General features: G+C 45.1%; 1 long non-coding RNA gene and 1 other non-coding gene across 2 annotated transcripts; one reads left to right on the forward strand and one right to left on the reverse strand.

The window, feature by feature from the left end:
- The first annotated feature begins 26484 nt into the window (after positions 1-26484).
- LOC116984291 lies at positions 26485-26676 on the forward strand. The gene has a single exon (XR_004414957.1). It is a non-coding gene; the product is annotated as a U2 spliceosomal RNA (small nuclear RNA).
- A 21445-nt stretch (positions 26677-48121) lies between these two features.
- On the reverse strand, positions 48122-55775 carry LOC116984189. The gene is made up of 3 exons (XR_004414909.1): positions 55650-55775; positions 48490-48494; positions 48122-48133 (listed from the first exon to the last, which is right to left on the reverse strand). It is a non-coding gene; the product is annotated as an uncharacterized LOC116984189 (long non-coding RNA).
- Between the last annotated feature and the right edge of the window lie 16314 nt (positions 55776-72089).

Consider the following 72089-nt stretch of genomic DNA (forward strand, 5'->3'; position numbering starts at 1 on the left):
CAACGCTACCACTCTCTGAGTAAAGAAGTTCCCCCTCATGTTACCCCTAAACTTCTGTCCCTTAATTCTGAAGTCATGTCCTCTTGTTTGAATCTTCCCAATTCTCAAAAGGAAAAGCTTGTCCACATCAACTCTGTCTATCCCTCTCATCATTTTAAAGTCCTCTATCAAGTCCCCCCTTAACCTTCTGCGCTCCAGAGAATAAAGGCCTAACTTATTCAACCTTTCTCTGTAACTTAGTTGTTGAAACTCAGGCAACATTCTAGTAAATCTCCTCTGTACTCTCTCTATTTTGTTGACATCCTTCCTATAATTGGGCGACCAAAATTCTACACCATACTCCAGATTTGGTCTCACCAATGCCTTGTACAATTTTAACATTACATCCCAGCTTCTATACTCAACCCTCTGATTTATAAAGGCTAGCATACCAAAAGCTTTCTTTACCACCCTATCTATATGATATTCCACCTTCAAGGAACTATGCACGGTTATTCCCAGATCCCTCTGTTCAACTGTATTCTTCAATTCCCTACCATTTACCATGTACGTCCTATATTGATTTGTCCTGCCAAGGTGTAGCACCTCACATTTATCAGCATTAAACTCCATCTGCCATCTTTCAGCCCATTCTTCCCAATGGCCTAAATCACTCTGTAGACTTTGGAAAGCCTCTTCATTATCCACAACACCCCCTATCTTGGTATCATCTGCATACTTACTAATCCAATTTACCACACCTTCATCCAGATCATTGATGTACATGACACACAACAAAGGACCCAACACAGATCCCTGAGGCACCCCACTAGTCAACTGCTCCAACCCGACAAACAGCCATCCACCATTATCCTCTGGCTTCTCCCATTCAGCCACTGTTGAATCCATCTTGCTACTCCTGCATTTATACCCAACAGTTGAACCTTCTTAACCAACCTTCCATGAGGAACCTTGTCAAAGGCCTTACTAAAGTCCATATAGACAACATCCACTGCTTTACCCTCGTCAATTTCCCTAGTAACCTCTTCAAAAAATTCAAGAAGTTTAGTCAAACATGACCTTCCAGGCACAAATCCATGTTGACTGTTCCTAATCAGACCCTGTTTATCCAGATGCTTATATATATTATCTCTAAGTATCTTTTCCATTAATTTGCCCACCACTGAAGTCAAACTAACAGGTCTATAATTGCTAGGTTTACTCTTAGAACCCTTTTTAAACAATGGAACAACATGCGCCGTACGCTAATCCTTGGGGACTATTCCCGTTTCTAATGCCATTTGAAATATTTCTGTCATAGCCCCGGCTATTTCTACACTAACTTCCCTCAATGTCCTAGGGAATATCCTGTCAGGACCTGGAGACTTCTGAACTTTTATATTTTTCAAAAGTGTCAGTACTTCTTTAACTTTGAAACTCATAGTATCCATAGCTACTCTACTAGTTTCCCTTACCTCACATAATTCAATATCCTTCTCCTTGGTGAATACCGAAGAAAATAAATTGTTCAATATCTCCCCCATCTCTTTTGGCTCTGCAGATAGCTGTCCACTCTGTCTCTCCAATGGACCAATTTTATCCCTCGTTATCCTTTTGCTATTAATATAGCTGTAGAAACCCTTTGGATTTACTTTCACCTTACTTGCCAAAGCAACGTCATATCTTCTTTTAGCTTTTCTAATTTATTTCTTAAGATTCTTTTTACATTCCTTATACTCCTCAAGCACCTCATTTACTTCAAGCTGCCTATAATTATTGCAGATCTCCCTCTTTTTCCGAACAAGATGTCCAATTTCCCTCGGAAACCAGGGCTCTTTCCAATTTTTACTGTTTCCTTTCAACCGAACAGGAAAATAAAGATTCTGTACTCTTAAAATTTCCCTTTTAAATGCCCTCCATTTCTCTTCTACATCCTTCCCATGAAACAAAATGTCCCAGTTCACTCCTTTTAAATCATTTCGCATCTCATCAAAGCTAGCCTTTCTCCAGTCAAAAATCTCAACCCTAGGTCCAGTTCTGACCCTCTCCATAATTATATTGAAACTAATGGTATTGTGATCACTGGACCCGAAGTGCTCCCCAACGCATACCTCCGCCACCTGTCCCGTCTCATTTCCTAACAGGAGGTCCAGCACTGCCCCTCCTCTAGTAGGTACCTCTATGTATTGCTGCAAAAAACTATCCTGCACAAATTTTACAAACTCCAAACCATCCAGCCCATTTACAGAATGTGTTTCCCAGTCTATGTGTGGAAAGTTTAAATCTCCCACAATCACTACCTTGTGCTTACTACTAATATCTGCTATCTCGTTACATATTTGCTCTTCCAATTCTCGATCCCCATTTGGCGGTCTATAATACACCCCTATTAGTGTTGCTACACCTTTTCCACTTCTCAGTTCCACCCAAATAGCCTCCCTAGACGAGCCCTCTAATCTATCCTGCCAAAGCACTGCTGTAATATCTTCCCTGATAAGCAATGCAACACCTCCACCTCTTGCCCCTCCAATTCTATCACACCTGAAGCAACGAAATCCTGGAATATTTAGTTTCCAATCACAGCCCTCCTGCAACCATGTTTCATTGATCGCCACAACATCATACTTCCAGGTGTCTATCCAGACTCTAAGCTCATCCACCTTTCTTACAATGCTCCTAGCATTAAAATATGCACATTTAAGAAACCCCCCGTCTCTTATTCTTTGTTTATTTCCTTTTTTTTTCTTTCTCCTCTTGTGTCCGTGTGCTTCCCTTTTCTGCTTCCTGACTCCCATTCTGTCTAGTAGATTTCTCTATTTAAGTCCCTCGCCCCAACCATTCTAATTTAAAGTCTCCCCAGTAGCCTTTGGAAATTTCCCCGCCAGGATATTGGTCCCCCTCGGGTTCAAGTGCAACCCATCCTTTCTGTACAGGTCCCACCTTCCCCAAAAGAAGTCCCAATGACCCAGAAACTCGAATCCCATCCTTCTGCACGTATTTATCCGCCACTTCGCTCCATTCCTACTCTCACTATCGCGTGGCACAGGCAGTAATCCTGAGATTGTTACCTTTTTGGTCCTTTTCCTTAACTCTCCTCCCGACTCCCTAAATCCTCCCTTCAGGACCTCTTCCCTTTTTTTACCTATGCCATTGATACCTATATGTACCACGACCTCAGGCTCCTCTCCCTCTGATTTCAGGATAGCTTGGATGCGTTGAGACACGTCCGAGACCTTGGCACCAGGGAGGCAGACCACCATCCTGGTCTCCCGACTGCGTCCACAGAATCGCCTATCCGACCCCCTAACAATAGAGTCCCCAATTACTATTGCCCTCTTCTTTTTGTCCCTACCTTTCGGAGCAACAGGGCTGGTCTCTATGCAGGAGGCCCGTCCGCTGTCGCTACCCCCGGGTAGGCTGTCACCCCCGTCCGTACTCAAACAGGAGTACTTATTTGCGAGGTGTACCGATATTGGAGTACTCATTCGTCCCTGCCTCTGCCCCTTGCCCTTCCTTAGCATGACCCACATGTCTCTCTCCCGTGGTTTTGGAGTGACCACCTCCCTATAACTCCCCTCTATGACCTCCTCACTCTCCCTGACCAGACAGAGGTCATCGAGCTGCTGCTCCAGGATTCTAATACGGTCCCTTAGGAGCCCCATCTCGCTGCACCTGGTGCAGATGTGGACGTCTGGAGAGCCATCCGACACCATGACCTCCTACACCTGACATCCAGAACAGTACACTGCTCTGGCTGTCATTCTCCCGCCTTACCCTGGATCCGATACAAGTATAATACAATACACAGGTAGGTTTAGGCGGACTGAGCAGAGTTGTTCAGCGAAACGATCGCCGAGTCTGCGCTTGATCTCGCCGATATAGAGAAGTTGACACCTGGAACAGCGAAAACAGTAGATGAGGTTGGAGGAGGTGCAGGTGAACCTCTGCCTCATCTGGAAAGACTGTTTGGGTCCTTGGATGGAGTCGAGGGGGGATATGAGAGATGTGGCACCTGTATCTCACATCTTGTATGGGGAGACAATAGCCATTTGGCCCTTCGAACCACCACTGCCATTCAATGTGATCATGGCTGATCATTCCCAATCAGTACCCCGTTCCTGCCTTCTCCCCGTATCCACTGACTCCGCTATTTTTAAGTGCCCTATCTCGCTCTCTCTTGAAAGCATTCAGAGAACCTGGCTCCACCGCCATCTGAGACAGAGAATTCCACAGACTCACCACTCTCTGTGAGAAAAAGTGTTTCCTCGTCTTCGTTCTAAATGGCTTACACCTTATTCTTAAACTGTGGCCCCTGCTTCTGGACGCCCACAACATCGAAAACATGTTTCCTGCCTCTAGCGTGTCCAAGCCCTTAACAATCTTTTAAGATAGGGAGATGACTTACCGGTACCTCTGTTCTATTATGTGACGGGGACGGAGAGAGGCCGTACCTGTATCTCACCTGTTGTACAGGACAGACATACACATACACAGAGGTGCCATACCTGTATTTCAACAGTGCGTTCTGAGGAACCTGGTAGTTGGTCGTGGGTTTGCGAAATGAATAGATGTTCTGCAGAATAAACTCCCTGATCTTCGAAACGGCCTGCACAAACGACAAGCAGAACAGTCAACCCTTTGCAGTGGAGAGCTAATCCCTTTAACTTTACCCCGCGAACGCCAACCAATGGGTGGCAACTGAAGACATTCTGCACTACCCGCTGTGACACCGTGCCTCCGTTGTAGAGAAGTTACAGAGAGAGTGATGCCACACCTGTATTTCCATCCTGGTATTGGTCAGTGACAGAGAGAGGCCGAACCTGTATCTCACCTGTTGTACAGGATAGACAGAGACACAGAGAGTGGAGCAGGCCATTCGGCCCCTAGAGCCAGCAGCAACATTCAATGTGATCATGGCTGATCATCCCCAATCAGTACAGACTCCCCACTCTCTGTGAGAAAAAGTGTTTCCACGTCTTTGTTCTAAATGGAGAGTTATCGACCAAGCGCAGGCAAGTGGGACTATGGTAGATAGGACATTGTTGGCCTGTGCGTCTACCCGATCTATTCCTCTCATGATTTTGGACATCTCTATAACATCTCCCCTCATCCTCCTGCGCTCCATGGAATAGAGACCCAGCCTACTCAACCTCTCCCATTTGTAGTAAATGCCTACTATTTTCTGTGTGCTTAAGCAAAGCAAGAATTTCATTGTCCTGTACAGGGACACATGACAATACACTCACTTGAACTTGAACTCTCCCCACAGCCCTCTAGTCCTGGCAACATAGGGATCAGGGGGTATGGAGAGAAGGCAGGTACAGGATACTGAGTTGGATGATCAGCCATGATCATATTGAATGGCGGTGCAGGCTCGAAGGGCCGAATGGCCTACTCCTGCGCCTATTTTCCATGTTTTTATGTTTCTAACATCCTCGTTGACCTTACAAGAGCAGCCCAGTGGAGTCGCTGGCCACGACCCTGCCAGTATTACTGTGGCAGTGCCCCCGAGGCTGTGCCCGCACCCATCTACCTCCAGGATGGTGTCACAGGCAGTGATCTGGTTGTGCAGGCTGGCGATGTTCTCACTCTCCTTGATGTCTGTTGTGGCCGCTGAGGAACACAGTGAGCTCAGAGCAAAGAGCACAACTCCCACCTCTCCAGAGCCCAGCGGCGGCACGAGGGATCAGTTCATAGCAGGTGGAGCTGGAGCACCCTGCTGTCATTACCTGTCCATGTACCTGCCCTGTGTCATTACCTGTCCATGTACCTGCCCTGTGTCATTACCTGTCCATGCACCTGCCCTGTGTCAGTACCTGTCCATGTACCTGCGCTGTCATTACCTCTCCATGTACCCCACCAGTCCAATCCAGGCGAGCCTCCGAGTAGAGCAACTCTCTCTCAAGCCGTCTGATCTCGGAGTCCCACCCTTTGGTCGACGCCCTCGCATAGTCCTGGCTAAACAGACGGACGTAGGCCTTCCCCACGTCCCACCAGAGAGGAAACGCCTCTGCCGCTCTCTCCACTCCACGCAGAACTTCCTGAACGAATCCCGCAAATTGGCGATCCACCAGCAGCTGGTTGTTAAAATGCCAATACATGGACCCTGCCTGTGTGTGCGCTGGAATAAAGTCCACTCGCTCCAGGCAGTGGTCCAAGCACGGCACCAGCCGCATGGAGGCCGCCGATACACAAGAGACATCGGCCTTGGAAACGTACAAGCGATCAATACGGGAACCACTCCCTGGTGGCTCAGGGGAGTTGTAGGGGACTGTGGTGGTGGGTTGGACTACATTTCCCATCGTGCCGGGGCACCCGGGGGCTCATGGGAGTTGTAGGCTTAGTACGACTACGTTACCTGTCATGCCGGGGCGCGCGGGGGCTCATGGGAGTTGTAGGCCGGTTGGACTACATTTCCCGGCGCGCTTTGCGGCACAGCGGCCAACTACACAGTGGAAGCGGGAAGATGTCGTCGCTCGTGGCTGAGGCGTTGTCGAGGAGGTTGGAGAAGGACGACATCCGCATTAAGTTCGGCCGCCTGGATCATCGTGTGGGGCAACTAGAGGTGGAAACAATCTCAGGATTACTGCCTGTGCCACGCGACAATGAGAGTAGGAATGGAGCGAGGTGGAGGATAAATGCGTGGCTGAAAGACTGGTGCAGAGGGCAGGGATTAAAGTTTCTGGATCATTGGGACTTCTTTTGGGGAAGGTGGGACCTGTACAGAAAGGATGGTTTGCACTTGAACCTGAGGGGGACCAATATCCTGGCGGGAAATTTCCAAAGGCTACTGGGGAGACTTTAAACAAGAATGGTTGGGGCGAGGGACTCAAATAGAGAAAGCTAGTAGTCAGAATGGGAGGCAGGAAGCAGAAAAGGGAAGCACTCGGACACAAGAGGAGAAAGAAAAAAAAGGAAATAAACAGAGAATAAGATGCGGGGGGTTTCTTAAATGTGCATATTTTAATGCTAGGAGCATTGTAAGAAAGGTGGATGAGTTTAGAGTCTGGATAGACACTTGGAAGTATGATGTTGTGGCGATCAGTGAAACATGGTTGCAGGAGGGCTGTGATTGGAAACTAAATATTCCAGGATTTCGTTGCTTCACGTGTGATAGAATTGGAGGGGCAAGAGGTGGAGGTGTTGCTTTGCTAGTCAGGGAAGATATTACAGCAGTGCTTTGGCAGGATAGATTGGAGGGCTCATCTAAGGAGGCTATTTGGGTGGAACTAAGAAGTGGGAAAGGTGTAGCAACACTTATAGGGGTGTATTATAGACCGCCAAATGGGAATCGAGAATTGGAAGAGCAAATATGTAAGGAGATAGCAGATATTAGTAGTAAGCACAAAGTAGTGATTGTGGGAGATTTAAACTTTCCACACATAGACTGGGAAACACATTCTGTAAATGGGCTGGATGGTTTGGAGTTTGTAAAATATGTGCAGGATAGTTTTTTGCAGCAATACATAGAGGTACCTACTAGAGGAGGGGCAGTGTTGGACCTCCTGTTAGGAAATGAGACGGGACAGGTGGCGGAGGTATGCGTTGGGGAGCACTTCGGGTCCAGTGATCACAATACCATTAGTTTCAATATAATTATGGAGAGGGTCAGAACTGGACCTAGAGTTGAGATTTTTGATTGGAGAAAGGCTAACTTTGATGAGATGCGAAATGATCTAAAAGGAGTGAACAGGGACATTTTGCTTTATGGGAAGGGTGCAGAAGAGAAATTGAGGACATTTAAAGGGGATATTTTAAGAGTACAGAATCTTTATGTCCCTGTTCGGTTGAAAGGAAACAGTAAAAATTGGAAAGAGCCCTGGTTTTCAAGGGAAATTGGACATCTTGTTCGGAAAAAGAGGGAGATGTACAATAATTATAGGCAGCATGGAGTAAATGAGGTGCTTGAGGAGTATAAGGAATGTAAAAAGAATCTTAAGAAATAAATTAGAAAAGCTAAAAGAAGACATGACATTGCTTTGGCAAGTAAGGTGAAAGTAAATCCAAAGGGTTTCTACAGCTATATTAATAGTAGAAGGATAACGAGGGATAAAATTGGTCCATTGGAGAGACAGAGTGGACAGCTATCTGCAGAGCCAAAAGAGATGGGGGAGATATTGAACAATTTATTTTCTTCGGTATTCACCAAGGAGAAGGATATTGAATTATGTGAGGTAAGGGAAACTAGTAGAGTAGCTATGGATACTATGAGTTTCAAAGTAAAAGAATTACTGACACTTTTGAAAAATATAAAAGTGGATAAGTCTCCAGGTCCTGACAGGATATTCCCTAGGACATTCAGGGAAGTTAGTGTAGAAATAGCCGGGGCTATGACAGAAATATTTCAAATGTCATTAGAAACGGGAATAGTCCCCGAGGATTGGCGTACTGCGCATGTTGTTCCATTGTTTAAAAAGGGTTCTAAGAGTAAACCTAGCAATTATAGGCCTGTTAGTTTGACTTCGGTGGTGGGCAAATTAATGGAAAAGATACTTAGAGATAATATATATAAGCATCTGGATAAACAGGGTCTGATTAGGAACAGTCAGCATGGATTTGTGCCTGGAAGGTCATGTTTGACTAATCTTCTTGAATCTTTTGAAGACGTTACGGGAAATTGACGAGGGTAAAGCAGTGGATGTTGTCTATATGGACTTTAGTAAGGCATTTGACAAGGTTCCTCATGGAAGGTTGGTTAAGAAGGTCCAACTGTTGGGTATAAATGCAGGAGTAGCAAGATGGATTCAACAGTGGCTGAATGGGAGAAGCCAGAGGGTAATGGTGGATGGCTGTTTGTCGGGTTGGAGGCAGGTGACTAGTGGGGTGCCTCAGGGATCTGTGTTGGGTCCTTTGTTGTTTGTCATGTACTTCAATGAACTGGATGAAGGTGTGGTAAATTGGATTAGTAAGTATGAAGATGATACCAAGATAGGGGGTGTTGTGGATAATGAAGAGGATTTCCAAAGTCTACAGAGTGATTTAGGCCATTGGGAAGAATGGGCTGAAAGATGGCAGATGGAGTTTAATGCTGATAAATGTGAGGTGCCACACCTTGGCAGGACAAATCAAAATAGGACATACATGGTAAATGGTAGGGAATTGAAGAATACAGTTGAACAGAGGGATCTGGGAATAACCGTGCATAGTTCCTTGAAGGTGGAATCTCATATAGATAGGGTGGTAAAGAAAGCTTTTGTTATGCTAGCCTTTATAAATCAGAGCATTGAGTATAGAAGCTGGGATGTAATGTTAAAATTGTACAAGGCATTGGTGAGACCAAATCTGGAGTATGGTGTAGAATTTTGGTCGCCCAATTATAGGAAGGATGTCAACAAAATAGAGAGAGTACAGAGGAGATTTACTAGAATGTTGCCTGGGTTTCAACAACTAAGTTACAGAGAAAGGTTGAATAAGTTAGGTCTTTATTCTCTGGAGCGCAGAAGGTTAAGGGGGAACTTGATAGAGGTCTTTAAAATGATGAGAGGGATAGACAGAGTTGATGTGGACCAGCTTTTCCCTTTGAGAATAGGGAAGATTCAAACAAGAGGACATGACTTCAGAATTAAGGGACAGAAGTTTAGGGGTAACATGAGGGGGAACTTCTTTACTCAGAGAGTGGTAGCGGTGTGGAATGAGCTTCCAGTGGAAGTGGCGGGGGCAGGTTCGTTGGTATTATTTAAAAATACATTGGATAGGCATATGGATGAGAAGGGAATGGAGGGTTATGGTATGAGTGCAGGCAGGTGGGACTGAGGGTAAAAAGTTGTTCGGCACGGACCTGTAGGGCCGGTATGGCCTGTTTCCGTGCTGTAATTGTTATATGGTTATATGGTTATAAGAAAGGCCCTGGTGGATAGGGAGGGAGGGAGGGAAGAAGGAAGGAAGGGAGGGGGGGGGGAGAAGGAGAGAGGGAATGGGGAAGGAGTGAAGGAGGAAGAGAGGTGAGGGGTAGAGGAGAGAAGGAGAGAGGGAATGGGGAAGGAGGGGAGGGGAGGGGGGATAGTGGGGATCATGGTTGGATTTAAATTTAGTTCAAATTGAGTTGATTGACATGCACAACATGGTGAGGTCCAGCCACAAAATGCTGCCACAGCAACAGCTCAGCTGTATAAACTGTTAAACACAGAAACTAAAGGTAGACACAAAATGCTGGAGTAATTCAGCGGGACAGGCAGCATGCCTGGAGAGAAATAACGGTTGATGTTTCGGGTCGAGACCCTTCTTCAGCCTGAAATATCACCCATTCCTTCTCTCCAGAGATGCTGCCTATCCCACTGAGTTACTCCAACATTTTGTGTCTACCTTCGATTTCAATCAGCATCTGCTGTTCTTTCCTACACAAACACAGAAACGACATGGATAAAACAAGATATTAGTGCAACAGATATTGAGGAAATAAGAATGTCTGCTTATGCAAGGTGTGGGCCATAGTGTAACTGTTTAATTTGACTAAGGTGAGGGGGGGGAGGGTGGTAGAGGGGTAGAGGGAGGCCTTCAGATCAATTTTAGCATTGTTGGAAGGTGTTGTAGGGAATTTTGAAAATGTTGAGTAGGAACTCGCATTCTGGGATGCATGATGTGGACAATGGCCAAGAATGTTGTCAGAATAGCAAAGCTGAATAATTTTGCTGAAAGCAGAGTTTCTTATCAGTTGTGGGGAGCATAGTCCTTCACAGTTGTGTCTGGGTCCTTATCTGTTGCAATCTTGAATTACAGCTGCTCTTGGTCATTATGTTTAGCAGGTTTAAAGGTTAACAAATTGTCACTTTTACAAAGGGATTACATTTATTAGGGGAATCTGGCCATATGGTATCTACATGTGAGATATGTGGGTGGGGGATTTCCAAACAACAAGAAAAGCAAAATTTAAGTTAACTTTGGGGTGACATTGATTAATGATTGTTTATTTCAACTCCACAAGTAACCATTGTGTCATGAGGGTATAAGAATCCTACAGTTATTGTTTGATTTTGAAGTAGTTTGAATTTCCTCACACTGCTTCCCGATGTATTTTGCTGAGGCCTTTATTAAACTGACATGTTCGATGGACTATGATCTATGACCTATAACCTCACATTTATCCACATTATACTGCATCTGCCATGCATTTGCCCACTCACCCAACCCAAGTCACATTGCAGCCTCCTAGCATCCTCGTCACAGCTAACACTACCCCTCAGCTTCGTGGCATCCGCAAACTTGGAGATGTTGCATTCAATTCCCTCATCCAGATCATTAATATATATTGTAATTAGCTGGGGTCCCAGTACTGAGCCTTGCGGTACCCCACTAGTCACTGCCTGCCATTGTGAAAAGGACCAGTTTACTCCTACTCTTTGCTTCCTGTCTGCCAGCCAGTTCTCTATCCACATCAATACTGAACTCCCAATACCGTGTGCTTTAAGTTTGTATACTAATCTCTTATGTGGGACCTTGCCGAAAGCCTTCTGAATGTTCAGATATAACACATCCACTGGTTCTCCCTTATCCACTCTGCTAGTTACATCCTCGAAATATTCTATAAGATTCGTCAGACATGATTTACCTTTCATAAATCCATGCTGACTTTGTCCAATGAATTCACCACTTTCCAAATGTGCTGCTATCCCATCTTTAATAACTGACTCCAGAATATTCCCCACCACCGATGTTAGACTAAATGGTCTGTAATTCCCCGTTTTCTCTCTCCCTCCCTTTTTAAAAAGTGGGGTTACATTAGCAACCCTCCAGTCTTCAGGAACTACTACAGAATCTAAAGAGTTTTGAAAAATTATCACTAATGCAGCCACTATTTCTGCGGCTACTTCCTTAAGTACTCTGGGATACAACTTATCTGGCCCTGGGGATTTATCTGCCTTTAATCCATTAAATTTACCTAACACCACTTCCCGGCTAACCTGGATTTCACTCAGTTCCTCCATCTCATTTAACCCCGGTCCCTTGCTATTTCCGGCAGATTATTTATGTCTTCCTTAGTGAAGACAGAACCAAAGTAGTTATTCAATTTGTCTGCCATGTCCTTGTTCCCCATGATCAATTCGCCTGTTTCTGACTTCAAGGGACCTACATTTGTTTTAACTAATATTTTCCTCTTCACGTATCTATAAAAACCTTTGCAGTCAGTTTTTATGTTCCCTGCCAGTTTTCTTTCATAATCTATTATCCCTTTCCTAATTAAGCCTTTTGTCCTCTTCTGCTGGACTGAATTTCTCCCAGTCCTCTGGTAGGCTGCTTTTTCTGGCTAATTTGTATGCATAATCTTTTGTTTTGATACTATCCCTGATTTCCCTTGCTATCCACGGATGCACTACCTTCCCTGATTTATTCTTTTGCCAAACTGGGATAAACAATTGTTGTAGTTCATCCATGCAGTTTTTAAATGCCTTTCATTGCATATCCACCGTCATCCCTTTAAGAATCATTTGCCCGTCTATCTTGGCCAATTCACGTCTCATACCCTCAAAGTCATCGTTCTTTAAGTTCAGGACCCTTGTTTCTGAATTAACAATGTCACTCTCCATCCTAATGAAGAACTCAACCATATTATGGTCACTCTTGCCCAAGGGGCCACGCACAACAAGACTTCTAACTAACCCTTCCTCATTTCTCAATACACAGTCTAGAACTCTCTCGTTGGTTCCTCCACATGTTGGTTTAGAAAACTATCCCGCATACATTCCGAGAAATCCTCTTCCTCAGCACCCCTGCCAATGGCCTACTCCTGCACCTGTTATCTATATTTCTATGTTTCTATGTAAGCTTTCATGTGTGTTTATATTTCCTGCAATAATATTGGCTATGGGGAACAAAAGCTTTAAATATTGGCTTGCATTCATATTTCATAAACTGCACTTTCACAAAGTTGCACTTTATTCTATTCAATTCAATTCAATTCAATATTTATTCCATGTCATTTGAACATCAGTGAGGCTCAAACGAAACGCTGTTTCTACAGCCATACAAACAAAACAATTCCTACAATATACACAAACAATTTAATTCACACAAAAATCCATCACAGTGAACCTCCTCCTCACTGTGATGGAAGGCAAAGTATTTTCTTCCCCTCTCTGCTTGTTTTTGATTGTGTTGAGCTTTTAGAGGATTAAGTTATAACTGAAACTTTCAACGGAATTGTACATTCTTTCCCAGTGTGAAGAGTGCAACAAATTAAACAACAAGTATGAGGAGTTCATCCCAAGTTTCATAAATGGAAAGGATTTGGTAAAACAGGTGGTTGAAATATCGATGGAGATTGATGTCCTTAAGCCACAAATTGAAAATGAGGTAACTGGAAAAATACGATCCAGCTGAATGGGATGACAGATTGTGACAAGGCCTCATTGATTAAGACAAGGGATTGCAACCGGATTTGTTTTTTTGTGGTGCTTGTTCACCATGCTCCTGACATAATTGTGCTGGCGAGCTGCAAGTCATACTGAGCTCAGGCATTGAGGAAGACAGCACATGGATTAGATTAGACTAGATTAGATTAGATTAGATCCTTTATTTGTCATTCAGACCTTTCGAGCTGAAATAAATTTCGTTGCCTGCAGTCATACATATAATAATAAACAACAAAACACACAATAAACACAAATTAACATCCACCATAGTGTGTTCACCAGGCACATCCTCACTGTGATGGAGGCAAAAGTCTTAAAGTCACTGGCTCTTCCCCTCCTTATTCTCCCTCTGCGCTGAAGCGATCCAGGCCTCCGATGTTGTTACACCACCGGGCGATGGTAAGTCAATTCCCGCGGCTAAACCGAGCTCCGCGAACGGGCCGGTTCAAGCTCCGCGGCCAGGGGTGGTCGAAGCTGCCGAAGATGCCGCCCTCCAGTCCAGCGGACGCAGCTGTTGCCGCGGGAGCTCCGTAAAAACAGGTCACCAGCCTGTGACCTGCGAGCTTCCGACGATGTTGTCCACTGGCCCGCGGCCGAGCCCCGGATTCAGATCGCCGCAGCCGGAACGCCGCCTCTGCCACCGGAGCACCGCCTCAGCCCCGAGTTGTGCCGTTGCCACCGGGGCACCGTCTCAGCCCCGAGTCGTGCCGCTGCCACCGGAGCACCGCCTCAGTCCCGAGTCGTGCCTCTGCCACCGGAACACCACCACAGCTCCGACTTCGGCCAGCCTCACGTTGGTGAGTCCTGGCTGGCTCTGCTTCCGGAGCCTCGAGGTCGGTCGCAGTTGGATGCCGGCAGCAGCGCCATTAGGCCTCAGCACAGACGGAGGCAGAGTAGGGGGGATACCACAGAAAGATTCGCATTCCCTCGATGGAAGAGACAGAAAACCATGTTTCAGCACCCCCCCCCCCCCCACACACATAACACAACCTAATAAACTAAAATTTAACTAAAACAAGACCAAAAAAAAAAAAAAAAAGTAAAAACAGACGAACTGCAGGTAGACTGTGGGCCGAGCATCAGAAATGTGTCTAGAAATAGGATTTCGTGACCCAAGTCACCAAACTACATGACATTTTCACATATTGTGAAGTTTTTTAAATATAAATCACCCTGAAACTCAATATGAAGAAGACTTGCACCTTTTAATTAAATTAGAGAAAACCCGGAAAAATGTCGGGACATTTTTAGTCCAATCAAAGCACGTTTAACATTGAGTTGTCTGCCAGTTGGCCAATCACGCGCTTTGTTTCAGGCTGGCACACAAAATGGCCGAGGGGGCTTCACAGATGCCTGTTTTACTGGAGATTCCGATTTGTTGTTCTGTGGAATAAATGTCGTGGAAACTTGCAGCAGGTTAATTGTATTTAGTGGGAAAATCATTAAAAAGGCTGAAGAAGGTGCTGCGAAGTGGATTAAAGTGCAAGAAAGCCTTTAAAGTCCCTGCCGATGTGCTGGAACACAAAGAAGGCCCCCATGAATCAACTCTAACTGAAAGGTAAGACTAAAGTCTGAATTTATGAAAATCTATCTGCATGGACTTTAATTAATTTAATTGCACCCTTTTATAATGTGAATAAATCCATTAATCAATTAATTAATTAATCAATTAATTAATTAATTAATTAATCGCTTCATCGATTAATTAATTAATTAATTAATTGATTGATTCGTTCATTCATTCACTCGCTCATTAATTAAATGAGCGAGTGAATTAATTGACTGATCAATTAATTAATTAATTAATTAATTCCTTCATTCATTCATTCATTCATTCATTCATTCATTCATTCATTCATTCATTCATTCATTCCTCATTCATTCCTTATTCATTCATTCATTCACTCACTCACTTACTCATTCATTCATTCATTCATGAAATTGAGGGCCTAAATTATAACACAGTCAATTAAACATTGTCACTAATGCCAGCTTGTTGTAGAGTAATAAATCTTTAACAGCTAATCTCGGAGCTGCCTGCGAAAACTTACCGGGAAAAAATGCTCCGATCGCGGGACCTAGGTACTCGCGGTAAATAGCGATCGATATCCCTCCGTTTTTCTCCCGTTATTGGGGTCTGAAAACGACCGCTACAGACGGCACTATGTACAACCCCCTCCCCACCCCCCCCCCCCCCCCCCCCCCCCCCCCCCGCCCGCGGAGATGTTCCGCGGCTCCGCGATCGCGAATCGGCCGCTTATTAATTGAGACCGCGGCTTCACTTTACCGCGAGTACCTAGGCCCCACGATCGAAGCACTTTTTCCCGGTAAGTTTTCGCAGGCAGCTCCGAGATTAGCTGTTAAAGATTTATTACTCTACAACAAGCTGGCATTAGTGACAATGTTTAATTGACTGTGTTATAATTTAGCTCCATTCAAGGACCCAAGCAGTCGTTCCAGGTGCGACAGAGGTTCACCTGCACCTCCTCCAACCTCATTTATTGCATCCGCTGCTCTAGTTGCCAGCTGATCGGTAAGACCAAGCGTAGGCTTGGCGATCGTTTCGCCGAACACCTCCGCTCGGTCCGCATTAACCAACCTCACCTCCCGGTGGGTCTGCACTTCAACTCCCCCTCCCATTCAGTATCCGACCCCTCTGTCCTGGGCCTCCGCCACGGCCAGAGTGAGCAACACCGGAAATTGGAGGAACAGCACCTCATATTCCGCGTGGGGAGTCTGCAACCTGGTGGCATGAACATTGAATTCTCACAATTCTGTTAACCCTTGCTGCCTCCTCCCCTTCCTACCTCTCCCTCAACCCTCGGGCTCCTCCTCCTCCTCCTCCTCCTCCTCCTCCTCCTCCTCCTCCTTTTTCCTTTCTTCTCCCCGTCTCCCCCCACCCCCTATCAGTCTGAAGAAGGGTTTCAGCCCGAAACGTTGCCTATCTCGTTCACTCCATAGATGCCGCTCCACCCGCTGAGTTTCTCCAGCATTTTTGGTGTACCGAGGAAGGATGTGCTGGCTCTGGAGAGGGTCCAGAGGAGGTTTACAAGAATGATCCCAGGAATGAGTAGGTTAACATATGACCGTCTGACAGCACTGGGCATGTACTCGCTGGAGTTTAGAAGAATGAGGAAAGATCTCATTGAAACATATAGAATAGTGAAAGGCTTGGATAGAGTTGATGTGGAGAGGAATTTCCACTAGTGGGAGAGTCTAAGACTAGAGGTCACAGCCTCAGGATTAAAGGATGCTCTTTTAGGAAGCAGATGAGAAGACATTTCTTTGTTGGACAAAAATGCTGGAGAAACTCAGCGGGTGAGGCAGCATTTATGGAGCGAAGGAATAGGAGACGTTTCGGGTCGAGACCCTTCTTCAGACTGATGTGGGGGTGGGGGAGGGGGCAGGAAGAAGAAAGGAAGAGGCGGTCACAGTAGGCTGTGGCTTTACCTCCACCTCGACTCCATCCAAGGATCCAAGCAGTTTTTCCGGGTGAGGCAGAGGTTCACCTGCATCTCGTCCATCCTCATCTATTGCATTCGCTGCTCTAGGTGTCAACTGTTCTACATCGATGAGACCAAGCGTAGGCTTGGCGATCGCTTCACTCAACACCTCCGCTCAGTTTGCATTAACCAATCTGATCTCCCGGTGGCTCAGCACTTCAACTCCCCCTCACATTCTGTATCTGACCTTTCTGGCCTGGGCCTCCTCCATGGCCAGAGTGAGTCCTACTGCAAATTGGAGGAGCAGCACCTCATATTTCGCTTGGGCAGTTTACACCCCAATGGTATGAACATTGATTTCTCCAATTTCAAGTAGTCCTTGCTTTCTCCCTCCTTCCCCTCACCTTCCCAGCTCTCCCACAGCCTACAGTCTCTGCCTCTTCCTTTCTTCTTCCCACCCCCTGCCACCCCCACATCAGTCTGAAGAGGGGTCTCAACCTGAAAGGCCACGTATTCCTTCGCTTGATAGATGCTGCCTGACCCGCTGAGTTTCTCCAGCATTTTTGACTATCTTCGATTTTTCCGGTATCTGCAGTTCTTGCTTAAACAGGAGACATGTCTTTAGTCAGAGGTTGTGTAATCTGTGAAATATTTGCCAACAAGGCTGTGGAGGAAGTCAGTGGATATTTTTAAGGCAGAAATAGATAGATTATTGATTAGTATGGGTGTCAGAGGTTATGGGGAGAAGGCAGGAGAATGGGGTTAGGATGGGGAGAAAGATCAGTCATGATTGAATGGTGAAGTAGAATCAATGGGCTGAATGGCCTAATTCTGCTCCTATCTCTTACGATCTTAAGAACTTATAAATAGATGTTGTATTCTGAGACAATCAAAGATTATCTGAGATAGTTTTCTTAAAAGGCTTCACAAACAAATAACCTTTTCCACAAGATATAAGCTATAGGTGTGTTGGCATGTTCCTTGATGGGTGCTGCTCTTCAATGCTATTTAGGTTACAGCACCTTGCTTGATTGGCCCACAGTACATTAGGATAAGTCCTTGAACGACCTCCCTCAACCAGACCCACACTATCTCCACAGTGTCCCAAAGCAACTGCTGCATCTTTGACAGCACTCTGTGAACTTGCAAAAAGCCAGCCGTGGCTAGGCGCTGTTTAGGTTGACACAAAATGCTGGAAGAAATGGGTCACGTTTCAGTTCGAGACCCTTATTTCAGTCTCGACCCGAAAAGTCACTCATTCCTTCTCTCACGAGATGCTGCCTGTCCCGCTGAGTTACTCCAGCATATTGTGTTCTTTCTTGTAAACAAGCATCTGCAGTTCTGTGGTGCTTATGTCATGAAACGAAAGAGAGTAGTCAGGTATTTCGATAGGCACCTTTATTTGTGTTCCTCCCGGTTGTAGAGAAGTCCACACGAGAGAAAGATGGCACCCAAACCCCGGCCTTTAAACCCTCTGGTTAAGGGCCGCCCCCGGACTGAACCACTCCCGTGCCGAGTGGTTCAACAGTTAGGATGGCACGACCCTTGTGAGCCGCCACAGGACCCCACCCCGGAACCTGAGGCACGAAACGCACCAGCGGGCGCACGACCCGGCCAGCCCGCGTGCGGAAGTCAGCCGATCGTGGGGCTGGCGGAGGCATAGGTCGAGGGATAGGTCGAGGGACCGGCGGGTGGACAGGTGGAGTGACAGGCGAAGGGAGCCGTGAAGGGGGGCGCCATCGAGGCCGAGGTTGGGCAACTAGCACCGGCTGGTCAATGTCCAGGTGTGCCGGCTGCAACCGGTCAATCGACACGGCCTCTGGCCGGCCCCCCATGTCCAGCACAAAAGTCGTCTGCCCGTGTTCCAGCACCCGGAACAGGCCCTCGTAGGCCTCTGGAGTGGCGTCCGGTGGGCATCACGGCGCAGGAAATCATATGGGCAGTCCCGGAGGGCTGATGGCACATGCGGGCGAAATGTCCCTTTAAACCATTCTGGTTAACCATCTCTGCACCTTCCCCGAAGCCTCCACATCAGTTCAGTAACGGAGTGACCGTCACCTGAACTGTATACAATACTCCAAATGCTACACATATACATTCCTCTCTCCATATCTCACACCCTTTTATCTCCTTATTTTCTCTCACCTCTGTCACTTACTCCACTCACCTGCCGATCACCCCCTCATCTGTTAACATCGTGTCAGTCTGAAGAAGGATCCCAACCCGAAATGTCACTTATCCATGTTCTACAGATAAGCTGCCTGACTCGCTAAGTTGCTCCAGTACTCTGTGAAACGTCACCTATCGATGTTCTCCACAGATGCTGCCTGACACATTGAGGTACTTCAGCACTTCGTGTTTGATTCATACAGAGTGGATAAAGGCCCTTCGGCCCAACTGGCCCACACCTATCAAAATGTCCCAGCTACACTAGTCTAACCTGCCTGCGTTTGGTTCATTTCCCTCCAAACTTTTACTTTCCATGTACCTGTCTAAATATTTCTTAAAAATTGGGATAGTCCCAGCCTCAACTACCTACTCCGGCAGCTCGTTCCATACACCAACTACCCTCGTGAAAAAGTTACTCCTCAGATTCCTATTAAATCTTTTCCCCTTCACCGTAAACCCATATCCTCTGGTCTCGATTCCCCCACTATGGGCAAGAGATTCTGTGCATCTAACTAAATTGTGTTCTATGCAAGATTCCAGCATCTGCATTCTTGTGTCTCATTCACCTATATCCACCTAACACTTCTGAAGAAGGGTCTCAACCGGAAACGTCACCCATTCCTTCTCTCTAGAGATGCTGACTGTCCCGCTGAGTTACTCCAGCATTTTGTGTCCACCTATCACTTGCCAGGCTTTGTCCAACCCCCATCTCCCTTTTCAAGCTTCCTCCCCCCACCCTCTCCAATCAGTCTGAAGAAGGGTTCAGACTCATAACGTCGTCTGTCCATTCCCTCTAAAGCGATGGAGGAACTCAGTGGGTCAGGCCGCACCTGTAGAGGGAAGGGAATCTAAGCCGACCACTCCCACCTCCCCTTTCAAACTTTCTCCACCCCGCCACACCAAGCAGTCTGAAGAAGGGTCCTGAGCTAGAATGTTGCCTGTCCATGCTCTCCAGAGGTGCAAGTTACTCCAGGAGATTGTGTCCTGATAATCCGAGTCATCCCATGATACGCTTTCCACTATATATATATATATATATATATGTATATATACAAAAAAAGAATAATGCTAACTGATCGTGCACAATTGTGGCGGCTTGTTTTCAAAGGCAGGACAGGGGCATTCCCTGAGGGATTCCGGGGGGTGGAAGAGGTTTCTTCTGTGTTTTCCCCCTCAATTGTTGTCTGGGGAGGAAGGCAACGGCACTCGACCCGTTGGGGCTAGGATGCGCGGGAGGAAGGGTGAGATTGGATTATGGCTTGGAAGGCTGAGCTCGTCTCCTGTGCCCGGACCCGCACCCGGTCCAGCACGGGGGGGACGCGTGCAAGCTCCACATGGACAGCGTCGGTGATCGCCCTGCCCGGAGACAGGCCCTTCGGCCCCTCTCATCCGTGCTACCCCGACCAGCTGAGTGTTTAGAGCATTTTCTGTCATTATTTCTTTGTTCCGTCTTTATCTTTAATCGTTGTCCAGCCCCGAGTTGACTTGTTTGAGGTGTAGATCGTCCCCAGCTTACCGTCCCACTAAAGTACAGCCCGTACACATGAGCGAGTGTCTGGGAGACGGTGGGATGGATTTACCGGCTGCTGCGGGGTTGCAGGCATCTTCTGCCGTGTGGGAACTCTGTTCACGGAAGCATGTTCCACTTGGGAACGGTTCCCAGGTTCCCTAACCGGGGGGGAATGTCCTGCACCGTCTCCATAGCAACTTCTTGATGCATCTAATGAACGTCCCAGGCCATCTGTGTGCTTTCAACATAACACCACGTCTCACAGTCACAACTGGTGCTCTGACTTCCAAAGTCTGCAAGTTTTAAACATCACAGTTTCAGCACAATCTCACACTACACCCAATTAACACATGTTGTATGTAGGAAGGAACTGCAGATGCTGGTTTAAACCGAAAACAGACACAAAAAGCTGGAGTAACTCAGCGGGACATACAGCGTCTCTGGAGAAAAGGAATGGAGGCCAAGTCAGCGAACATTTTTAAAGCAGAGACAGATTCATGAATAGTACGTGTGTCAGAGGTTATGGGGAAAAGCAGGAGAATGAGGTTAGGAGGGAGAGATCAGCCATGATTGAATGGCAGAGTAAACTTGATGGGCCGAATTGACCTAATTCTTCTCCTATCACATGACCTGCGAGTGTTTGCCCCGAGATCTTCTGTTTCCTCCTCCACTCAAAAAACGTAGTTTGTAGGCAAATTGGCTTGATATAAGTGTAAATTGTCCCTAGTGTGTGTAGGGACAAGTTGTTTTTCACTTGTAGAGAGGGGTTGTTGTGGATTGTGGAACAAAGGGGAGAATATCTCTGATGGGGCAAGAACAGATGAAGAAACGTAGTATTTGGAGTCAGCAATTAGAATAAGATGATGGAACAAGGAATTGTAGACCCGACTATACTAACAGAACAATAAAACGGACGTGGATGAGATTAAACTCGTCTAGAGGGTGGTTGCAATCTGGGACACGCTGCCTGAGGAGATGGTGGAGGCTTGAACTTTCTCTGCAGCTGCAGGAGATGCTCCACAGCAGAAGCTGCTTCACTGCAGGAGGGGCGTCAATGCAGGAACCTACTCCACTGCAGCATCTGCTATGTTGCCACAGCTGTTCCACTACAAGGTACAACTGCATTGCAGGAGGTGCATCACTAAAACAGTTGCTGCCCTGCAAGGTACTGCTGCATTGCAGGAGGTGCATCACTGCAGCAGCTGCTCCTCTGCAAGGTACTACTGCATTGCAGGAGATGCATCACTGAAACAGCTGCTCCTCTGCAAAGTACAACTGCATTGCAGGAGGTGCTTCACTGCAGTAGCTGCCACACAAGTCCCTGACGTCCTCGGGAAAAGGCGCCAATAGCCGCCGAGAGCTCAAGCTGTCCTCGCTGTCCCGCCGCCGGGGGGAGGGGCCGAGCGTGGAGAGCGGCGCAGGCGCACTGCCCGACAGCCGAGGGGACGCGCTGACGTCAAGCCCAAGCCCGGGCTGGTGGAGCTGTTGTTGAGGTGAAGTTTAGTGAGTTGAGGTGGAGTTTAGTGAGTTGAGCTTTAGTTGAAGTGAAGTTTGGTGAGTTGAGGTGGAGTTTAGTGAGTTGAGCTTTAGTTGAGGTGAAGTTTAGTGAGTTGAGGTGGAGTTTAATGAGTTGAGCTTTAGTTGAGGTGAAGTTTGGTGAGTTTAGGTGAAGTTTAGTGAGTTGAACTTTAGTTGAGGTGAAGTTTGGTGAGTTGAGGTGGACTTTAGTGAGTTGAGGTGTAGTTTAGTGAGTTGAGGTTGAGTTGAGGTGAAGTTTAGTGAGTGGAGCTTTAGTTGAGGTGAAGTTTAATGAGTTGAGCTTTAGTTGAGGTGAAGTTTAGCGAGTTGAGCTTTAGTTGAGATGAAATTTAGTGAGTTGAGCTTTAGTTGAGGTGGAGTTTAGTGAGTTGAGGTTTAGTTGAGGTGAAGCTTGAGGTGAGTTGAGGTTTTAGTTGAGGTGAAGCTTAGTGTATTTACTCAATCTTCTTGCTAAAGTTCTTGCTAAAATTTTCTGATCTGTATTTAGGAGTGATATGGCTCTATATGAGCCCGGTTCTTCTAAGTCCTTATCTTTTTTAAGTATTAACGCAATTGTGGATTCGGCTAACGTTTCTGGTAATTTATTTTCGGTAAAGGCATATTTGTATAACTTAAATCACCGTGGTACCATTAACTCCTGGAAACCTTTATAGAATTCATTATTAAAACCATCTGGTCCTGGCGTTTTCCCATTTTTCAGCTCTTTTATTGTTTCACTTATTTTTTCCCTTGTGATCTGTGCTCCTAATTCCTCTTGTTCCAAAATATCCAATTTTGGCAGATTACAATTATCTAAAAAATCTACAATTATATTGTCTTCTATTTTTGTTTTAGACGTATACAAGTTTTGATAAAATTGGGCAAACCTTTTATTAATATCCTGGGGTAACGTTAGTAGTTCCCCATTCTCTGATTTGATTTTAGTAATCGTCTTTTTCTTCTCCTGTTTCTTCAATTGCCTAGCCAAACGTTTATGTGGTTTAGCACCAAATTCAAACTGTGCCTGTTTTGTGATCTGAAATAATCTTATTACTCTTGCCGATAATATTCGATTAAGTTTAAATTTCAATAATGTGATCTTATTATGTTTATCTACAGTTGGGTCTTTTGCGTTATCTAATTCTAATATTTTAATTTCCTTTTCTAAAGTCTCTTGTTCTATGGAGTTCTTTTTATTTTGGTAACTTTGATATGAGTTTATAACTCCACGTATAAATGCCTTAAAAGTTTCCCATAATAAAGATGGTGAGATGGTGTCTCATTTGTATCAAAAAAGAATTTCATTTGTTGTTTTAAATACTCATAACCTTGTGGATTATTAATTAACTGTGTATTAAAACGCCAAAACGATTTTATACCTGGCGTCCCCTCTAGTTTTAAAGTAAAAGTCAATGGTGAGTGATCAGAAATAATACTATTGTGATATTTAGGGTTAATCGTATAAGGAATTAATTTTGTGTCCACTAAATAATAATCAATTCTCGAATAAGTTTTACGTACCGCTGAGTAAAATGAGTATTCGCTTCACGTAGGGTTGACTATTCTCCATACGTCTGTTATATTAGTGTTTTTTATATATATGTTTAAAAATTCACTAGTTTTAGATTTAACCTTACTCTTCCTTACTTTTATTGATTTATCTAAATATGTATCTATAACACAATTAAAATCCCCCCCTAATATTACATTTTGGTAATTATACTCATCTATTATATCCGTAATTTTCTTTAAAAATTGGGGGTTATCAAAATTTGGTGCATAAATATTTAACAGAGTCAGTGGTGTAGAATAAATTTCTCCTGCCACTATAGTGTACCTTCCTTCCTTATCAGATATAGTGTTCTTTGATATAAATGGTATACCTTTCCGAATAATAATAGCCGTACCTCTAGCTTTAGAAGTAAATGACGAATAATAAGTTTGGCCTATCCAATTTGCTTTTAGTCTCATCTGTGTTTGTAATTTCACATGCGTTTCTTGTAGAAACGCAATATCCACCTTTAAAGATTTTAATTGAGCCATAATCTTACCCCTTTTAATTGGATCATTCGCACCCCTAATCTTCCAACTACAAAATGTGATTCCTCCATTACTTTTCCCCCTAATGTCTTGCATTCTTTATTAGTTTTGCTAGTTTTAATTCATGTGGTGTGGTTAAATACCTTGAGGTTTTGGGTGTGGGGTAACCGTCCCATATTAGCGTTATTTTACATCTCCTCCGTCTATTGAACCTCCATAGGAAGAAACAAGAAGTGCGTTGAAAAATACATAGAAAAAACAGAATATTATTATTAAGTAAACCATATAACCGTGAATTTTACTTCGGAGTCACGTGAGTGACTACGTGAAGAACCCGCTCAGTGCGCAGGCGCGGCATTACGCCAACAGAGCAACAGCGGCAGCGGGAGTTAGGCTCTCCCGCAACAGAGAAACGGACCGTCAGGTGAGTGTCCTGAGGTCGGGTTTACTTTTACAGGGGAGCCCCTTTTTCTGCTTGTGTTTTACAGGCAGAGAAAAAGGCTCTGGAACAAAACTGTCCCCCGTTCATGGAGGAACGTTTCCCGTCGGGGGGAAGGGGGGCAGCAACAGGCGGTAGGAGCGACCCGATGTTCCGCAATTCCCCGACACCGTGCCGAGCCCAGCCCGATAGCGGGCTGGATGTATAGCCACCCGAAGAGGCATCCGGCAGGTGTTCCCGATTTGCGACGGGACGTCTCTCCACCCGCACGGGGGGAGAGAGAGCCGCCTGAGCCGCTGGAGCGGCTCACGGAGCAGGTGCCTGCGAGACGCGCTGCTTGAGGGGCGCTCTCGCTACTACAAGGCACAAAAGCTCCAGAAGAAGGCGGTAGGAACATATACCGGGCGCGCCGCTATCCCCACACCGCGCCGAAGCCAGACCCGCCAGTGCCTGAGATGCGGGCTGGATGTTCAGCCATCCGAAGAGGCATCCGGCCGGTGGCTTCCGACTTGTCGGAGGGGACGTCTCTCCACCCGCATGGGAGAGAGACAGCCGCCTGAGCCGCTGGAGCGGCTCCTGGAGCAGGAGCTCCTGCGAGACACGCTACGTGAGGGGCAGTCTCGCTGGAGGGTTCAGGCATACCCTCCACAGTGCCTAGGCACTGCCCATCGCTTCCTCCTTAGTGTGGTTAGCTTTGGGGTGACCAGTGGCTGGGCTGGTCATGAATAGGGGTCACTGGCTGAACAATATCGGGAGTATGCTTGAGGTACAGGATCAGGAAGAGCTGCTGGGTGTGGCCGCTATGTGGCTCCACCACTAGCGAGATGGCTTTTCAGTTTCAACTGATGGCCAGCTTACTACCTGTCTTTTCCAAAAAACCTCTCCAAGACAGGTAGCCATGAGGCGTTGGTTTTATCACGCCTCCCCTAAATTGCATTTACTCAAAGTGCCCGCCATTATTGGGGGATACATTGAGCAGCGCATTTAACCTAAATATTTTAAAAATGCATTTGGTACCCTGACGTCGGCTATCATGTCCACCTGCTCATTCCAGAAGGGCAGGGTAGTATGGCAAAACACCTGACCCTACTGTTCAACGGTATACCTCATAACTTCTGAAATGAACTCACAAACCTGCCCTCAATCTATGAAATTAACAGGACTATGAGAACGCCGTCCTCACAAGCACAGATCCTGCTACCTGGCACTTACCAAATCAGTCCTAAAAAACTGGACGAAGTGTTCAAACTATTCGGCACAAGAGGGCAGAGTCTGGAATGAGCGCCACACTAAACCAGACAGCAGTACCTCTACGTGTCCACCCGGGGCGTCTACCTCATGGTACTGGTGAAAGCTCGGGGCCTGCATGCCAAACCCGTAGCATTTTAGGCCACGGCCCAGAGCAGGCCCCAGGGGAAAATGCGCCCCCCCCCCCCCCCCCCACCAACCCGCGTCCCTACAAGAACAAGGAACCAGAAACCGAAGAAAACAACAATGAAGACAGATAAATATGGTTCCTACCATCACATAAAGGTTAAGGGTTGTACTAACAAGGGGTGGATGAATCACGCCTGGTTAGGAAGGTATCACTCTTGGTAGTTATATACCAAAAAATAAAAAAAAATAAAAAATAAATAAAAATAAAAATAAATAAATACAAGGGGAATAGAATTAATATCTTGCCACCAATTCAGCAAGCACCCCAAGTGGTCTACCCTCCCACGATGGTGAATGTCGCACAATCGTTGATAAACCACTTGAGTATTTCACCAGGTATACCTATTCATGGGATTTGTAACTACTACCATGGATCCCAGGATACTTTATGGTAGACATCGACCTTGAAGATGCACACTATTCAGCACCTTCTCATATAAGTTTCGGATATACCGCAATTACCTGGATGGAGTAACCATGATGAGCGTTGCGGCATTTAAATCAAAGTTATCCAGAATCAACTAGCCCTGACACTTAGAAACATTCCGTCATGGCATGTCTATATATTAACGACAAACTATCCTTGGATAAAGCTTTAGCTGCATCGCTTCTCGGCCTTTTGGCTAAGATCAAGTGTAGTATCTGTTCTTATCAGTTTAATAATCTGATACGTCCCTTATCTAGGGACCATATATTAAATTGAATTTTGGAACAGGGAGATGGAATAGGGGCTTGCTCCGTCCACTTCACGCATCGACCCAGTATTGCAGTGCCTCTGGGAACGGTGCACAAAATATATATCCAGATATTTACGTTGACCATCCACAACGTTGTTATCTGGTATTCATTAAGACTATCAGTCATGGTGCATTAACGACCAATCAACTACGTGGCAAAGTAATTGGGATATAGCAGCATTACCAGCTACTGAACTTTGTACCTTTCCTATGAGCTGAGATACTAGTGTTCAAAACTATCTCCATACCTGTAATATGGGGGCAAATGGATTAATCTGTAGTGTTATCATGGAATTTATCGGCAGGAAGGATTATGGTTGTACACTTCCACCTGTTTTGAGTAACATCTTATGTGTCCTGATGTGTTACTGAGCTTGTAATACTTAATGCCAATATGAATTGACTTAAACATGTTATATATTAACTTACTTAATTCTAGTGAAGCATTTGCTCAGTAATCCACCAAATTTGCATGTTCGTTTATAAGATAACAACATCAGTGGTGGCATATACCAAACCACTTGGGCGGAGAACATCGATATTAGGTGGCAATTTATTAACAATTGGAAACCGTATGTCGTCAAACATGTTTGACCATCAGTAACTCACCTATCAGGTGAGCTAAATACTGTAAACATACATTTAAACCAAAAATATTTGCTGAAATCACTAAGCAATATGGACACCAGATATCGATTCCTTATATCCAATTAAATCACCACGTACTAACTTACGTCACATGAAACCAATCTCAAGGCAGCGGCAATGGAGACATTCCCGCGTATTGAGGGGTGGGGGGAACCTAATCTCTATGTTTTCCTTTCCTTCTACCTCTTCAATAGGTACTACGGCTTCATCAGTCGGGTACTACGCAAATTACAGTGGACCAAGTCCACAAGCATGGTTCCCAGTGATCCTCGACATGGTCATTAAAAGAATTGCAGAATTGGGAAGACCATTGCTGTGCTTGGATCAGCAGCACTATCAACCTGATGACAGTATTCCGTCGCATATCCTAGGGAACATACCTGAGGAGCATCAAGAAATGGTACACTGTTTTCCAAAACAGGAATTACACATTCAACTATAACAAAAAACTGTACTGGAGCTCCTGGCAGGTCTTCACCACAATGAAGGACATGTTCTGTTAGCCTACTCAACTTGGGTACCGCTCACTGGTGTTCAGCTACAGGAGAGGTATATCAATCCATTCCCCAGAAATAGGTACACCCAAATTGGGATGTCAGTGAAATCCTGACATACCTTAGGGGATGATCACCAGCCAGGTCACTCACCCTGGAACAGCCTACCCTGAAGATGGACATGCTGGTGGCCTTACATCAACACAAAGAGCCAGCTCTCCCATCTACTGCGATGGGACAACATGGTTATAACACCAGATAGTGTCACATGCCCATTCAAGGGTTCGCCAAACAGAACAGACCAGGAACATCAGGTCCAGTCATGAAATTCCGGGCATACCCACCTGAACCACGTTTTATGTGTCATGACCCACTTAGAGATCGACACAATAAGGAATACCGAGGGAGAGGGAAAAGCCTTATGGGTCAGCCACCGGAAACCTCATGGTCGGGTGACGAGCTAAACTATCTCTAGTGGCTCAAGCAGGTACTGGGAGTTGCTGGAGTAAATACTAACGTGTATAAAATCTTATTCCACCAGGACAGCTTCCACGTCAGTAACTAAGAGGATGGACGAGCCTATGGACCACATCCTGGCTACTGCAGGGTGGTCTAGGGAGTATACGTTCCAAACTTTTATAACAAACCACTGACAGAACCTGTATCGTTTGCAGAAAAAGAATCTGCAAAAAAATATATAATTTAAGCCCGGGGAAGCAATTGGTCTTGTTGTTGTTAATAACACCATTATTGTTTTTACAAACAGATTCATGGTTGATTACGATAACATACTTCCTCCCTCGAATGACTTCGGCAGCGAGTGAAGTATGAACTGTTACACGGTTTGAAATCACAGAGCTTTGAAGTCTTCACGTAGTCACTCACGTGACTCCGAAGTAAAATAGTAAGATTAGACGAGAACTTACCAGTTTGAAGTTTGATCTGTATTTTATGAGGAGTTACGATGAGGGATTACGTGCCCTCCGCTCCCACCCTCATTATATGGATCAAACTAATAAATTGATGTCTCCTTATCTTTACTATGTATACTTCAAATAACTGTGTCTATCTGTGATTCCACGCCGCTGCTTGGAAGTATGCCGCGCCTGCGCACTGAGCGGGTTCTTCACGTAATCCCTCATCGTAACTCCTCATAAAATACAGATCAAACTTCAAACTGGTAAGTTCTCGTTTAATCTTACTATTATAATTTAAAAAAAGAGAGATTTTAAGGTATCAAAAATGGGATACCTTAAATTCTCGTTGCCACCTAAGGTGGCCCGAATATTATTGACTTCCGCCGTTGGAATTGTACATTGAGCTCAGCCCCCAAATTAAGCTGTCCTAGACAATATCATGCCATTTCCCCTTAATATAGCCAAAAATCTTAACCTACATAGAGAAAGAAGAAGAAAAAATTGTAACCAGTCAAGCCAAAAAAAAAACGCAAAAAAACAACCAAAATTTCATCATAAAAAGTTATCCTCATCATTACTTTTCCACGTAATCTCTTAAATACCCAAAATTTAAACCTTCTATAATTCAATAATTCTTATTCCTTACTTACAATCATGAAATCATAAGACATAAGGACAGGCCTTGTCCTTATACTCAGAGATGCACCTAATTACCAGCCTGTTCCAAGGGTTAATTTCCCTTATCTTAATAGTAACCATCTTCCTGTCGGAACCTTTGGAACTATTCAAAATCCGTAACATCCCCCCCCCCCCCCCCCCCCCCTTTACTACAGGTTTATAGAATTATAAACTTCTTATACCTATTTTCATTAGTTATTGTATTAGAATACATCCAGGATATATTTCCTTACATTTCATCTATTGCCATTATTTAACTGTTAGTAATTTAATAAGCTTCATATAATTAGTTGGTTCTTTACTATTTAATCTTCATTATAATAGTTAAAGCTTTAAATTCAGTCCATAATATCATTTCTGCTGTTTTTCTTCAGCCTCTTTCAGTTGTTTATCATCTAACTTTTCGTTCAAGGTGACATCTGAACTCTGTCATTGAAAACACATTCCATTGAGATAAGGCTGTCTGGTTAGTGTCTGAAGCAGGTCCGCCATCATAATTGTAGTACAGACTTTTATTGAAAGTTTTAATCATCATCCTTCTCAATTTTCTGTACAATCTCTTGTGCGTACTTAAGTGCCTTCTCCGGATCCCTGAATGAACGTTGAGTTGTTTTGTAAGAAATAAACATCTTGCCCGGATAGACCACGCCGTATCTTATCCCTCGTTGTCCTTGCAAAGTGTTGCTTGCTTTTTTGAATTGATTCCTTTTCTCCATTACTTCGCGAGGGTAGTCCCTATAGAATCTCACAGACTCTCCCTCGAATATAAGCCTCTCACCGTGTGGTATCATCTTCAGGAGTTTTTCCGGGGTTGAAATATCTAAGAACTTCGCAATAAATTGTCTTGGGGGAGCATTTGTTTCTCTTCGGGGAGGACCGACTCTTTGAGCCACATCAATCCTCACATTTTACTTCAACTTAAAGACCTCTTTAATTATTTTGGAGACAAGCACCGACATATCAATTCCTTGTTCTCGTCCCTCCTTTACTCCTACAATCCTTAAGTTCAATCTTCTTGACCTCGCCTCCAAATCTTGACATTTGTCCGTCAATTTAATCAATTGCTCCCGATTATCACTTTGTTCATTTTTCAGAATCGATATTTCACGAGCCATCTCCTTCATTTCAGTTGTAATCTCTTCTGTCACGATGTCAGACTGTTTCATCTCTTCAATCAACATATCACATTTCTTTTTATAATCACTTTCTAGTCTTTCAAATTCCAGTGCTGTTCTCTGATCACATTAATTGAGTTTCTGCTTCAGAGAAGTTTAAATTTCACTTGATTCTTCTCGAGCAGCATCAATTTTCTTGGATAAATTAACTTCCAGTTTACAGAGATTGTTCTCTAGTGTAGTATTAATACTGGCAAACATTTCGGAGAAGTCTTTGGTAAGATCTTTAGTAAGATTAGCTCTTACCATTTGATCCAGCTGTTTTAGCTCCTTCTCCTTTTCTTTGGCCTCTCCTCTTGTAGCCATTTCAAATGCTGCTTGTTGAGGAATGGACTCTTCTTCTGAGCTTTCCGTTGTTTGATATGAAACAGACTTTGTTGATTGAAGAGCTTCCAAATCTTCTTGAACCTGAAGTCTGATAGTGGCTTTTCTGGGTCCTCGTGTGAGTTTTCCTTTTCTCATCTAAAGGTTCCGTTAAACTACGATTTTTTTGTTGATTTATGATGATGTCACTCCCACGACACCAAGCAACCTTCGGTGAGTATTTTTTTAACTCGTTCCCTACTTTAAAAAGGCTTTTTATGCAATTCACGGGGATCTGAGCTCAATGCTGTGCCCTCACCACAACATGGCCACACCGGAAGTCCGAAGTTTAGTGAGTTGAGGTGGAGTTTAGTGAGTTGAGCTTTAGTTGAGGTGAAGTTTGGTGAGTTGAGGTGAAGTTTAGTGAGTTGAGGTGGAGTTTAGTGAGTTGAGGTGAAGTTTAGTGAGTTGAGTTTTAGTTGAGGTGAAGTTTAATGAGTTGAGCTTTAGTTTAGGTGAAGTTTAGTGAGTTGAGGTTTAGTGAGGTGAAGTTTAGTGAGATGGAGTTTAGTTGAGGTGAAATTTAGTTGAGGTGGAGTTTAGTGAGTTGAGGTGAAGTTTAGTGAGTTGAGGTGGAGTTTAGTGAGGAGGTTGAGTTGAGGTGAAGTTTAGTGAGTTGAGGTTTAGTTGAGGTGAAGCTTAGTGAGTTGAGGTTTAGTTGAGGTGAAATTTAGTTGAGGTGGAGTTTAGTGAGTTGAGGTTTAGTTGAGGTGAAGTTTAGTGAGTTGAGCTTTAGCTGAGATGAAGCTTAGACGAGGCGAGGATTTAGTCGATGGGCAGTTTAGTGAGTTGAGGTTTAGTTGAGGTGAAGTTTAGTGAGGTCTGAGGTTTAGTTGAGGTGAAATTTAGTGAGTTAAGGTTTAGTTGAGTTGAGGTTTAGTTGAGGTGAAGCTTAGTGAGTTGAGGTTTAGTCGAGGTGCAGTTTAGTGAGTTGAGGTTTAGGTGTGAGGTGAGGTTTAGTGATGTGTGAGGTTTAGTTGAGGTGAAGCTTAGTCGAGGCGAGGTTTCATAGTGAGGTGTGAGGTATTGTCGAGGCAAGGGGTTTAGTCGAGGTGTAGGTGAGGAGAAGTGAGCGTAGGTGAGGTGAGGAGAAGTGGATGTCTGAGCTCAGGAAGGGAGACCGAGGATCTGCTGAAGGAGACGAGACCATGTCTGGGACGCAGGGCTCAGAGGTGAGAGTCCAGGGAGCTTTGACATGGAGTGCGGGCAGAAGATGCCGTATAAATGTCCTCTCGGGGGCCTGGGAACGGGGAAGATGCTGCTGCTCCTTCTCAGACCACCACAGCCCCGGGGATTGGTGTCAGTGAGGAGTGGATGAGTTCCCTGGACTCTGGAGTGGATCACTGACATTAATATTGATCTGGGACTGAGGCCATTCAGACCATCTCCCTCATCCTTCTAGTTGTCTGTCTCCATCTGGCAACTTTCCCCAACTGTGAGGAAAGAATATTAACCTGAAACATTCACTCCGTTTCTCCCTCAACAGATGCTGCCTGGCTTGCTGAATATCTCTGACAATGTATTCTTGTTTACAACCGTGGTTTTGCAGCAGCCACTGGGTGATGCTCCTGACTTCAGTGTGGGGGAAGCCCATGGTAGTCACTGTCTTCATTGCCACAAATGTAGACACTTTGCTGGAAGCTGCAATCTTGAATCTTGACGGGCCACATTTTGACGGGCCACATTTTGGGTCTGGACCTTTCAGGCAGATCACGCCCGACCTGCATTTTAAATGCAGTTTCCTCTCTTACTGTGATATGGTTTATTACTTCTTGGAATCAATAATGTTTTGATCTTGCTGGAATGCAATTAACAGCTGATTTATTTCAACCCTAGAAAAAAAACTCACTATATTTTGAGTGAAGAAATATCTCATTTATTTCCAGATGAAGTTACCCTTTAATTTTATTGTGATTCTTTATCCTGGAAATGTCCTGTATTAACTTTAAAAAAAGATATTTTAAAATCTGTTTTGGAATTAATATCTGATGATTACAGATTATGCACCAAAGTGTATCAGGTACAATGTTTGTTTTTCCAGGATGCTGACCATTTCAACGACATTGTTGGCTATTTTTCCAAGGAAGCGTTTGAAGAACTAATGGACTGGGAGAAGAACATGAAACGGAATTATGAAGCCATGGTTGCCATTGGTTTGTACAAAATATGATTACTTTTTTTTCCCGTTTTGCCCTTTTCTAATGATGCATGCTGACATGAGTTTTTTCCTTGCATAAACACTAAATAGATATGTGCTTTCTGAGCCAGGTACTTGGTTAGATCCTTCCATTTCATCAACTATGGCTTGGGTATTCAACACTATCCCCTCCAAATGACCAGTAAGGTCCAATACCTGGTTCTCTACCATCCTTTGCAACTGGATACTAGAGAGAGGGGGAAACTCTGGTTCAGTGGTGCTGCAACAATAGGTTGCATGTAAGGTCACTGGGTCATAGGGCTTGACGCACGGAGCCGGTCAATCCATCTGGACGACATCTGTAACTTCCGGTATATGAAAGGAGAATTTAGGGAGTTAGGAGGAGAGTTAAGGAGAAGGACCGCTAAGGTAACAATCTCTGGATTACTGCCTGTGCTACGGGACAGTGAGTGTAGGAATGGAGCGAGGTGGAGGATAATGCGTGGCTGAAGGACTGGTGCAGAGGGCAGGGATTCAAGTTTCTGGATCATTGGGACCTTTTTTGTGGAAGGTGGGACCTGTACAAAAAGGATGGGTTGCACTTGAACCCGAGGAGGACCAATATCCTGGCTGGGAGATTTGCAAAGGCTACTGCGGAGACTTTAAACAAGAACGGTTGCGGGGGGGGGACTCAATCAGAGAGTGGTAGCGGTGTGGAATGAGCTTCCAGTGGAAGTGGCGGGGGCAGGTTCGTTGGTATTATTTAAAAATACATTGGATAGGCATATGGATGAGAAGGGAATGGAGGGTTATGGTATGAGTGCAGGCAGGTGGGACTAAGGGAAAAAAGTTGTTCGGCACGGACTTGTAGGGCCGAGATGGCCTGTTTCCGTGCTGTAATTGTTATATGGTTATATGGTTATTAGATATATCCAGAATTTCCAAACTATTGCTCTAAAACAGCACTGATGTGTCACTTTTTCCGCCCAAGGATTCGGAATCTTTAAGCCTCCTCTTAAGAATGAAAATGGCAAGAATACCAAAGGAAAGCCTGTCATAAAGGTAAGAACTGAAATTATTCTCAGCATAAAGGAGAAGTGAGAATACACGTTAACAGAATTAACAGAGTGGCTCCACATTAGCATTTTATTTTCTACAAGACAGAATTGACAGCTGTTTAGAAAAATCGTCATCACTGCTGTGGAGTCAGGTGCTAACATTCGCAAATATATATTGTTGAAAGAGAGACAATTGTTCCCACATTTTCCCATATTTGCTGGCAATATCAAACTTCATTTCTGAGTAAAGTATGAAAGGTGAGAGCTCACTGAAATATTGCACACTAGGCAGTTACTGCTTTTATTAGTAGTTGAGTTGAGTATCCCAGTTAAAAAATGCAATGGAAGAAATAATCGAGAAGGAGTAGAAACAATTTATTTGTGTCCTTAAGAATCACAGTTTCAACAAAATGTCTCATCACAGGTCACGTCATATACAGGGGAGGACAAAAGAGATTTGGGAGGAGCCACTGAAGAAACGAAGGAAGGCACAGTGTTGGTGAAAAGAATCAAAAGAGCAATAGGTAATTCTGTTTGTAAAAGTGAAACTCAAAATGAGTGACTCCTGTGCATTACAGTAAATAATTGAGATGATATAATGACCATCTGACTACCACCATGTCATTTAAATTTAATTCATAGAACATGTTATGTAACTAACTTCCATATTTTACAGATCAACCACTTATCTGGCTTGAAACAATGTAATTAGGTTTATTTTTGGATTTCTTTTTCCAGTTGTCTCCACCAGAAAGACTTTGGGATCTGCAAGTGAGGAAATGACAAAAGAGACAGAAAAAATAAGTTATAATTTACGAAATAAGGAGAGAATAATTTACACAGAAGAAGGGGAGCTCCGTGATGACGATTACCTGTCCAAAGTAACCAATCTATTGCTTCAGAGCAACCATATTTCATTAGGAGCATTGTAGTGATGGCACGGTGCATTGGTAGCCAGGGCAATGGTGGAACAATTCAGGCTATGGTTCAAGAGCACAGACTTGTGTTCGCTCATCAACTAATTTTTCTTTTAACATTAATCACAATTACTTTCCGTAATAATAGTTGCTAACTTCTGGAATGTTGACAGACATTGGAATCTGACATTGATTCCCCAGTAAACTGACAGTGACCGTTTGAAGAAAGTGTGGTTCATGCCCAATTTAGGTAAGGCACTTCGCTGGATACTTTGGGACATTATAAAGGATGTGAAAGTAAGAAAGTATTGCTTTGAGGATTATTATTATAGGGCTATGATCAGAATGACCAACATATCACTAAAAATATTAATCAAATTGTTGTAGACAAAAAGGTTGGAGAAACTCAGTGGGTGAGGCGGCATCTATGGAGCCAAGGAATATGTGACGTTTCGGGTCGAGACCCTTCTTCAGACTGATGTGGGGGGGGGGGGCTGGAAGAAGAAAGAAAGAGGCGGAGACAGTGAGCTGTGGGAGAGCTAGGAAGCAGAGGGTAAAAAGGGAGAAAGCAAGGACTTCCTGAAATCGGAGAAGTCAATATCCGTACCGCTGGGGTGTAAACTACCCCAGCGAAATATGTGGTGCTGCTCTTACAATTTGCAGTGGGACTCACTCTGGCCATGTAGGAGGCCCAGGACAGAAAGGTCGGATTCGGAATGGGATGGGGAGTTGAAGTGCTGAACCATCGGGAGATCAGATTGGTTATTGCGAACTGAGCAGAGGTGTTGGGCGAAGCGATCACCAAGCCTACGCTTGGTTTCACCGATGTAGAGCAGCTGACACCTAGATGAGTGGATGCAATATATGAGGTTGGATGGGTGCAGGTGAACCTCTGCCGCACCTGTAAAAACTGCTTAGGTCCTTGGATGGAGTCAAGTGGGGAGGTAAAGTGACAAGTGTAGCATTCCCTGCGGTTGCTAGGGAAAGTAATAGGGCAGGGGGTGGTTTGGGTGGAAAGGGACGAATTGACCAGGGAGTTACGGAGGGAGTAGTCTCAGCCGAAAACCGAAAGGAGAGGAGATGGGAAGATGTGGCAAGTGGTGGGATCCCGTTGGAGGTGGCGAAAATGTCATAAGATTATGTGTTGTATGTGACGGCTGGTAGGGTGGAAGGTGAGGACAAGGGGGACTCTGTTTTTGTAACGAGTGGGGGGAGGGGGAGTTGGAGCTGAGTTATGGGGTATAGAGGAGACCCTGGTGAGAGCCTCATCTATAGTCGAAGAGGGGATCCCTGTTCCCTAAAGTATGAGGACATCTCCCATGCCCTGGTTTGGAACATCTCATCCTGGGTGCAGATGCGGCGTAGAGGGAGGAATTGGGAATAGGGGATAGAGTCCTTACAGGAAGCAGGGTGGGAAGAAGTGTAGTCCAGATAGCCATGGGAGTCAGTGGGTTTATAGTAGATGTCGGTCAGTAGTCTGTCACCTGCGATGGAGATAGTGAGGCCTAGAAACGGTAAGGAGATGTCGGAAATGGTCCAAGTGAATTTGAGTGCCGATGGAAGTTAGTGGTGAAATGGATGAAGTCAGTGAGTTCTGCATGGGTGCAGGAGATAGCACCAATGCAGTCGTCAATGTAGCGGAGATAGAGTTCGGGGATAAGGCCACAGTACGCCTCGAACAAGGATTGTTCAACGTACTCTACTAAGAGGCAGGCATAGCAGGGGCCCGTGTGCGTGCCCATAGCTACGCCTTGGATTTGGAGGAAATTGGAGGAGTCAAAGGAAAAGTTGTTGAGGTTAAGGACCAGCTCCGCTAGGCGGAGGAGAGTATCAGTAGACGGGGATTGGTTGGTTCTGTGGGCGAGGAAGAAACGGAGGGCTTTAAGACCCTCCTGGTGGCGGATGTAGGTGTAGAGTGACTGGACATCCATAGAAACGTAGAAACATAGAAAATAGGTGCAGGCGGAGGATATTCCGCCATTCATTGCGATCATGGCTGATCGTCCCCAATCAATAACCCATGCCTGCCTTATCCCCATATCCCTTGATTCCACTAGCCCCTAGAGCTCTATCAAACTCTCTCTTAAATCCATCCAGTGATTTGGCCTCCACTGCCCTCTGTGGCAGGGAATTCCACAAATTCACAACTCTCTAGGTGAAAAAGGTTTTTCTCATCTGAGCCTTAAATGGCCTCCCCTTTATTCTAAGACTGTGGCCCCTGGTTCTGGACTCGCCCAACATCGGGAACATTTTTTATGCATCGAGTTTGGCCAGTCCTTTTATAAATTTATATGTTACTATAGGATGCCCCCTCATCCTTCTAAACTCCAGTGAATACAAGCCTAGTCTTTTCAATCTTTCCTCATATGACAGTCCCGCCATCCCAGGGATCAATCTCATGACCTACGCTGCACTGCCTCAATCACAAGGGTGTCCTTCCTCAAATTAGGAGACCAAAACTGTACGCAATACTCCAGATGTGGTCTTACCAGAGCCCTATACAACTGCAGATGGTGAAGATAAGGGAATGGGGGATGGAAAATGGAAGTCATGAAGTAGACGAAGAGCGTGTGAGGTGTCTTGGACATAGGTAGGGAGGGATTTGACCAGGGGGGATAGGATGGAGTCGAGATATGTGGAAATAAGTTTGGTGCGACACGAACAGGCAGAAACAATGGGTCTGCCAGGACAGTCAGGATTGTGGATTTTGTGGAGAAGGTAAAATCGGGCCGTGCGGGGCTGGGGAACGATGAGGTTGGAGGCTTGGGAGGGCAGGGAGCAGGGTTGATGAAGTCAGTGATGGTGCTGGAGATAATGGCCTGGTGCTCGTCAGTGGGGTCATGGTCCAGGGGTAAGCAGGAGGAGGTGTCTGACAGTTGGCGAGTGGCCTCAGCTTTGTAGAGATCAGTGCGCCAAACTACCACGGCACCTCCCTTGTCGGCAGGTTTGATCACCCAGTCTAGGTTGTTGCAGAGTGAGTTGAGGGCTGTACGTTCAGGGGGGGAGAGGTTATAGTGAGACAGGGGGTGGAGAAGTTGAGGCAGTTGATTTCCCGCCAGCAGTTTGAAATAAAAAGGTCTAAAGCAGGTGAATGGCCATGAGGGGGGGGGGGTCCAAGAGCAGGGGGTCCGTTGGGGACAGGAGAAGGGATCATCACTAGGGGGTGAGGACTCCTTCCCATGGGAAAACGCTTGGATGCGGAGGCGAGCGCGAAACTCATTGAGTGGGGACTGAGGGGAACAAAGGCGAAGCTTCTGCTGAGGACAGACCGTTCGGTATCAGAGAGGGGGAGGTCAGGGGGGATGATGAACACACGGCAAGGATGGGGGTTGGGAAACATAGAAAATAGGGAGGCCATTCGGCCCTTCGAGCCTGCACCGCCATTCACTATGATCATGGCTGATCATCCAACTCAGTGTCCTGTACCTGCCTTCTCTCCATACCCCCTGATCCCTTTAGCCACAAGGGCCACATCTAACTCCCTCTTAAATATAGCCAATGAACTGGCCTCAACTACCTCGGAAGGCAGGTGAGTGGACAGACTTCAAACGTTGTGGTACATTGTGGGAAGAACAATGAAATGTTATTCTTTCTTTATCTTCTTGTTTTAACTTTTCCTGTTATGTCATTTTCTGGGTATCTGGTGAGTTGTTTTGCCACCCACCTTCTTATCAGCAGTAATCTAGGAAACATTGCAGGTGCCTTGCAATGACTGATATTATCCTGAACTGACCCTTGCCTTTAAACAGTTACTATTGTTTACCTACTGTCATAAACTTTCATCTAATTTCCTCATCAAAGACTTTAATAAATCAGTTAATCACAATATAAATTTCGAATTTCACTTCATCACCTATAAGATCAATGTACATTCCTGTCATTTAAACGTGGTTTCCCAGAGGATTCTTGGTTGTGAATCTACCAGCTAATTCTGTCATGTTCCACAAGATATCCAGAGTCATCTGTGGAAAGAGAAACACGACTAATGTTTGAGGAGGAAGACCCTTTGTTAGAACTTCAATGTCAGATGTTAACATTGTTTTTCTTTCCTTAATTGTTCTCTGAATTGCTGGGAATTTCCAGCATTCGTCTTGGATGCATCGTTTCCAGACTCATTTTAATTTCAAATTCATCTTCCCACGAATTCAGCATTTTGTTTCCTTTCTATATGAAGACTGAAGTTGTCCATAAATATATGATTTCCCTTTTGTGAAGTGCTCTATTTCAATGACATTTTTGATTTACCTTCTCTCCTCTATGATCTCATTGAATGGCGGTGCTAGCTTGAAGGGCCGAATGGCTTACTCCTGCACCTATTATATTTTGTCTATTCCACCCAGTGATTTCCGGAGCCAAAACTGTTCATCATAGTTGCTCTCAAGTAAAAGTATATTAGTAGGGTCAACAAAGAGTAGGGATTAACGGGACCCTATCAGAATGGCAGGAAGTGACTAGTGGGGTACCGCAAGGCTCGGTGCTGTAACCGCAGCTATAATGCAGGGTGACGTGGACAGGTTGGATGAGTGGGCAGATACATGGCAGATGCAGTTTAATGTGGATAAATGTGAGGTTATCCACTTTGGTAGCAAAAACTGGAAGGCAGATTATGGTGTCAAGTTGGGAAAAGGGGAAGTACAACGGGATCTGGGGGTCCTTGTTCATCAGTTAATGAAAGTAAGCATGCAGGTCCAACAGGCAGTAAAGAAAGCGAATGGCATGTTGGCCTTCATAACAAAAGGAGTTGTGTTTTGGAGCAAAGAGGGCCTTTTGTAGTTGGGCCCTAGTGAGACCACACCTGGAGTGTTGTGTGCAGTTTTGGTCTCCAAATTTGAGGAAGGACATTCTTGCTATTGAGGGAGTGCAGCGTAGGTTCACAAGGTTAATTCCCGGGATGACGGGACAGTCATATGCTGAGAGAATGGAGCGGCTGTGCTTCTACACTCTGGAATTTTGAGGGATGAGAGGTCATCTTATTAAAACATATAAGATTATTAAGGGTTTGGACATGCTAAAGGCAGAAAACATGTTCCCGATGTTGGGGGAGTCCAGAACCAGGGGCCACAGTTTAAGAATAAGGGGTAAGCCAGGCCCGTACGAAGCTTTTCAAAAAGTAGGGTGGCATGACAGGATTTGCGGAACCAGAGTTGGTTTACAGGGCAAGGCCAACGAATGCCCTTGCATTAGTAGAAGTAGTGGCAAATGGCAATATACATTCAGCAGCACCTGTTCCGTTGTTTTGCACAATCCGCAGGCATTGCCACTTTCATTTTACTGCACATCTTGTATGTGTATGTGACAAATAGACTTGACTTACCTTGACTTGACGACAAGTGATTTCCTGTTGTTGGGGGGCAGTGTTAGCTGTGAGGAGGATGCTAGGCGACTGCAAGGAGACTTGGATAGGCAGGGTGAGTGGGCAAATGCATGGCAGATGCAGTATAATGTGGATAAATGTGAGGTTATCCACTTTGGTGGCAAAAACAGGAAAGCGGTCTTTTATCTAAATGGTGGCCGATTAGGAAAAGGGGTGATGTAACGAGACCTGGGTGTCATGGTACACCAGTCATTGAAAGTAGGCATGCAGGTGCAGCAGGCAGTGAAGAAAGCGAATGGTATGTGAGCATTCATAGCAAAAGGATTTGAGTATAGGAGCAGGGAGGTTCTACTGCAGTTGTACAGGGTGTTTGGTAAGACCACACCTTGAGTATTGCGTACAGTTTTGATCTCCAAATCTGAGGAAGGGCATTATTGCCATAGAGGGAGTTCAGAGAAGGTTCACCAGACTGATTCCTGGGATGTTAACACTTTCATATGAAAAAAGACTGGATAGACTCGGTTTGTACTCGCTAGAATTTAGAAGATTGAGGGGGGATCTTATAGAAACGTACAAAATTCTTAAGGGGTTGGACAGGCTAGATGCAGGAAGATTGTTCCCGATGTTGGGGAAGTCCAGGACAAGGGGGTCACAGCTTAAGGATAGAGGGGAAATCCTTTAGGACCGAGATTAGAAAAACATTTTTCACACAGAGAGTGGTGAATCTCTGGAACTCTCTGCCACAGAGGGTAGTTGAGGCCAGTTCATTGGCTATATTTAAGAGGGAGTTAGATGAAGCCCTTGTGGCTAGGGGGATAAGGCGGTATGGAGAGAAGGCAGGTACGGGATACTGAGTTGGATGATCAGCCATGATCATATTGAATGGCGGTGCAGGCTCGAAGGGCCGAATGGCCTACTCCTGCACCTATTTTCTATGTAGGCAAAAGACGCCATCCACATGATCGCTATATACAAGCCAGGGGTATGCTCGTAACCAGTCAGAGTTAAATCTTCGCTAGCACCCATTCTTATAGAAGGCACAATATTTGTATGTTGTGAGAGAGAGAGGAGGGGGACAGAGACAGGAGGGAGAGAGAGACGGGGGGAGAGAGACAGGAGGGGGAGAGAGAGACAGGAGGGGGGGAGAGAGACAGGAGGGGGGGAGAGAGACAGGAAGGAGAGAGAGAGAGAGGTGGGGAGAGAGAGAAGTGGGGGAGAGAGAGGTGGGGGAGTGCGAGAGAGGGGAGAGAGAGAGGTGGGAGAGAGAGAGAGAGGTGGGGGAGAGAGAGGTGAGGGGGGAGAGAGAGAAGAGGGGGAGAGAGAGAGAGGAGGGAGTGAGACAGGAGGGGGAGAGAGAGACGGGGAGAGAGAGAGACAGGAGGGAGAGAAAGAGACAGGAGGGGGAGAGAGAGACAGGAGGGGGAGAGAGAGACAGGAGGGGGAGAGAGAGACAGGAGGGGGAGAGAGAGACAGGAGGGGAGAGAGAGACAGGAGGGAGAGGGAGAGAAAGGGGGGTAGGGAGAGACAGGAGGGGGAGAGAGAGAGGTGGGGGAAGAGAGAGAGGTGGGGAGAGAGAGGAGGGAGAGAGGGGGAAGAGAGAGCGATTGGGGGAGAGAGAGGTGGGGGAGAGAGGAGGTGGGGCGAACGAGAGAGAGGTGTGGAGAGAGAGAGAGGTGGGGAGAGAGGAAGGGGGGGGAGAGAGAGACAGGAGGGGGAGAGAGAGAGAGAGGGGGAGAGATAGAGAGAGGGTTAGAGAGGGAGAGAGAGAGGTGGGGGAGAGAGAGGTGGAGGAGAGAGAGAGGTGGGGGAGAGAGAGGGGTGGTGGAGAGAGAAGGGTGGGGGAGAGAGGGGTGGGTGGGGGGGAGAGAGGGGTGGGGGGGAGAGAGAGAGGTGGGGGAGAGAGAGAGGTGGGGGGGAGAGAGGGGTAGGGCGGAGAGAGAGGTGGAGTCCAGCTGCGGGAGGTGTGCGGGCGGCGTACTTGGGCGGGTGGCGGGCCAGGTGGGCCTCGATTAGTGGTCAGTAAAACACCGAGTCCAGCACTGGATCAACTAAAGGGCCTGTCCCACTGCGGGGACCTAATTTGCGAGTTTAGAAGAGTTTGCATTCGACTCAAACTCGCAGCATGGTCGACACATGGTCCTAGCAGGTCTATATAACTCTCCTTCATGCTCGAAAGAAGTTCGAGCAAGAATTTAATTGTCCTATCTGGGACACATGACAATAAACTCTCTTGAATCTTGATTAGATTATAGCTATTGACAGTTCCCGAACCCAATCACAAAATTCACCATTACATTGTTTCGACAGAAAGTTTTCGCAGGAAGACAGTTTACAAAATGAATAAAAACATTTTTCCAGGTACTATAAACAATTTGAACAAGGCTTCACACTTCACAAGATAACAGCACAAAGACTCTGCAACATAATTAGAGCGGGGGTGGCGGGGATGAGCGGAGGTGGCGGTGGGGGGGGGGTGGTGGCGGGGATGAGCAGGGGTGGCGGTGGGGGGGTGGCGGGGATGAGCTGGTGGGCGGGGGTGGCGCAGGCGGAAGAAGGTTTGGGCCCCGCCACAGTGGCGTCTGTTGTTGAGATCACAGCCGCTCCCGCCCAGCGACGGGAGGACAGTCTCCTGGTCGCCAGGATGTCCGATGGCGAGGCTCTGGCGCCGCGGATGGAAACATTGGACCGGGCGGGCAGACACTGCGACACCGTACCCCCCCCCCCCCCCCCCCCCCCTCCCTCCCCCCTTCCACAACTTACCTGCAGTAGACGCGAGGCATGGATGAAGTCCAAATGGCAGTCTGATCGCGCCCGGGCCCACTGTGCACGCGCGGATAGACGGCGCCATTTTGTGTCGCTTCCCCAACTGCGCAGGCGCGGATGGGCGCATTTGTTTCTTCCCCGGTGGCCGGAGCCAGAATTTCGGGCGATTGCCACCAAAGTGAAAACGCTAATTGTGCCCCGTTTTTTAAAAAAAATCTGGGGATTTTATCTTACTCTGGGGGGGAAAAGGGCGGGTGCGGTCGCACCCAGTGCACCCCCCCCCCCTTCAGACAGCCATGTAAGCCATTTAGAACAGAGATGAGGAAACATTTTTTTTCCCAGAGAGTTGTGAGTCTGTGGAATTCTCTGTCTCAGGTGGAGGCCGGTTCACTGGAAACTTTATAGAGAGAGCTGGATAGAGCTCTTAAAGATAGCGGAATATGGGGATATGGGAAGAAGGCAGGAACGGGGTTCTGATTGTGGATGATCAGCAATGATCACATTGAATGGCAGTGCTTGCTTGAGGGGCCAAATGGCCTACTCCTGCACCTATTGTCTAATGCCAACCTTGTCTTGCAATTGATGAAGTTCAGTTTAGATACAAACCATGAACTTACTTTTTCTGTATGGTCTACTTTATTAAATCTCTTGTCTCTTTGCCCGGTTAAAGGGTGCAAGTTGCATCAGGAGTTAAAATTGGCATGTAACAAAGGTACAGCAGCCTGGATATAGGGTGCAAATTGCATCAGGAGTTAAAATTGGCATGCAACAAAAGTAATGCTATGATGGCTATGGGAGATTTCAATATGCAGATAGACTGGGGAAATCAGGTTGGTACTGGACCCCAAGAAAGGGAGTTTGTCGAGTGCCTCCGTGATGGATTCTTAGAGCAGCTTGTACTGGAGTCGACAAGGAGAAGGCAATTCTGGATTAGTGTTGTGGAATGAACCGGATTTGATAATGGAACTCAAGGTAAAGGAACCATTTGGAGGTAGTGACCATTATATGATACGTTTTAATCTGCAATTTGAGAGGGAAAAGGTAAAATCAGAACTGTCACTATTGCAGTTGAACAAAAGGAACTTTGGAGGCACGAGGGAGGAGCTGGCCAAAGTTGACTGGAAAGGGATGCTAGCAGGGATGACGGTGCAACAGCAATGGCAGAAATTTCTGGGAATAATCCAGAAGATGCAGGATCATTTCATTCCAAAGAGGAAGAAAGATTCTAAGGGGAGTAAGAGGCGACCGTGGCTGACAAGGGAAGTCTAAAAAAGACGTAGAACATAGCAAAGATGAACAGGAAGCAAGAGGATTGGGATACTTTTAAAGAACAACAGAAGGTAATTATAAAGGCAATACGGGAAGAAAAGATGAAGTATGAATGTAAGCTAGCCAAGAATATAAAGGAGGATAGTAAAAGTTTATTTCGGTCTGTGAAGAGGAAAAGATTAGTTAAAACAAATGTGGGTCCCTTGAAGGCAAAAACAGGTGAAATTATTATGGGGATCAAGGAAATGGCAGACGAGTTGAACAGGCACTTTGGTTCTGTCTTCACTAAGGAAGACACAAACAATTTTCCAGATGTACTATGGGACAGAGGATCTAGGGTGATGGAGGAACTGAAATAAATTGAATCTAATGATTTAGATGAAGGAATTAAAAGTAACATTATGCCCCTGTCCCACTGTAAGAGGTAATTCACGAGTTCTCCCGAGTTTTCCCCTGATTCGAACTTGGAGAATAGACAATAGACAATATCAAAGATCATAGAGGAGCAAGATAGACCACTCCTCGGAAATCCAATGGACTGACGTGTAGTACGTGACGGAACGTCACGGCCGCCATTTCTTTAAGCGACACGCGACGTCCGGTATGCCACCCGATGTGATCCAAAGCAAAGATTATAGAGCTCCTCTATAATCTTTGATCCAAAGCAAAGATGCTCGAGTATCTTGTAGCGGGAACAGCCCCCTCCTTTGCGTAGTTTCCCTTGCATTGTATTGTGCAGTTTCCCTTTAACACACACTGCACAAAATTAAATTTAACGTATATATATTTTATATATTTATATGAATGTGTCTGTGAGTGAGAGGCAAGTTAGAGATAATAAAGTTTACTCTCATGGATCAGAAGCAACTTTGATTTAAATAATCACTATTAATTCATTTGTCTTGTAAGATGATGTGCATAAACCATAAAGAGAGGGGGAATGGGGGAGAGGGAGAAGGGGGGAGAGGGAGAAGGGGGGAGAGGGAGAAGGGGGAGAGGGAGTGGAACGATAGCACATTATAACGTGCAGCCGTCCCATTCCGACCAAAGATTATAGAGCAGAGCTCCTCTCGTACCTTTGATTGCGGCCGCCACCGCCGAACCCCCCGGCCCACCATTGCACCCAAAGAACAAAACCAAAAACGTACAGAAGTGTTAAAATTGTCTTTATTATAGTGGTAAGTAAAGATCTATTAAAAATAAGTCTACTAACTTTCTAATGTACCGACAAACCTAGTTTCACAATGACCGTTGATGGGAGAACAGAAAATAACATTTTCACGACAGAATATCGACAAAAAATAATAATAATATTTTCTAACCTTTCTTTTTTATCGGGGAACCTAAAGAATGACAGGTCTGGTCGTTTAGATTTACGATTAGAACAATTGATAGCGGAGCAGTGAGGTGAGATTTACATGAGGACGCCATGACAGTGTGGGGGAAGCCCAAAAAAATGCTCAATAAAATGGCGTCGACAATCACACACGTGATACTACGCGTTTTTCGAGGAGTGGTCTATCTTGCTCCTCTATGATCTTTGGACAATATGTGCAGGAGTAGGCCATTCGGCCCTTCGAACCAGCACCGCCATTCACTGTGATCATGGCTGATCATCCACAATCAGTACACCGTTCCTGCCTTCTCCCCATATCTCCTGACTTCGCTATTTTTTAAGAGCCCCATCTAGCTCTCTCTTGAATGCATCGAGAGAACCTGCCTCCACCGACCTCTGAGGCAGTGAATTCCACAAACTCACAACTCTCTGTGAGAAAAAGTGTTTCCTCGCCTCTGTTCTAAATGGCTTATCCCTTATTCTTAAACTGTGGCCCCTGATTCTGTACTCCCCCAACATCGGGAACATGTTTACTGCCTCTAGCGTGTCCAACCCCTTAACAATCTTATATGTTTCAATGAGATCTCCTTTCATCCATCTAAACTCCAGAGTGTACAAGCCCAGCTGCTCCATTCTCTCAGCATATGACAGTCCCGCCATCCCGGGAATTAACCTTGTAAACCTACGCTGGGCTCCCTCAATAGCAAGAATGTCCTTCCTCAAATTAGGGGACCAAAACTGCGCACAATACTCCAGGTGTGGTCTCACTCGGGCTCTGTTCAACTGCAGAAGGACCTCTTTGCTCCTATATTCGATTCCTCTTGTTATAACGGCCAACATGCCATTCGTTTTCTTCACCGCCTGCTGTAGCTGCATGCTTACTTTCATAGACTGATGAACAAGGACCCCAGATCCTGCTGTACTTCCCCTTTTCCCAACTTGACACCATTTAGATAGTAATCTGCCTTCCTGTTTTTGCTACCAAAGTGGATAACCTCACATTTATCCACATTAAACTTCATCTGCCATGCACTGCCCACTCCCCCAACCTGTCCAAGTCACCCTCCACTACTGGTCTATAATTCCCTGTTTTTAGGCTGTGGGCCAAGGTGGTTTTTTGTTTAAGTTCGTGACCCAAATCACGTAACCACCTGAATTTTTAACATATTGTGTAAAAATATTATATAAATCAAACGTGAAACTCATCATGAACAAAACCAGCCATATTTTTAAAATATGAGAAAAACCTCCAATTTTCCGAGTAGTAATTGTCCAATCAATGCACTTTGACGTTGAGGTCAGATGCCAATTGACCATTCACTTGCTTTGTTTCATGGTCGCTAGGTAGCGAGCACTCTGGGATCATGGCTGCCTCCGAATTACATCAAATCAATAGCAAGGTTTCCAAGGAAAAAAGGTAATGCTAACCTTGCAGATAATTTTGTTTTAGAATTGATTTATCTTTATAAAGTTATGATGTGAACTGTTAAATAAAAATGATAAGTAACAAATGTAGAGCTGGGGTTAGGATTAGGATTAGGGTCAGTCAGTAGGAATGTTACAAAATGTTGATTTTTTTTTTAAATCAAGCCTGTAATTTATCTCATCAGATAAAGCACAAAAACACCTATAATTTGATACCTAATTCAGTAGCTAATTACAAAATTAACCATTGTGACGGAAATAATAATAAACACCCAGACTGCCTTAAAAATTCAAAAATCTGATATTCTCAAGGCAGTGTATGATGTCCTGACAAGCCCATCGAACCTCTTCATCTGGGGCAAAGCGGAATCTCCAGATTGCCCGCAATTCTCAGCCAAGGGAAGTTGGAACACATCCTGAGCTGTTGCCCACATGGCGTCTCGACCAGGTTCTTAAACCCATTGCAGAAGCCATCAGCATGGGAATCAGCAGCTGCAGACGGGAACGCCCCACCACCCAGATGATCACCTTCGTGAAGGCCGGAGTGCAGCTGCCAAGAACCACAGCAGCCAGGAATCTGTCAGGAATCCTGGTGACTGCGCAGGACTGGCAGCTTTCCGTAGACCTGGTGAAACTGCTGAAGTTCCCACAGCACATTGCCACAACCACTATTAGGCCAGATATCCTCCTGGTCTGAGGCGACCAAAAACATCGTCTTGTTGGAGCTGACAATGCCGTGGGACAATTTTTACTGACCTTCTGTCCCCTCTGTCCAGCTTCCGGGTTCACCGTTCGCAGGAGTTCCCACGGTAACCGCAAGAGTTATTACGGATATCGCACTGGCCACTACGTTCATATAATGTTGCAATGCTCAACCACAAGTGTACAAGTCACTCTTGGAGAAATTCAAACTTGCTTGAATTTTCTCCCGAGTCACCAAGTTACACGATTACCTGCCGTTAGCGCCACGGTGGTCCACGAATGCCGTACTGTTTTCGCACGAGGTTCCCACGATGTTAAACTCTGGTTAACTCTTGCGTCAAGTCGCCCCGTGAAAAAGCCCCATAAGGCCGCAACTCTATTGCAATGTCCATAAAAAACATCTTAAATGCCTCAATCTTCCTCCTCCTGCCTTAAATCTATGGTCTTTGGTATAGCTAGCTCTGCTAATGGTAAAATATTCTCACTATCTACCCTATATACTCATAATTTTATATACCCTCACCAGCCTTCCCTGCTCCACAGAAAACAGACCCAGTCTCTCCAGTCTCCCTTCCTAGCTAAATACTCCATCTGAGGCAACATCCTGGTGAATATGCTTTGCACCCTCTCCCGTAAAAGTGCATCTTTCCTGAAATGTGGTTCGATCCTGACTACAGGTGCTTGTCTGTACAGAGTTTGGACCTTCTCCCCGTGACATGCGTGGATTTTCTCCGGGATCTCGGGTGTCCTCCCGCACTGGTTTGTAGGTGAATTTGCTAGGTATAATTGTAAATTGTCCCTAGTGTATAGGATAGTGTTAATGTGCAGGGATTGCTGGCTGGCGCGGACTGGGTGGGCCAAAGCGGTGTATCTCTAAACTAAACTGAACTAAACTCAGTGGCTTGGGTGAAAAAGGATGGGTGAAGTTTCAGGTTGGGACCCTTCTTTAGACTGATTGTAGGGGGTCGATCTGGAAGCAAGAAAAGACCACGACAAATTTAAAAAAGGGTCCTGACCCGAAACATCAACCATCTTTTTTTTCCAGAGATATCACCTGACCTGCTGAGTTAATCCAGCACATTGTGTCGGTCTATCCTATTTTTTCCCCCTCAATATGAGAATTCATCGTGGGAAAGCCTTTGAGCATGTTAAAATAAACGAGGCCAATTACATAGGGTCTCCAGAGTGATTGGATTTTGCAGCAATGGTCTTGCAATTAAAAAAATGCATTGGCTTCCATGCATTCCACATTAATGCACTTCTCAAGTCACTGAATATTTCAATACTGTTTTCTCTAAAGTCCGATTCACTATGATGATGCAGTTATTAATAGTGACCAATTATTCTGCAGGCACTAAGTGCCAGAAGTCTACAGGTAAGTATTCAGTGGCTGATTTAACTGAGCAGCTGGCTCAAAATGAACAACTAGTATTGCAGATCAAAGACCAAATTCAGGACAACGAGACCCAGCTTCACATCAGAGATCAACAGCTTAAGGTAACACCAATTCCAGTTGAATACTTGTTACCCTCACTGAGTGAGCTATTACACTGATCTGTATGTTTGCATTTCTGCAGTTGGATTTCACTTTAAAGACGGAAAATTCAGTCCAAAATATTGCAAGTTTTCTTTTTAACAATAATAGTTAACAATGCTTATTTTCTAAAGCAAAGACCACAGAAAACAGACCCAGTTTCACGTCGTGTGTCAGATCTTTTCAAGGAAATTGAAAGGATGCCTTCATACTTGGTTTAGAAGGTTGTACTTCAAAATAGACTACAAAATGTTATTTAAAAGTCCTACCCAAATGATTTAAGCAGAAAGTCATGCCTGATACTTCCAGTACAATACTGAGAGAATGCTGCACCTGAAGTACCAACTTTCAAAGGAAATGTTAAATTAAATCGTGTTTGGTGTCTCAGGAAGATGTGAACTATTTTAATTTGGCATATTTTAGAGCAAGAAATGTGTTTTCCTGAGTGACTTTTCCAGTCTTTACCCCAAACGTAACACCCTTCAAGTAGTTAATACACCACATTTGTACATTATCACATATTTGCTATTTTCAAATTAGTTCCATGGTTTACGACATTACAATGTTAATTGAACAACAAAGGTACCTTATAAGCAACATTGGCTGCCAACACATTTTAGGCACCCTGAGGAAGTCATTGTTTTCTGTTTAAACTGCGTGAATGTATACATTAGGTCAGTGATGATCTTAATTAAATGCAGAACAGACATGATGGACTGAATATGTATTCCTGCAGAATGTGAAAACAAACAACAACAGATGGATTCTTAGAGCAGCTTGTAAAGGAGCCGAGCAGAGAAAAGGCAATTCTGGATTTAGTGTTGTCCAATGAACCAGATATGATAAGAGAACTCCAGGTAAAGGATTGGAGGTAATGATCATAATATGATTAGTTTTAATCTTCAATTTGAGAAGTAGAACGTTAAATCGGAAGTGGCAGTGATGCAGTTGTACAAAGGGGATTATGAAGGCATGAGATGGCAGCTGGCCAAGTAGACTGGAAAGGGATCCTAGCAGGAATGACAGTGGAACAGCAATGGCAGGTATTTCTGGGCATAATCCGGAAGACGCAGGAACATTTCATTCCAAAAAGGAAGAAAGATTCTAAGTGAGTAGGTGGCAACCGTGGCTGACAAGAGAAGTTAGGGATAGAATAAAACTAAAATAAAAGATGTATAACACCAGAAGCCAGAGGATTGGGAAACTTTCATAGGACAACAAAACGGGCAATACAGGCTGAAAAGATAAAGTACGAAGGGAAGCTGGCCAGGAATATAAAGTAGGACAGTAAAAGCTTCTTTCGATATGTTAAGGGTAAAAGAGTAGCAAAGTCAAATGTGAGTCCCTTGAAGGCAGACACGGGTGAAATTATGAAAACACAGAAAATAGGTGCAGGAGTAGGCCATTCGGCCCTTCGAGCCTGCACCGCCATTCAATATGATCATGGCTGATCATCCAATTCAATATCCTGTACCTGCCTTTTCTCCATACCCCCTGATCCCTTTAGCCACAAGGGCCACATCTAACTCCCTCTTATTATTATGGGCAACAAGGAAATGGCAGAAGAGTTGAATAGGTACTTCGGATCTGTCTTCACTAAGGAAGCCACAAACAATCTCCCAGATGTACTGGAGGACAGCGGATCTAAGGGGGTAGAGGAACTGAAAGAAATTTTCATTAGGTGACAAATAGTATTGGGTAGGCTAATGGGAGTGAAGGATGATAAATCCCCTGGGCCTGATGGTCTGCATCCCAGGGTCCTCAGGGCGGTATCTCTAGAAATATTTGACGCATTGGTGATCATTTTCCAATGTTCAAATAGATTCAGGATCAGTTCCTGTGGATTGGAGGATAGCTAATGTTATCCCATTTTTCAAGAAAGGAACGAGAGAGAAAGCGGGGAATTACAGTCCAGTTAGCCTGACTTCGGTGGTGGGAAAGATGCTGGTGTCAATTATTAAAGAGGTAATAATGGGGCATTTGGATAGCAGTAAAAGGATTAGTCCAAGTCAACATAGATTTATGAAAGGAAAATCATGCTTGACTAATCTTCTGGAATTTTTTGAGGATGTGACAAGTAAACTGGATGAAGGGATGCTAGTGGATGTAGTGTATCTAGACTTTCAGAAAGCCTTTGATAAGGTCCCGCACGGGAGACTAAAATTAGAGCACATGGTATTGGTGGTAGGGTGTTGACATGGATAGAAAATTGGTTGGTAGACCTGAAGCAAAGAGTAGGAGTGAACGGGTCCTTTTCAAAATGGCAGGCAGTGGCGAGTGGAGTGCTGCAAGGCTCGGTGTTCAGGCCGCAACAGTTTACCATATATATTAATGATTTGGAAGAGGGAATTAGGAGCAACACTAGCAAGTTTGCGGATGACACAAAGCTGGGTGGCAGTGTGAACTGTGAAGAGGATGTTAGGAGGGTGACCTGGACAGGTTGAGTGAGTGGGCAGATGCGTGGCAGATGCAGTATAATATAGATAAATGTGAGGTTATCCACTTTGGCGGCAAAAATAAGAGAGCAGATTATTATCTCAATGGGGTTAGGTTAGGTAAGGGGGAGGTGCATCAAGACCTGGGCGTCCTTGTACACCGGTCACTGAAAGTTGGTTTACAGGTACAGCAGGCAGTGAAGGAAGCTAATGGAATGTTGGCCTTCATAACAAGATTTCAGTATAGGAATAATGAGGTTCTTCTGCAGTTGTATAGGGCTCTGGTGAGACCACATCTAAAGTATTGTGTACAGTTTTGGTCTCCTATTTTGAGGAAGGACATCCCTGTGATTGAGGCAGTGCAGCGCAGGTTCACGAGATTCTTCCCTAGGATGGCGGGACTGTCATATGAGGAAAGATTGAAAAGACTAGGCTTGTATTCACTGGAGTTTAGAAGGATGAGGGGATTCTTATAGAAACATATAAAATTATAAAAGGACTGGACAAGCTAGATGCAGGAAAAATGTTCCCAATGTTGGGCGAGTCCAGACCAGGGGCCACAGCCTTAGAATAAAGGGAATGTAATTTAAGACTGAGGTGAGAAAAAACGTTTTCACCCATGAGTTGTGAGTTTATGGAATTCCCTGCCACAGAGGGCAGTGGAGCCCAAGTCACTGGATGGATTTTAGAGAGAGTTAGATAGAGCTCTAGGGGCTAGTGGAGTCAAGGGATATGGGGAGAAGGCAGGCACGGGTTATTGATAGGGGACAATCAGCCATGATCATAATGAATGGCGGCACTGGCTCAAAGGGCCGAATGGCCTCCTCCTGCACCTATTTTCTATGTTTTCTATGTCAGGCAGCATCTGTGGAGAACATGGATAGGAGACGTTTCACAGAGTGCTGGAGTAACTCAGCGGATCAGGCAGCATCTGTGGAGAACATGGATAGGTGACGTTTCACAGAGTGCTGGAGTAACTCAGCGGGTCAGGCAGCATCTGTGGAGAACATGGATAGGTGACGTTTCACAGAGTGCTGGAGTAACTCAGCGGGTCAGGCAGCATCTGTAGAGAACATGATAGGTGACATCTCACAGAGTGCTGGAGTAACTCAGTGGGTCAGACAGCATCTGCGGAGAACATGGTGAGGTGACATTTCAGGTCGGGACCATTCTTCACACTGACACTATGTTAACAGTGAGGGGGTGATGGAAAATGTATGTATCTATTACCTTGTGTATTCTATCTGTGTCTGTACAAGATCGCTTAACGAAACTGCCTAGGGCACAAGCAATTAACAGGTTTCAGCCAAGTGATTGGGAGCAATCGCATAGCTAGCAAACTGTTAATCTTGCTCCGGCGAACCATTCCACAGCTAAATGTTATTTCCTTTTAATTCTGAGTCTCCTTGTTAATTACCATTTGTCTGGACGCTTTCTGGTTTCAATCAATGTATGAAAGAGATGTTCTTCAGTATTAGCACAGAGGGGACTCCCACAGACACTTGTGCTCTGTGTGACTCTCTCTCCCTCACAATAAAGTTAGATCAGTTTCTACCTCAGTTTTTGTAATAGTCTTTGTTGGAAAATTTCTAACATAATTGGCCCCAATAGCTCTGTTGCCGGTTTCCAAGGGAACCAAGAGCGCTCATTTTAAGGTTCCTTACGGATGCCGGGGCAGAGTGACGGGGCCAAACCGACACGCCGGAGGTAGTGCTGAACGTTCCGTAGATAGTGGGGCCCCAACTAAGTAATTTTGACTTTGCCGAGTTGTATTTTGTTACCTTTCTCGGAGACCAGGAAACGACGTACAAAATTGTCGGGGATAATTGAAGGGAGTAGTTGGACTACTCCGGCGACAGGGTCGCCAAAGGTAAGAAGTCTGGGACTTCAGAGTCAAGTTGGACTTGACAGGGAAAAAGTATAGTCGTAGGTCTCGAGGAGGGAATCAGAATGGGCTCGATAAATTCGAAAGGTTTTGAAGGTGATGAGAAATGTATGTTTATACAAAGTAAGCGTAACTGTAAGTACTTAAACATGTGGAAAAAAAGGTATGATTTTAGTGGTAAGTTACTTGTTGATGATTGTTGTAAATTAATGTCTGCTATTGCCAAAAATGCAACAAAAAGAAGGAAGGATAAAGACAAGTTGGGCTACCATGAAGCACATCTGTGGCTTGAGGAAGCCAGATATAGGAGAGACGGAAAGGAAAAAGAGAAGGAACAACCTACCAAAAACGAACAATCGACAAACGCATTCCTCCAGAAGGGGGACAACGAGGTCTTCCACCGATCACCGGGTATGGCGAGTGCCCCCCCTCCGTACACACCGGAGAAAAAGGGGGTGGCCTTGCCACCGGCGACGGCGGAAGAATCCGTCGGACCGGACTCAACAAGTGCTACAACCCCCGTACTGGAACAAAAAACAACCATTAAGGAAAGCGGCCAGCTGTACCCAGGTTTGCAAAGTCCGAAAACCACTTGATCAGGTTTAACAGGTCTTGACCAAGCAGAAGGGAATCTCGTGGAGGAATTAAAGCCCGGAGACTGGGTGTTCGTAAAAATTATCAAAAGAAAAAGGTGGTCAAGCCCTCGGTGGGAAGGTCCATATCAAGTACTACTTACTACTCCCACTGCGGTAAGAATTGCCGAAAGGCCAACGTGGGTACATATCACACACTGCAAAAGAGTAAAAATCCCAGCTTCAGAGTAGGAGAAAGGGGGACCGACGACGGCTGACGGCCTGTATAGGTCCAGTAACGATCGGAAACCTACGCCTCCGAAACCATGAAATGGGGGCTGATTATTCTGAGTGGAATTGCATTAATCACCACAGCATATGCGAAGTATACACAAGTGATGCTGTGAAGGGGTTAGCCGAACAACTAGATCGGACCTGGCAGAATAGAATGGCCTTAGACATGCTACTAGCAGACAAGGGAGGAGTATGTGTAATGTTCGGATCATCTTGTTGTACCTTTATTCCCAATAATACCGCACCTGATGGGTCGGTCTCCAGGGCCCCTGGCTGGACTCACTTCACTGGCAGAGGAATTGGCTGAGAATTCAGGAGTCGTCACCTCCTGGACAGGGTTCCTGGACTCATGGTTCGGGAAATGGGAAAATGTTTTTATTTCTGCTCTAACCGCTCTCAGTCATTGCAGAGTACTAATCTGCCTGGGCTGCTGCATCATCCCCTGTGTGAGAGGACTAGCCCAGCGGCTGATTGAAACGGCCCTCACGAAGAAATGACTATGTTATACGAACTGATACCAACCAAAGCAGAAGAAAGACAATGCAATGAAATTGACTTGGGAGAAACATTCCTGACTGATTGAATCCGCAAGAATGATCGAACTACAGATAGTCGAGAGAACCTGTGGTTCCGTGAAGAAACTTGGGGACTTCAACTCGAAGGACATAAATTTGTTTTAGATTATAATTCAGTAAATTTGTTTAAACAGGAGGAAAATGATGAAAAATGTATGTGTCTATTACCTTGTGTATTCTATCTGTGTCTGTACTAGATCGATTACCGAAACTGCCTAGGGCACAAGCAATTAACAGGTTTCAGCCAAGAGATTGGGAGCAATGTGAAGGGGCCTTGGCCGGTGTAAACTGCTAATCTAGCTCCGGCGAAACATTCCACAGCTAAATGTTATTTCCTTTTAATTCTGAGTCTCCTTGTTAATTACCATGTGTCTGGACGCTTACTGGTTTCAACCAATGTATAACAGAGATGTTCTTCAGCATTAGCACAGAGAGGACTCCCACAGACACTTGTGCTCTGTGTGACTCTCTCTCTCACAATAAAGTTAGATCAGTTTCTACCTCAGCTTTTGTAATAGTCTTTGTTGGAAAATTTCTAACAGGGGGTGATCGGCAGGTGAGTGGAGTAAGGTACACAGGTGAGAGAAAATAAGGAGATAAAAATGTTGAGAAGGAGAGAGTAATGTACATGTGCAGTTTTAAAGGACATTGTGTTGAAGAAGGAACTGCTGGAGCTGGAATGGATGCTGGAAAATCGAAGTTAGACAAAAAGTGCTGGAGAAACTCAGCGGGTGCGCCAGCATCTATGGAGCGAAGGAAATAGGCAATGTTTCGGGCCGAAACCGGACATTGGTCAGGTAGCATTTGGAGTATTGCATACAGTTCTGGTCACTCCATTACAGGACTGATGTGGAGGCTTTGGGGGCAGAGATGGTTAACCAGAATGGTTTAAAAACAACGAACTGCAGATGCTGGTTTACAAAAAGGACACAAAGTGCTGGAGTAACTCAGAGGCACAGCCAGCATCCAAGGAGAAAAGGAATGGGTGATGTTTCGGGTTAAGACTGAAGAGGGTCTCGACCCGAAACGTTACCCATTCCTTCCAGTATTTTGTGTTTACCTAAACAGCGCCTATCTATCCACGTGTGCCAGCAGGCTGGAGGAGCGGGAAAAGGCTTTGCCACAGAGCGAGCTTGTGAAGGGGCCTTGGCCGGTGTAGACTCGCCGGTGCTCCAGCAGGTGGTCAATGCGGGTGAAGCACTTACCACAGGACGGGCAGGGGAAGGGACACTCACCGCTGTGGGTACACCGGTGCTGCCACAGGCTGGACATGTGGGTGAAACCCTTGCCACACTCAGCGCACACAAAGGGTTTCTCTCCTGTGTGCATCCGCTGGTGGTTCCCGCAGCCCCCGTCCCCTCTTGTCACAGTGGGAGCAGTTACTCGCCGGCGTGGGTCCGCCGGTGCTGCCGCAACCTCCGCGAGCTGTCAAACTCCTCACCGCAGTACGGGCAGTCATAGGGCTGGCCACCAGTGTGCACGCGCTAGTGAGGCAGGGCTTGGGAGGCCATGGCAAAGCGATCTCCACACACCGGGCTGGGGAGGGGACGGTCGCCGGCATGCACCCGCTGGTGGGACAGCAGATAGGTGAAGCGGGTGAAGCCCTTGCCGCACTGGGCACACGTATAGGGTCGCTCGCCAGTGTGGGTGCGCTGGTGCTCCAGCAGGTGACCAGACTGGGTGAAGCCCTTGCCGCACTGGGCGCAGGTGTAGGGACGCTCGCCGGTGTGGGTACGCTGGTGCTTCAGCAAGTGGCTGGAGTCGGTGAAGCCCCTGCCGCAGTTGCTGCAGGTGTAGGGCCGCTCGTCAGTGTGCAGGCGCATGTGCCTCTTCAGGTCCGGCGACGACTTGAAGCCTTTACCGCAGTCGGAGCAGGTGAAGGGCCGCTCACTGCTGTGCACCCGCCGGTGCGCCTGCAACTCCGACAACTGGGCAAAGCTCTTGCTGCAGGTGGAGCAGACATAGGGCTTCTCGCCCGTGTGCACCCGCCGGTGCACCTTCAGATGTTTCACCATCTTGAAACTCTTGCCGCAGTCGGAGCAGGTGAACGGCCTCTCGCTGGAGTGCACGCGGTTGTGATGTAGCAGGTGGCCGGAGCTGATGAAGTTCTTGCCGCACTCTGAGCAGTCGAAGGGGCGTTCTCCCGTGTGCACCCGCCGGTGGATCTCCAGCTGGCTCGGGCTCTGCCAGGCCTTGCCGCACACGTCGCACTCATAACGCTTCTCCTTGTTGTGCCCCGTCAAGTGGTCCTCCATCGAAGCTCAGCCCCTCGAAGCTCAGCCCGCACACCGAGCACACCTGGCCGCCCTCAATGGCCGCTCACGTCCCTGTCTCTCCGTCCACAGCAACGGCTTCTAAACCCTGCAGGAGGGGAACACAGAGGGTCAACAATCTGGCAAACAGGACATTATTAGCACATATTGGGTGCGTTTATGGCGGAGGAAACCGTTATAAAATTCTACGCAGCACTGTGGCGCAGCGGTACAGCTGCTGCCTCACTGCCAGAAACCAGGGCTCGATCCTGACTAAGGGTGCTGTCTGTGTGGAGTTTGTACCTTCTCCCCTTGACCTGCGTGGGTTTTTAATCCGGGTGCTCCTGGTTTCCTCCAACATTTCAGACGTTCAGGGTTGTAGATTAATCGGCCTCCACAAAGTTGTCCATAATGTGCGTAGGATAGTGCGTGTACGGGGTGATGCTGGTCGGCGTGGACTCCACGGGCCGAAAGACCTGTTTCCACGCTGCATCTCTAAACTAAAATAAACCAAAGGGTCTTGACCCAAAATGTCACCCATTCCTTCTCTCCACAGATGCTGTCTGACTCGCTGAGTTACTCCAGCACTTTGTGTCTATCTTCTCCACAGATGCTGCCTGACCCACTGAGTTACTCCAGCACATTCTCTCTTGTTGTCGCTGTCTCTCTCTCTCTCTCTCTCTCTCTCTCTCTCTCTGTCTGTCTTTCTCTCTCCCTCTCTATCTATCTCTATCTCTCTGTCTGTGTCTCTCCCTCGCTCTTTCTCACTTCCTCTATCTCAATCTCTCCCTAATTATCTATGTCTCTCTCTGTCTCCCTCTCCATCTCTCACTCTCTATGTCTGTGTGTGTGTGTCTCTCTCTCAATTCAATTCAATTTCAATTAAAACACTTTATTGGCATGATAAAAAAAACATTGTTATGTTGCCAAAGTATAAAACATGACATACATATTTGAAATGCATAAGTATAAATACAAGTATACAGTCCATGGATAGATATGTCCCTGTACATAAACATGCAATAGGCCTATAGCCCTTTATTGATTGCTACACGTTCTTGCAGCTGTAAGCAGTACAACACAATAGCAAGTTTAGCAATTCAATATTAACTTCTTAATGTTAGTTAATGTCGATTAGTGTGTGCGTATATATGTGCATGTTGATCATTCACCGTCTCTCAGGTTATGGCATGCTGTTACGTATTGTGCACCAAGATGTGCCGTATTTCCTTCGCCAAGGATTATTCTTAGTTTTGATGTATCATCTAGTTCTTTAAAGTCAGGGGTTGCCACACTGAGTTTGTCAAAGTATGCTTTCCTAGTTTTGTCAATTTTTTTGCATTTTAGGAGGAAGTGCACCTCTGTTTCAACCTCATCTGTCAAACAGTGGCCGCATATTCTGTTTTCTCTTGGTTGCCCGAATCTCTTCTGTCTTCCTTTTTCGACTGCTAAATAGTGGTCACTTAGCCTGTCTTTGGTGAGGGTCTGTCTCTGCTTTATGTCTCTAACAGTTGAGAGATAGTCTGCCAATTTATAATCTCTTTTTAGGGAACGTAACATTCTAATCTGCTTTGTCTTTTGGTTTCTTTATCCCAATGTTCCTAGTACGTTTGTTTACATTGTTTGATAATTTGGTTCACTCTAACTGGTGATTGGGGGTCAGTATTGATCTGGGGCCGGTCAGGGTTTAACTGGATAGGGTTTAACTGAATAGGGGTAGTTAGTCTCAGTACCAACTGACACAGGGAACTCTTTTCTAGGTTCCCATCTTGTGTTTGAAGGGCTTTAAACTGGAGGGTATCTGGGGGGCTAGATTTAAGGTGATTCCAAAAATTTAGTGCTCTTTTCTGGATATTTATTATCAGTGGGTATCTGCCTAGTTCCGCCCTACATGCGTTTGTTGGTGTTTTCCTTTGGATACGGAGGATGTTCCGACACGATTCTGCATGCAACTCCGTTGTATGTTTTTCCCATTTACTATAACTATGGTGACTGAGCGGACCCCATACTTCACTACCATAAAGCGCAATAGGCTGGATTACACTGTCAAATATTTTAAGCCAGATTTTAATTGGGATTTGGATGTTGTAGAATCTTCTTTTTATTGCATACAGAGCTCTTCGAGCTTTCTCTTTTAGTGCATGCACTGCCATATTGAAGTTCCCTGATGCTGAAACAGTTAGACTGAGGTAAGTATAGATCATAGTGTGTTCGATAACAGTACCATTGAGAGTAAATTTGTATTTATCTTCCTGACATCTGGGTCTTTTCTGAAAAATCATGATGTTGGTTTTCTTTAGATTTACTGCCTGGGCCCAATTTTGGCAGTACTCATCAAGTAGGTCTAACTGTTGCTGCAGTCCCTGTTCTGTGGGAGACAGCAGAACCAAGTCATCCGCTTAAAACAGGGATTTTACATCTCCGTCCAGCAGACAGAGGCCTGGCGCTGTGCTCTGGTCCAACTTCACTGCCAAATCGTTGATATATACATTAAACAGTGTCAGACTCAGATTGCAGCCTTGCAGTCTTCCCTGGGCGAAGAGATTGCAGTCTTCTCTGGGCGAAGAGATCAGTGCGTTTGTCCCCAATTTTAACGCCACATTTATTATTCAGATACAATGATTTGATAAGGGCGTATACCTTTCCGCCTATACCACAGCCGAGGAGTTTGTAATAGAGCCCTTCATGCCAAATAGAGTCAAATGCTTTCTCAAAGTCAATAAAACAGGCAAATATTTTCCCATTTTTCGCTTGGCGTACATGTTTTTCAATGAGAGTGTGGAGGGTATAAATGTGGTCAGTGGTACGGTGTTTTGGGAGGAAGCCGATTTGGTTTTTACTGAGAATGTTGTGTTTGTTAAGGAAATCCTACATTCTGTTATTTATGATACTGCAGAATAACTTCCCTAGGCAGCTACTGACCCATACGCCACGATAATTATTTGGGTCTAATTTGTTTCCACTCTTATAAATGGGTGAAATAAGCCCTTGACACCAAATATCAGGGAAATAAGCTGAACGTAGTATGATGTTGAACAGCCTAAGCACTATGTCCTGCATCTCCGGAGTGCTGTACGTGAGCATTTCATTTTTGATGCTGTCTGGACCACAGGCTTTCCTTGAGTGGAGATTTTACTTTTATGGTCAGTTCTTCCAAAGTAATTGGGGAATCAAGAGGGTTTTGATAATCTTTAATTACTGTTTCTAATGTTTGGAGTTTTTATTTGATATGGGAATAATTTGAGTTTCTTTTATTTATTGGGATGTCCTTATATAGATTTTTGAAGTGTGCTCTCCAGACATCACCGTCTTGAATTGGTAGTGTTTGTAGTTTTGTTGTGCCCAGGTTATTCCACATATCCCAAAATTGGTTTTGATTTATGGAAGTTTCAATTTCTTCAAGTCTCTTGTGAGTGTAATTATGTCTTTTGTTCCTAATCGTGTGTTTATACCTTTTAAGAGTTTCATTATAATCTAATACGTAAGTCTGGGTTGTTTGGTTGACGGTGTTTTTGGTTCGATATTTTCCTCAGGTCTTTTCTGACACTTTTACACTCATGGTCGAACCATTTTTCATGGTTGTGTTTTTTGATAATTTTTCTCTCCTGTTTCACAATGTCAGCTTTGATGGCTGCCTTGTGAAAGATCATGTTAATGTCATTTATAGCCATGTTTACACCATCTCTAGTAGTCTCATATGGGTTTGTCTTGAATTTCAGTATTTTATTTGTGAGATCGGGTGAGTTCAGGGCCATGATGAATTTATCTCCACTATCTGAAGCCCATTTGTAAGTCTGATTTAGTTTATACGCTTACTGGGTTCCTTTTTTACGTCTTTAGTTTGAACAGGAAATTTTAGGTACACGTTGATTTGACTAGGGTATGAAACAGGGGACTGCTGCCTAACAGTGAATGCACTGATAGTGCAGTGGTCTATGTCAGTAATTGCATAGTCTACCACGCTAGACCCAAGAGCTGAAGAATATGTAAACCTTCCCAGCGAGTCCCCTCTGAGCCTACCATTAACTGTGTACAGGCCCAAGGCTCGACAGAGGTGCATTACCTCTCTACCACTTTTACATATTTCACAGTCAAGGTTGTTTCAGTTAGTGGTAGTTGGTGTGACATACAAGGGGGCTTGACCGAACACATGGTTGTTGCCCTGTGGGTCTATGGAATCGGGTTCACATCAGGTCCTTGCATTCAGGTCTCCACATATTAGCACATTTCCCTGGGCTTGGAAATGATTGTTTTCCCTCTGGAGAGTTTCAAATATATCCTCTTCAAAATATGGCGATTCTGTAGGGGGTATGTAGGCGGCACATAGATATATATCTTTTCCAATTATTCCATTTTTTAAATCTAGTCTCAACCATATATGTGATTTCCCCTGTTTTATTGATGTAACGTGACTGTCTAGTTCTTCTTTGTACCACACCAAGACCCCCCCGGATGTTCTGCCCTTATGTATATCAGTAGTTTTTACTTGTGTGTGGACTCGATAAGAAGAAGAAACTGAGGGCACCATGACTTCATGGTACCCTGAGGGACAGTGAATGAACGTATCTTTTCGATACCATGTTTCTGTTAATATCATTATATCAGTGTCTTCTATAGACTTTAGGAACTCAGGGTTCCCAGTCTTCATCCCGAAGGTTGAAGAGTAGAGACCTTGGATATTCCAGCAGCCTATATGGAATGAACTCATTTATTTTGTATTTATATTCTCTTCTTTTTTCGTGTAAATAAAACCTATTTTGTGGGACAGGTACTAAAACACTAGTTTTTTCTATAATTGGGGAATGTTAGGTAGTTTTGTATGCCATGGTAAGGCAGACTCATACTGCCACCCAGTAATAATAACTATGTCAATAATCAATATCAACAGTATTAATATTAATATCAACAATATCAACAATACTAATTCAGTGCAATCATATCAACAATATCATAGGTACTAATTCAGTGCAATCATATCAACAATATTAACAGTACTAATTCAGTGCAATCATATGCTGTTTTTATCAGTCACTCGGAAAGGACTGTTTATATATTTGTATCCTTTGTTACCCTAGGAGGTGGGAACATAGGGTGTGCAGCAGCTGCCTGATCTCTCGCATCTCCGAGGTGATCCGTGGCTGTGGCTGGAGTGATGAGCTGGGGCAATGGTGGGCCTGACTGGGCTGTTCTGGCTCCTCAGTTTGGCGGGTGGTCCTGACATGGTGGGGGGGGAGGGAGTCCAGATTGGCCTCTTGGGTTCCCATTGATCGAGGGGATGGGAAGGTTACGTCCCAGGGCAGTATATTTGAGGTTCTTTGCGAAGACCCTCACCCCCTGTTTGTTTAGATTTACTCCATCTTGGAGGTCCCATATACCGATGGTCGGGTGGTGGGCCAATTTGACATTAGGGAGGGCAGCAACTCCTCTGCTGATCTCCATGTTGGTATCACATGGGGTGGGGTATCCATCCTGGGGAGCAGGGTAGATATCACAATCCTCGATTCAGGGAATTCTTTGCTGGCCTTTTCTGCCATCCTCGTTATTGCTCCAGCAGTACGATGGCGTAAGGTGCGCAGGTCATTCGTGCCTGTATGGATCACAAGGTGTTGAGGGTTCCCAATGGTGTCTTTGGTCAGGACCCTCATTGCCTGGTCTGTGGTGCTGCACCTTTTGACTAATACCTGGCGACCTGGGAACAGCCTCTGGGGGTCCAGAAACATCCCGTTGGAATCAGTCAGTAGGACCACCTTGGGGTTTTGCTCTTCAGACTGCGGGGCAGGAAGTTGGGTGAGGCTAGGGTGAGGGCTGCCTGTTGACTGTGTACCTGGGGCAAGCTGTGTAGCAGATGGGGTGCCCATTAATGGTGTATTGGTGGGCTGAGTGCAGCTCAGAGAGGTCGGAGCAGGCATGGGAAAGCGAGCAGCAGCTGGGCTGTGTGTTTTCATGTGTCTTTTTTTGGACTTCTGGGTGAATGACCCTGACATTCTGGAGCTGCTTGACATTGACATTCTTTTTCCTGTTTATTCATGTCCTCCTTTATTTTGGATATTTGGGCATGGAGTGCACCGTTTTCTTGTTTCAGCTCTTCCAAGGTTCTCTTCATCTCAGAGGTGGTGTTATCATTTTTCGTCCTCAGCTGTTTGAAGTCCTCTTTCAGCTGGTAGAGTTGCCTGGCCTGCGCTTGTTTAAGTTCCGTGAACTCAAGTTCTAGATGAGCCAGGTTCTCTCTCAGCTGGCGGTTTGAATTATATGGGGTAGAGATGGCCATGGCAGCAGTTGTCTCTGGTGGACTGTCATCTTCATAGTTTATCCTCATAGTTATCCTGGTGGGTATTGGTCCTTTTTTCATTTATCTTCTCGTTTAGGAGGGGGAAGACCTCTTCAAAAGAGTCCAAGTTTTCTGAGTTTCCCTGTATCATGATCTTGCCTTTTTGATAGTAGGAAATAGTAAGGAGAGGATCATCTGTATCCAGGCTTTGGTCTTTGCATACTTTTAGTCTGCCCCCACGTCCAATCCCCTCCCTATTGACATGTTGGTAGTTTTCGATTAGAGTGTCTCTCCATGGATTGATGTAGTTGGTGAAGTATATTAGGTTACTCTTCTTCCTATGCCCTTGATGTTGGGCGTAATCAGCATAAAGGACCTCTGGGTTTTCCTGGAGGGTTTTCTCCTTATGTCTTTCTTTCGCATTTGTGCTCTTGCATTTAGGCGGGTATACTATCTTCCAGCTCTTCGTTCTGCATGTTATGCTGCTCAGATCTATCTGATCTGTCTGCAGCATTTTATCTGTTTATTTGTTTATATATTTATTTATTTACTTATTCATCTCTTTTTTCCAAGTTTCCATGTTGCACTCTGTCCCACTTTAGGTATAGGTTTATCTTAGAAACAGCTATTTTTGGTAAGTTTAAGTTTGTTGGATAAGTTTTAGTTTGAGTAGTTTTTGGCCACACAGACCTTCTTTGGTTCGGGCCTTGCGTTGGGTCGACCAGCCTCAGGCCAGATTTCACGGGCTGTTACACTGCCTTGAGGAGCTGCAGCAAAGTTAGGGTCCCTCTCACACAGCACAGCACACACCTGACTCACTCTCTCACATAGCGACGGCTGAGCTGGGCTGGGCAGGGCTGGGCTTCACATCTGTTTCTCACTGGGAACGGGGACCCGCCCGCAGTGTCGGGAGTTCGCCGACTCCGGGTCTCGGTGCCTCTGGTCTCTCTCTCTCCCTAGCTCCCTCTCCCTCGGGTCCCGACCCGATCTCCCGTTCATGTGAGGTTGGCGATGGGGGACCGCTATAAACGTAAGTTACGGGGGGATATTTCCCACTCCCCACACGGCCCCCGAGTCCCAAACCCTCACCTTCAGTAGACGACGGCAACGATTGATAATTAATAATTGTCCCCGGGACTCACGCAAGCCTCTCCACGGGCGCCGCCATCTTGGATCGATCTCTCTATGTCTCTCTGTCCCTCCCTCTGTCTGTCCATCTCTCTCTGCCCATATCTCTCTCTCTCTCTCTGTCCCTCTCTCACTCTCTCTCCCTCTGTCCCTTTCTGTCCACGCTCTCTCTGTCCCTTTCGATCTCTGTCCGTCCCTCTCTCTCTCTGTCCCTCTCCCTCTATCTCCCTGTGTGTGTCTCTCTCTCTCTGTACCTCTCTTTGTTCCTCTATCTCTCTGTGTGTCCCCCCCTCTCTGTCCCTGTCTCTCTCTCTCTGTCCCCCTCTCTCTCTCTCTGTCCCCCTCTCTCTCTCTGTCCCCCTCTCCCCGTCTCTCTGTCCCCCTCTCTCTCTCTCTCTGCCACCCCCCCCTCTCCCTCTCTCTCTCTCTGTCTCGCTCTCTGTCCCCCTCTCTCTCTCTCTCTCTATCTGTCACTCGGTCTCTGTCCCTCTCTCTCTCTCTGTCCCCCTCTCTCTGTCTCTCTCTCTCTCTCTCTGTCCCCCTCTTGCTCTCTCTCTCTTTCTCTGTCCCTGTCTCTCAGTGTCCATCTCTGTCTTTCTCTCTGTATCACTCTCTCTCTGTCCCTCTCTCTCTCTATCCCTCTCCCTCTCTGTCTCTCTCTCTGCCTCCCCTTCTCTCTCTGTCCCTCTCTCTGACCATCTCTCTCTCTCTCTGTCCCTCTCGCTCTCTCTCTGCCCTCTCCTTTCTCTCTCCGTCCCTCTCTCTCTCTCTCTGCCCCCCCATCTCTCTGTCCCTCTGCCTCTCTCTGTCTGTCTCTCTTTCTCTCTCTTTCTCTGTCTCTCTTTCTCTGTCTCTCTTTCTAAGATCAAGTAGTCCCTTTGTTCTCTCGCTCTCTCTCTCTCTCTCTGTCTATCTGTGTGTGTCTCTCTCTCTGTCTCTGTCTGTAGCTCTCTGTCTCTCTCTCTGTCTCCCTCTCTGTCTCTCTTCTTCGCTCTCACTCTTTCTCTCTGTCTCTCTCTCTCTCTCTGTCTCTAACTGTCTCTCTCTCTCTGTATTGAGCCTAGAAGTTCTCTCTCTCTCTCTCTCTCTGTATTAAATCTAGTAGTACAAGCCGTTGGTGATGGGGGATGAGGGGTGCAGGAGGATGAGGGGTGATCTTACAGAAGTGTACAAAATCACCAGAGGAATAGATCGGGTAGACGCACAGAGTCTCCTGCCCAGAGTAGGGGAATCGAGGACCAGAGGACATGGGTTTAAGTTGAGAGAGGGGTGGGGGGAGGATTTAAAGGGAATCTGAGGGGCAACTTTTCCACACAGGTGGGTGTATGGAACGAGCTGCCGGAGGAGGTAGTTGAGGCTGGGACTATCACAAACTTGGACAGGTACATGGATAGGAACAGGTTTGGAGGGATATGGTCCAAACGCGGGCAGCGGGTGGGACTAGTGTCGATGGGGCATGTTGGTCAGTGTGGGCAAGTTGGGCCGAAAGGCCTGTTTCCACGTTGTACTACTCTGTCTCTCTGTGTGTCTCTCTCTCTCTGTCTTTCTCTGTCTCTCTCGCTCTTTCTGTCTCTCTCGCTCTTTCTCTCTCTCTCTGTTTTTCTCTCTCTCTTTCTCTGTCTCGCTTTGTCAATTTCAATTTAAAAACGCTATTGGCATGATAAAATACATCGTTATATTGCCAAAGTATAAAACATGACATACATATTTAAAATGCCAAAGTGCTTGGCGAACATTGGTTGTGCAGATATCGGAATTGAAAATATTGGGAATTATCGCGTTTTCTCACTGCATTTCATCAACAGTAAGTCATTATAGGTGGTTTTTCTTGATTCCTTTGGTATCTAAAATGTGTCAGAAGTGATAAATCTGTCTGTAAAATTTTCTTCAGAGGCATTTTCATTTTGTATGTAAAAACCCACTTGAGAACCATGGGCGATAAAAAATTTACAGCCAGATTTATCACTTCTGAAACTTTATAGATGCCAAAGTAATCAAGAAAAAACACAAATAATGCCTTAGTTGATGAAATGCAGTGAGCAAACGGCCAATGTTCGCCAAGCACTCTGGCTATTATTGTCCCTTCAGCTCTCGCTTCTATCTACCATCATTTCTCCTCACTTTTGGAATTCTGAAGTACGCTAAATGTCTCACACGCTTATCCCGATTTCCATAATTATTTACAGCGCAACAATGGACAATTTTGGCAGGGTTTAACGGCCCCGTTACGTTGGAAACAATGGTCAGTGCTTACCTGCAGTTCATCACGTGTACTCCACTTGGCGTAGCTTAGCAACAGTGCGGGCCATGGGTCATCACCCGACAGCCGTGAAACCTCCCTGTAGCCCTTTATTGATTACTACACGTTCTTGCAGCTGTAAGCAGTACAACAGAATAGCAAGTTTAGCAATTCAATATTAATTTCTTAGTGTCAGTTAATGTCAATTAGTGTGTGCATGCTTATGTGCATATTGGTCATTCACCGTCTCTCAGGTTATGGCATGCTGTTACGTATTGTGCACCAAGATGTGCCACATTTCCTTCACCAAGGATTTATTTTATTTTTTTATTTTTTTTATTATTCAACACATATATCTTAATACATTTTTTGTACCACTTCATTTTTTTGAGCTTTAAGAAAAAGATAGAAGTAAGGAAAGTAAAGAAAGTGCACAAGAGTCGTGAAGTGCAAGAGAGTGTTGGGAAAAGAAAGCCCCTTAGAAAATAAGTTAGAGAAGGAAGTAAAGTAAGAAAGTAGACCCTAGAAAAGAAAGAAAAAGAAAGTAGGAACAATCGCTCTATTATAACATTAAACTCCGCAGAAAGGGGACTACCAATCAAGTCTGTTTTTGTTGTTTTACCTCCCATTGCCAGGTCCTGATACCATTTATTTATTTATTTATTTATTTTTTAAATTACTATTGCACCTCATGCTTGTAATAGGTCCATAAACGTAGACCACGTCTTTTGGAATTGGTCTGCTTTACCTGCTAAGAGGAATCTCATCTCTTCCAGATGTAATGTTTCCAACATATTTGATGTCCACATTTTTATTGTTGGTGTGGGCGCATTTTTCCAGAATTTAAGTATGAGCTTTTTTCCATTGTTAGCCCGTAATTGAATAAATTCGTCTGATACACGTTTAATTCAGGGGTACCTTCCGATATTCCAAAAATAATCCATTCTGGTTTTGGTACCAGTTTTATTTTAATTAATTTTGAAGAAATACAAAATATTCCATACCAGAATTTTTGGATTTTTGTACAAAAAACAAAAGAATGTGCTATGGTAGCTTCTTGACACAGACATTTATCACAGATTGGTGAAACATTAGGAAAGATTTTATTTAATTTAGTTTTTGAATAATATAGTCTATGTAATGTTTTGAATTGGATGAGCGTATGTCGTACGTTGATCGAACATTTATGCACCTGTAGTAAATGATTATCCCAGCTCTCTTTTGAAATTTTTATAGCTAATTCTTGTTCCCAGTCTCTTCTAATTCCATCTGTTGTGGGTATTTCTATGTTTAAAATTATATTATATAAGTACGATATTAGATTAGCTGATTCCGCCTTTGTCTTCATTGCTTCATCCAGTAAGTCGGAAGGCATATTATGATAGTCTTTTGTGTATTTTTTCAGATAATCACGAATTTGAAGATATTTAAAATATTGGTTATTTTTCAAATTATATTTCAGTTGTAGTTGTTGAAATGATAGTAATTTTCCCAATTCATACAGATTTTCGAGCGTTTTGATTCCCATTCTTTCCCATTGTATAAATGATTTGTCTATGATTGATGGTTTAAGCGATGGGTTATTGACTATTGGTATTGAGAGAGATAGGTTTCTTAATTTTAGATTCTGTTTTATTTGTTTCCATGTTCTAATTGTGCTATGTATAATTGGGTTTTTATTATAATTTTTAAGGATTATTCTCTCTTTCTCCCTCTCTCTCTTTCTCTGTCTCTCTCTCTTTTTATCGTTCTCTCTGTCTCCCTCATTACTCTGTCTCTCTCTCTCTGCCCCTCTCTTTCTCTCTGTCCCTGTCTCTGTGTCTCTTTTTCGCTCTCTCTCTCTGTCTCTTTCCCTCTCCCTGTCTCTCCCTCTGTCTCTCCCTCTGTCTGTCTCTCTCTCTCTCTTTCTGCCTCTCTTTCTGTCAATTTCAATTTTAATTTTGAAATTTCAATTTAAACACGCTATTGGCATGATAAAATATATGTTATACTGTTATATTGCCAAAGTATAAAACATGACATACATATTTAAAATGCATAAATATAAATACAAGTATACAGTGCATGGATAGATATGTCCCTGTACATAGACTCGCAATAGGCCTATATCCCTTTATTGATTGCTTTCTCTCTCTCTGTCTCTCTTTCTCTTCCTCTGGCTCTCTCTTTCTCTCTCTCTTTGTCTATCTGTTTCTCTCCATCTCTCTCACTGTGTCTCTTTCTCTCTCTCCGTCTCTCTCTAGCCCCCCTCTCTCTCTGTCTCCCTCTTCTCCGCTCTCTCTCTCTTCATGTCTCTCTATGTCTCTTTTTTTCATTCTCTCTGTGTCTCCCTCATTATTCTGTCTCTCTCTCTGCCCCTCTCTTTCTCTCTGTCTCGGTCTCTCTTACTCCCTGTGTGTGTCTCTCTCTCTCTCTCTCTCTCTCTCTCTCTCCACACTCTATGATCACTCTATGACCAAGTGACTGCAGCTTTTAACTCCAGTGATCATCATCAGGGAGTGGATGTGAAAGTGAATTAGGTTTCAAATTAAACTTATTTTTATGCTTTATCTGATGGGATAAATTGCAGACTTGAATTTTACAATCTCAAAATGTTGTAACATTGCTAGAAAATGTGTGTCTCTCTGTCTGCCTCTGTCTGTGTGTGTGTGTGTCTGTGTGTGTGTGTCTCTCTCTCTCAATTTCAATTTTAACTTTGAATTTTCAATTTAAATACTTTTTTGGCATGATAAAATGCATGGTTATATTGCCAAAGTATAAAACATGACATACATATTTTAAATGCATAAGTATAAATACAAGTATACAGTGCATGGATAGATATGTCCCTGTACATAAACTCGCAATAGGCCAATAGGGGGGTTGCACGTTAGGTTACTGGGTCATAGGGCTTGACGCACAGAGCCGCACAATCCATCTGGAGGACATCTGTAACTTCCGGTATATGTTATTAATGCAAGTACGCGTACTTTCCTACCTGTTATAAACCGCCAAAATGGTGAATTTTTGCGCTGTAAAAAATAGTGGAAGTCGGGGTGAGTGTGAGAGACATGTACCCTACTTCAGAATTCCAAAAGTGAAGCGAAATAAAGGTAAAGAGAAGCGAGAGCTGAAGGGACAACAACAGCTAAAGTGCTTGGCGAACATTGGCCGTGCAGATATCGGAATTGAAAATATTGGGAATTATCGCGTTTGCTCACTTAATTTCATCAAGTAAGTGGTGGTGGTTTTTCTTGATTCCTTTGGTATCTAAAAAGTCTCAGAAGTGATAAATCTGGCTGTAAAATTTTCTTCAGATGCGTTTTCATTTCGTATGTAAAAACCCACTTGAGGACCGTGGGCGATTTAAAAATTTTACAGCCAGATTTATCACTTCTGAAACTTTTTAGATGCCAAAGGAATCAAGAAAAAACACAAATAATGCCTTCGTTGATGAAATGCAGTGAGCAAACGGCCAATGTTCGCCAAGCACTCTGGCTGTTGTTGACCCTTCAGCTCTCGCTTCTATCTACCGTCATTTCTCCTCACTTTTGGAATTCTGAAGTACGCTTATCCCGATTTCCATCATTATTTACAGCGCAAAAATTGACCATTTCAGCGGGTTTTAACGAGCCCGCTACACTGAAAGCAATGGTCAGTACTTACCTGCAGTTCATCGCGTGTACTCCACTTGGCGTAGCGTAGCAACAGTACGGTTCACGGGTCGTCAGCTGACTGCCGTACAACCTCTCTATAGCCCTTCATTGATAGCTACACGTTCTTGCAGCTGTAAGCAGTACAACAGAATAGCAAGTTTAGCAATTCAATATTAATTTATTAGTGTCAGTTAATGTCAATTAGTGCGTGCATATGTGCATATTGGTCATTCACCGTCTCTCAGGTTATGGCATGCTGTTACGTTTTGTGCACCAAGATGTGCCGTATTTCCTTCACCAAGGATTATTCTCTCTTTCTCTCTCTCTGTCTGCCTCTCTCTCTTTATGTCTCTCTCTTTCTCTCTGTCTCTGTCTATTTCTCTCTCTCTCTGTTCATAGCAAAAGGATTTGAGTATAGGAGCAGGGAGGTTCTACTGCAGTTGTACAGGGTCCTGGTGAGACCACACCTGGAGTATTGCATACAGTTTTGGTCTCCTAATCTGAGGAAGGACATTCTTGCCATAGAGGGAGTACAGAGAAGGTTCACCAGACTGATTCCTGGGATGTCAGGACTTTCATATGAAGAAAGACTGGATAGACTCGGTTTGTACTCGCTAGAATTCAGTAGATTGAGGGGGGATCTTATGGAAACTTACAAAATTCTTAAGGGGTTGGACAGGCTAGATGCAGAAAGATTATTCCCGATGTTGGGTAAGTCCAGAACAAGGGGTCACAGTTTAAGGATAAGGGGGAAATCTTTTAGGACCGAGATGAGGATTTCACACTCTCTGGAATTCTCTGCTACAGAAGGTAGTTGAGGCCAGTTCATTGGCTATATTTAAGAGGGAGTTAGATGTGGCCCTTGTGGCTAAAGGGATCAGGGGGTATGGAGAGAAGGCAGGTATGGGATACTGAGTTGGTTGATCAGCCATGATCATATTGAATGGCGGTGCAGGCTCGAAGGGCCAAATGGCCTACTCCTGCACCTATTTTCGATGTTTCTATGTTCCTCTCTCTCTGTCTCTCTCTCTCTGTCTCTCTCTCTATCTCCCTCTCTGTCTCCCTCTCTGTCCCTCTCTTCTTCGCTCTCTCTCTCTCTCGCTCTCTCTGTCTCTCTATCTCTCTCTCTCTCTCTCTGTCGCTCTCTTTCTCTTTGTCCCTGTCTCTTTCTCTCTCTCTCTATTCCTCTCTCTCCCTCTGTCTCCCTCTCTCTGTTCCTCTCTCTCTCTGTCTCCCTCTCTCTCTGTCTCTCTGTGTCTCTCTCTCTGTGTCTCTCTCTCTCTATATCTCTTCTTCGCTCTGTCTTTTCTTCGCTCTCTCTCTGTCTCTCTCTCTCTTCTTCGCTCTGTCTCTCTCTTTATGTCTCTTTTTTTCGTTCTCTCTCTATCTCCCTCATTACTCTGTCCCTCTCTTGTCTCTCTGTCTCCACGCTCTATGACAAAGTGACTGCAGCATTTT

This window comes from Amblyraja radiata, chromosome 19, assembly GCF_010909765.2.
Source record: "Amblyraja radiata isolate CabotCenter1 chromosome 19, sAmbRad1.1.pri, whole genome shotgun sequence".
Taxonomy (NCBI): domain Eukaryota; kingdom Metazoa; phylum Chordata; class Chondrichthyes; order Rajiformes; family Rajidae; genus Amblyraja; species Amblyraja radiata.